The sequence below is a fragment of the Gossypium arboreum genome, chromosome 10, assembly GCF_025698485.1.
Source record: "Gossypium arboreum isolate Shixiya-1 chromosome 10, ASM2569848v2, whole genome shotgun sequence".
Lineage (NCBI taxonomy): Eukaryota > Viridiplantae > Streptophyta > Magnoliopsida > Malvales > Malvaceae > Gossypium > Gossypium arboreum.
This window is the reverse complement of record NC_069079.1, coordinates 116,987,836-117,059,924: the sequence shown is the minus strand read 5'-3', so window position 1 is coordinate 117,059,924 and position 72,089 is coordinate 116,987,836. Positions and strand designations below refer to the sequence as shown.

The 72,089-nt window shown below is 35.2% G+C and overlaps 1 protein-coding gene and 2 non-coding genes across 4 annotated transcripts; 2 read left to right on the top strand and 1 right to left on the bottom strand.

The window, feature by feature from the left end:
* The first annotated feature begins 15,730 nt into the window (after positions 1 to 15,730).
* Positions 15,731 to 35,146, top strand: LOC108456748 (DNA-directed RNA polymerase I subunit 2). Of its 2 annotated transcripts, XM_017755389.2 has the most exons (27): positions 15,731 to 16,058; positions 16,463 to 16,545; positions 16,633 to 16,752; positions 17,973 to 18,049; positions 18,474 to 18,537; positions 18,735 to 18,805; positions 18,958 to 19,035; positions 19,130 to 19,175; positions 21,081 to 21,261; positions 21,344 to 21,396; positions 21,538 to 21,611; positions 21,739 to 21,856; positions 22,536 to 22,623; positions 23,512 to 23,627; positions 27,552 to 27,679; positions 27,804 to 27,883; positions 28,598 to 28,839; positions 28,913 to 29,077; positions 29,205 to 29,369; positions 29,454 to 29,528; positions 30,824 to 30,927; positions 31,006 to 31,081; positions 31,528 to 31,650; positions 31,738 to 31,878; positions 32,861 to 33,073; positions 33,748 to 34,008; positions 34,435 to 35,146. In XM_017755389.2, exons 1-27 carry the CDS (start codon positions 15,872 to 15,874, stop codon positions 34,846 to 34,848), a joined length of 3,543 nt encoding a protein of 1,180 aa, XP_017610878.1. In that variant the 5' UTR covers positions 15,731 to 15,871; the 3' UTR covers positions 34,849 to 35,146. The 2 variants fall into 2 exon arrangements, with proteins under 2 accessions (XP_017610878.1, XP_052876705.1); XM_053020745.1 differs by lacking the exons at positions 15,731 to 16,058; positions 16,463 to 16,545 and having other exon boundaries at positions 16,737 to 16,752; positions 17,973 to 18,045.
* Positions 35,147 to 57,132: 21,986 nt separating this feature from the next.
* Positions 57,133 to 57,239, top strand: LOC128283090 (small nucleolar RNA R71). Its single transcript, XR_008273431.1, has one exon. It is a non-coding gene; the product is annotated as a small nucleolar RNA R71 (small nucleolar RNA).
* A 2,979-nt stretch (positions 57,240 to 60,218) lies between these two features.
* Positions 60,219 to 60,324, bottom strand: LOC128283021 (small nucleolar RNA R71). The gene has a single exon (XR_008273366.1). It is a non-coding gene; the product is annotated as a small nucleolar RNA R71 (small nucleolar RNA).
* Between the last annotated feature and the right edge of the window lie 11,765 nt (positions 60,325 to 72,089).

Below are 72,089 nucleotides of genomic sequence, written 5' to 3'. Positions count from 1 at the left end.
ATAATATTAAAAGTATGTACAAAAATAAAATAGTATAATATAAAGTGGAAAATAATGATAATAATATATGAATAAAGATATATATATATATATATATATATATACACACATACATATACCAAGAACATATTCATAATAATAGTATTGAGTATTAAAAGTATATATATAATATAGACAAAATATATGCATAATGTAGTATTGAAAGTATTTACATGGGATAATATAAAAATATATGAATAATGTGATATTAAAATATATACATAATATATATAAAAATATAATATTAAAAAATACATATATATATAATATATAAAATATATACATAATATAGTGTTAAAAATATATATAATACATACACATTAGAAATAATAATAATAATGTTACAAAACAATTATTAATAATACTTCATAAATATATACATATATATGTTAAAAATAAATACATATTAATATTAAGATGATGATAATATTAAAATAACCATTGATAACTTTACATATAAATATATATACATATAAGTGTAATAATAGTAATTATAATACTAATACTAATAATAAATATAATAATAGTAGTAAAATAAATACAATAATAATCATAAAAATAATATAAATAATGTGTACATGAAAAATAATAATGATATTAAAAAACAAAAAAGACAATATGATATAATAATAACGTAAGGAAAATAAAGTAATAATATTTATAATAAAAGAAAATAAAAGAGTGTATTTAAAAGTATATACATAATATTATTGGAACTAATATTAAAAAATTAAAATAGCAAAGATAATATAAAAATCAACTTAAATTAAAAAAAGGACTAAATTCTAATTAAAACGAAGTTTTGGGACAAATTTGAAATAAAAAAAGAAGAAAAGAGCTTATTTAAACGCGCTTGAAACAACGGAGGGCCTAAAGTGCAATAACCCCCTTCCTAAAACGCACAGCATCAGCTAGGATTAAATTGAAAATCGCGAGAAATTTCGGGGTCAAATTAAAAATAAAAAATGACTTAATTGCAAAGTAATAAAAAAGCGGAGGGGCCAAAAGCGCAAATAACCCCTCCGCTTCAAAAACACGTGGATCCAAGGCCGGATGGGTCGTGTCAGCCCGCTCCACCCCAAAACGACGCCGTTTTGCGCCTTGGGGGGAAGGGCCAAAATGGTACTGTTTTGGTACCGTTATATAAGTAAAAAAAACTAATTTTTTTTATTTTCTGCATACTTCTAAAAAAAACCTCCATTCTCTCTCTCATTCTCTTCCTCTCTAGCCAGAGCCAGAATCCGGCGATCGGGCAGCTGGAGCGTCACCGTCGGCCACCACGCGGTGGCCGAACCGAAAGGTATTTTTTTTTAATATGTATATATATGTATTTAGTAGCAAAAAAAGGGTAAATAGGTTCTAAAAAAATAAAATTAACAAAAAAAACGAAAATAATAAACCTTTTATTCGAAACCTTTGAACTCTCTTTTGTGTTTTTTTTGCTGCGATTTTATGCTCGTGTTTAGACTTATTTCTTGTAGATAAATGACTGCCGAATGTTTTGTATTTTCAAAGAAAAGAAATTGCCAAAAAAAAAAAGCCCCCTTCAAAGGGTCTCAGCTTTGGCTTTTTAAAGCCATTTACATTATTTTTCTATGCTGTCTTTTCTCTTCTTTGGTCTTTGCAGGTGGATGGGCGGTGCTGACACGGGTGGTGGAGCAGGTGGAGTAGGCATGGTGCGATGGGACAGGGAGCAAAGGCGGTTCCTAGGGTTTCTGTTTTCTGTTTTGGATTTTTTTGGGGGGCTTAGGTGGGCTAGGTCTAGTTGGGGTTTATTTGGGATGATGTAATTGGGTTTGGTTGTTGGGTTTGTTTTACGGGCTCGGGCAAAAATGGGCTGGTACAGCTGCCCTTCTTTGCTCGTTTTCGTGTAAACTTCTTTGGTGCTCCTCTTCTTTCAAGTAGCTTCGTTCCAATCCACCGCATCCTCAGGGGTAAAGGAACTGTTGCTTTGATCTATTCTACTGCGTCTACTTGTAGCTTTAACTTGTTCCATTGCGACTTCAATGAAATGGGGTTTGTTTTGATTTGCTTTACTGCAACCTCAGAGAGATAAGATCTGTTTATTCATAGCTTCAATCTGTTCCACTGCAACTTCAGGGAAATAAGATTTGCTATCTTCAGTCTGCTCCACTGCAACTTTAGGGAGATAAGACTTGTGACTTCAATCTACTCCGCTGAAACTTCAAGGAGATCTACTGTTGCTTTTAGTCGTTCCAACGTCATTTCAGGGATAAGAGATCCGCTGAAACTTCAAGGAGATGCGAATGGTGGCTTCGAGCCTCTCCAGTGCCATTTTAGGGAGAAGGGATTTATAGCTTCGATCTATTTCCCTACTGCTTAGGGTGATAAGATCTATAAATTCAGCCTGTTACCCTACTGTTTAGGGGTTTAAGGTCCATCGCCTTCGATCTATTTCCCTACTGCTTAGGGTGATAAGATCTGTAAATTCAGTCTGTAACCCTATTGCTTAGGGGTTTAAGGCCCATTGCCTTTGATCTGTTCCCCTACTGCTTAGGGTGATAAGATCTGTAAATTCAGCCTGTTACCCTACTGCTTAGGGGTTTAAGGCCCATCACCTTTGATCTATTTCCCTACTGCTTAGGGGGTTAAGATCTGTAAATTCAGCCTGTTACCCTACTGCTTAGAGGTTTAAGGCCCATCACCTTCGATCTGTTTCCCTACTGCTTAGGGGGTTAAGATCTGTAAATTTAGTCTGTTACCCTACTGCTTAGGGAGATAAGGCTTGTGAATTCATCGATTCCACTGCACTGTCCTCTAAGGAACATGATCTGTAAAATCAGTTTCATGTATCTATGTTTATCCCAAATAATTAGGATACTATGATTGAGATGAATCAAATGCTCCTAACTAAATGTGATGCTTATGTCAAATAATTAGGATGCTATGATCGAAATGAATCAAATGCTCCTAACTAGATGTGTTATTATATAAATGTAGAAATGTCATGAGCTTTTTTAAAAAGGCTTAAGGTATCATCGCTCGTTGTTCATCAAGACATTATCACTGACGTATTACGCTGCCATCTTGTTCGGCTGGTATTCTTGATAGAAAAGTCAGAAAAATAACCACATTTTACTCAGCAAGCTTGCCCCACTGTAATTCAGAGGAATAACATTTGGTTTCTTCCATCCATCCCGCTGCAACTCAAAGGTATAGGATTTGTATCATCTTCAAGCAATTAATTTGTTACACCATTCCCTGGGTGTAATGACCAGATGTATATGTCTGATATCTGCATGAATGCAGAGTATCATTTTTCTTTTCCCGAGAATGATCCCCTTTTACACTTTGATTGACATTGCTCGTTATTTATCAAGGTTGCGTCACCGGCGCAATATTTTATTTTTTCATGCAACTGATATATTTTAACAAAGAATCTGGAGAGATAGCCACTATTTTAAACTCGTCTCTCTCAAATATTTCCAACCCTTAAACTTGGTGAGTTCTAAATAATGGTCTTGTTTCAGGTTCCTATACTATTTAGAAGCTTCCAGAGTAATATGCAGAACTTCTTTTGTGAAAGTATTATTGGTCCATTAATCGTTATTTCAATGCAAAATGCTAAAAAATGATCAAAACAATGGACAAGAAAGAAATTGATTGGGAGCATAGCTCGAAAAGAATAAATTAATTAAAGATTGCAAATGCAATAAGAAGGAAATTAACTTAAAATGAATAAGTTAATCAAATATAGCAAATTCAAAATGGGTAGAATGGAAAACTAGGTGCCCCAGGTATCGCAACTTAAGCTTCTCTGTACCAACTTCTTAAGGACCCTTCTGAGCTCAATATGTGTTTAGGGGATCCGGAGTACTTTGTCGATGCCCCAAGATGTAGCATACTTCTTCATTGTTAATTCAGGCATAGTAAGACTACTGTATGCCCCACTTTGATCCAAATTTGAGCCGCCCTTTTTGGGTTTTCAGCTCAAATCCCCTTTGGTCTCAAGGCGCCCTTTGCCGATTCTCGCCTTGGCCTCTCCTTTTCTTCGTTTTTTTCTTTCCCCTTTTTATTAGAATGTTTCAAAGCGCCCTTTGCTGGTTTTCGCCTTGGCCTCTCACTTTTTAGGTGAAACACTTCTCGACGAAATCCGAATTCACAAGATTGGGCAAATTTTACCATCCATTTCGGCTAGAATCGACGCTCCTCTAGAACAGACCTTCTTCACTACATAAGGTCCTCCCCAGTTTGGTCCACTTTCCTCTGAAGTCCTTTTGCATAAAAAGTATATTTTTCAAAGCCAGGTCCCCCTCGTGGAATTCTCTAGGATGAACCTTTCTGTCGTAGCTCGCATTATTCATTTTTGGTACGTTTGATCATGACAGGTAACTTTCAGCCTCTTTTCTTTAATTAAGTTCACTGGATCCATTTTGTTTCGAAACTTGGAGAGAAGGGGTCTTGATTTCAATGGGCAAACCACTTTCATTCCATAATGAGAAATGTGCTGCCCTGACAAAGGTTTTGGCTGACGTTCGATGAGCGTAGAGGGTAAACAGTATCCTCTTCATGCCAATCTTTACAAGTCTCGGTCATCTTCCACGGTTTTTTTTGCTACCTTTGCTACACTGTGATATGGCGGCTGATCTTTGAACAAACTATGAATCTTTTAACATTGTGCAGTTAGATATAATCTTTTTGGCATCTTTTTCTTCTTTTTTTTTTTGAATTTGATGACCGTGGACTTAGTAATATTGGCCATATGAACTGACTTTTACTCTTTTTACGAAGTAATCGATGACCCCAAAGATGAATCAGTATCAGTTAGAAGCTTTTGACCAGATCAGCCCCATAATATCCATGCCCCACATATAGAAAATCTTGTGAAGAAATAGATGAGGCACATAAGTCTTGTCTTCCTCCATCTGGCATTTATGGCATAATTGATACAATTCCCTTCTACGGTGGGCCAGCAGAACTCGAATCTCATTATTAGCCTGGCCATCATAAAACCATTAGCATATGCTTTTCAAACACCTTACAGCATCCTCACGTTTTAATAGCCCAGGCATATCTCTATGCGATCATGCGTAAACATCTTTGAATTGGGAATAACTCAATGATGTCTCACTTTGTTTTTGTGGTGAGCTAGGCTTTGATCTTCACCTTTTTCCTTCTCTTAGGTTGGTGATGTCCATTGCCCCTTTGTAAGGTAGGATCTATTTCTTATCTTGTTCTACCATCATTGACAAATCAAGGGATAAGCTACAATTTCTATCATCTTCAATGTCCTGAGATCCCTCTAGACACATATCTTGCTAAAAAAGATACTCGGAGTCAGTGACAGTGTCGCTCCCGTCTTTGATATCTGGAGACCTGTTGTATGTACGAAGGCAGATTCCAAAGAATAAATGATTCTAAGGGTGATTATTTGTATGGTATGATCATGAGTGAAGAATAAATGAATATTTGAAAGAAAATCCAAAGAATAAAAGAATCTATGAACAATTATTTGTATAGTATGAAATGAAATAAAAGAATATTTACTCAAAAAAGATGCATTTTATTGAAATAAAGACGTAGGACACAAGCTTATTTCACAAAGGATTTTTATTGCTTCTAGGCTTAAAGCAACAAGCGTGTTTTGAGTATTACTCTAGATTAGCTCTAAAAATAAAGCGATCTCTTCCACAGTCCCATTGTTCAAAACACTCCCAAGTATGCAAAAGTTTGGATACTTTTATTCCTCAGTTCCCTCTTCGGATATATCATTCAGATTCCCCGATATTCCTTTCAGGATTTTGACTTGTTTAAGGCATTGTAACTCTTTTGCCCCCACTTTCAAATCGCATTTACTGCATTGTTGGAGCGATTTGGTTCTGAGGAATTGTCAAACTTCACAACTCTCATTTCAATAAACTTTTCGACCAACTTTTTAAATGTAGTGCAGTTTTTGATTGAGTGCCCCGTTATTCCTGCGTGGTACTCGCATTGAGTATTCTCATTATACCATTTCGAGAACGGAGGTTGCACAGGTTCCGAGTAAGATGGAGACACAACATGCATCAAAGAGATTCTCATACAACTCCTTATATGACATTGGGATGGGTGTAAACCGGAGCATTTTTGTATTCGGCCTCGAGTTAGATTCCTGCCTTGAAGAGCCTTAATAGCTAGTGGTTACAATCCTCGGCTGGCCTACGTTGACCAATTTAGAATACCCTTTGCTAATATTATTCACTTCAGTTTCATTTCTCTTTGGGGTTGACCTCTTCGCGCTTTCTCCTACATCTATCTTCCCGCTCCTCATTGCATTTTCAATCATCTTGCCGGACATTACTATGTCTGAGAAGCTCAGGGTAGCGCTTCCCAACGTATAGGTAATGAACGAGGCTTTCAGAGTGTTAACGAAAAGCATCGTAGTTTCTTTCTCTAGAAGAGGTGGTTGGACTTGTGTCGCTACCTCTCTCCATCTTTGGGCATATTACCTGAAGCTCTCACTTTGCTTATTTTCCATATTCTGTAGTGTAATTCTGTCGGGCGCCATGTCAGTCATGTGGCCATACTGCTTCATGAAAGCCCGTGCTAAGTCCTTTCATGAATTAATTTTAGCACGACTTAATTTATTGTACCATTTAGTTGCTGACCCGATCAGACTATCTTGGAAGCAATGAATTAATAATTGGTCGTTATTAATATATTCTGTCATCCTTCGACAGAACATTGCGATGTGAGTTTCAGGACAACTAGTCTCATTGTACTTTTCAAACTCTGAAGTCTTAAATTTTGGTGGGAGTACTAAATCTGGGACTAAGCTGAGATCTTTGGCGTCAACCCCACGATGGTAATCAGCATTCTCCATCGTTCTAAGTTTTTTCTCCAACCACTTGTATCGATCTTCGAGTTGTTTTGGCAGTTCAACCCTTGCTTTTTCTATTTCTACCATTCTGTCTAGATTTAGAACTACATGCTTGGTTGGACTGTTCCTCGGATTGAAAACCAAGCCTGTCGGGTAGTTCACGGGTGCCGAGGTATCGGCCTAATGTTGGGATCTGATAGCAGTAGGTGCACCTTGTGGACATATCTGATCGTTTGTCGGGGTGAAACCTGGAGGGTACAGAGGCTCCTCATTGTCATCCCCAGCATTGATCATGGAGTTTTTTCCTTTTTCTAGCCCCTTAGTCAGTAATTGGGACAACTGATTCATCATATTCCTTTGGGACTCTAGCATTTGGTCCCTCATATCTTGCTAGATCCTTGTCAATTGGTCTTGCATTTGCATTTGTAACTGGTCTTGCATCTCTCTTTGAAGTTGTTCAAGTCTTTCCAATCTTTGATCCATTTTTTCGTGTACCATAAAGATGCCTAGTCGTTTTAATTTTGTCGGTTCCCACATTAACTGAAATAATTTTACCTAATTAAGGTCTTTTTTTTTGTGAAAATCTAATGCATGTGATGAAATACAATGCAAATGCAAGGGATGAATGCAAAAAGAAAGAGAGGCGTTGATTACGAATTCAATTCCATTAGAACAACTTTTCTAGAAAAAAATTCCTTTACATAAAACACATTATATATACGGCCTTTCTCTCATATTCCAAGCGAAGACACCTATCTTCCTTTTGATTTTCAGATGTTATGGTCGAGTCTTGCGAATTTTCTAAAAGATGTCTCCATTAACTCCTTTTTGCTTGATCTAGGCTGTGACTCGTTGCTCACTTATCCCCACGATACTCGGTAGCTTCTCTAAGATATGACGGCTCTCGAATAATCTTTGTTGGCTTGAATCCTCAGGCGATGAAGCAAAGTCGTGTGTATTCCTTCATAAACTATCAGCCTTCTCTTGTTGTTTACTCAGACCATATTCAGACAACCGTATTATAATCTACTTTATCAAAAAATCTATTTTCTCATGACAAGCTCTTCTATTTAATAATCGAATATGAATCAACACCTCCTTTCTATGATGATGTAGTGCAATGCAATCACAGACAAAACAAAACAAAATATGTCAGTGCAGAAGAAATAAACAATAAAAAATAGAACACCTATCAGGGTGACCACTAGGGTTTGGTATAGCTCTACCTAAGGTGGGCTCCTAGGTCTTTCTACATGTGACTTGGTTCTAAAGTAAGGGTACCTGAACTAGCAGATTCCTCGATCCTCACCCATCATAGGCTCATATAGAACGAGTTCATGTAACGCCCCCACGCCCGAAACTGTCACCGGAGTCAAGCTTGATGTGTTACTAAACTTATCTTACCTTTTAAACAACTCTAAATCACTTATTTTAATTCACTAATTTCACCATTTCACAAATTCTTCTAAATTCTTACTTGACTCATAAATATTAAGTTACTATCTTGTTCAATCTTATTTGTCCGATTTAGTGATCTCAAATCACCATTTCCGACACCACTGAAAATTAGGCCGTTACATTCTACCTCGAATTTGTGGTTTCGCAACCACTGTTCCGTTTAGGCCCTATTTCGGGATGTTACAATTCAGTTCAGGGGAATACATTTTCCTATGGCTGCACGGAGATGAAAATCTCACGAAGACATACGTATAGATGAATCCCGAAAGTGATCCACTATCCTACACGGAGGTGAAAACCTCACGAAGGAATAGTTTCTCACTCCCACTTAAAAGGGTGTAACCGCGCGGTCATGCAATGCAATGTGCAGGGATATACAAAAAGCTCGAAGCAAATAAAGACAATATGAATAAAATGATGAAAATCGTAAAACCAACGGATGAAAACGGATGAAATGCAATTAAAGGATCGTATAGCAAAACCAAGTTTTCAATTTTCGACAAAAAGACAAAAGTTAATCAACTTGTGGCTTGACTCTCTTATTTGGGTCTCCAGTGGAGTCGTCAAGCTGTCGAAACCATTTTTTGAAAAAAAGCGGTCGACTTGATTTTGGAAACGAAAATGAAAAAATGGGAGTCACCACCAATCTTTTTTTGATGAGGTGCGATCGAGTCACCTCGTAAAAGTGGTTGTTTTTAATAAACGGTTTGATTTATTTAAACAACGATTTTGGTCCACGCAAATCAAGAAAACAGGTTCGGGAGTCGGTTACACACGAGGAAGGATTAGCACCCTCGATACGCCCAAAATTGGTACCTAGTTGATTAATTAGTGTCTTAGTGTCGAAGATTTGAAAACTTGAAAGAATTTAAACTACGATCCCTTTTTGTACTAATGCTAATTTAAAAATGATTGAATAAATTAAAACAGGTGTTAAGGACTCTCTCATCTCGAAGTAATAAAATGTCACGCCCAGTAAGTTAGGACACGACATCTCGAACTTTGAGAATGAGCTTGCTTTTATTTAAAATTAATGTATTCTAATTTTTTTTAAAAGGATATTCGGTTATTTAGGGTAAACGAGAAAAGTCAAAACCCAGTAAGTTAGGGCACGTTTTCTCGAATTTCTTCATATCGAATATTGCCTTTATTTGCAAAAAGCTCTTTTCTCGAGGTAACAAGATGTCGTATTCAGTAAGTTAGGACACAACACCTCGCATCTTCGAGAGTAAGCATTTACTTCAAAACTCGTATTGTGATTTAAAAGAATATTCCGTTACTTAGGTTAAATGAGAAAAATCGAAACCCAGTAAGTTAGGGCACGATTGTCTCGAATTATCAAATGCGGAATATTACTTTTATGAAAGAATTATTTTAATGTATTGAGTAAAAAATATAACGTGATTTATAGTAAAACATAAAAGCAAATTATGGTATTAATTCGTATAATAACATAATAAAAGGTCGACGGTGTCAAAAACAATAATATGGGCAATTATAAAAGATGAAATAATAGCAAGGCTAGTAATATGTAAATAAAAACAAATGCATGAGGAAAATGAAATGATCGAATACATAAGTAAATAAATAAATAAATAAAAATAAATAAAACATGGCAAAAGAAAAATGACAATGATAACGAAAACGATAATAATAATAATAATAATATAAATAATAATAGTATAAAACGATAATAATACATATGGTATTAAACATGATAATAATAGTAATAATATAAATATGAAATAGTAGGGAACATATATATGTAGAACATATAATACTAGATTAAAATATATACAATATTTATTGAAAAGCAGTAATAATATAAAAAATAACTAATAATAACGATATATAAATATATACATATATGTATTAAAATATATACGTAATAATAGAAATAAAAATATATATGTAGTATTAAAATATATACATAATATATACATACTAGAAATAATAATAATATTGAAACACAAATATTACATAAATATACACATATATATATTGAAAATTTATATATAATAATAATATTAAAAGTATGTACAAAAATAAAAATAGTATAATTTAAAGTGGAAAATAATGATAATAATATATGAATAAAGAAATATATATATATATATATATATATATACCAAGAACATATTCATAATAATAGTATTGAGTATTAAAAGTATATATATAATATAGACAAAAATATATGCATAATGTAGTATTGAAAGTATTTACATGAGATAATATAAAAATATATGAATAATGTGATATTAAAATATATACATAATATATATAAAAATATAATATTAAAAATACATATATATATAATATAAAATATATACATAATATGGTGTTAAAAATATATATAATACATACACATTAGAAATAATAATAATAATGTTACAAAACAATTATTAATAATACTTCATAAATATATACATATATATGTTAAAAATAAATACATATTAATATTGAGATGATGATAATATTAAAATAACCATTGATAACTTTACATATAAATATATATACATATAAGTGTAATAATTAATACTAATACTAATAGTAGTAAAAATAAATACAATAATAATCATAAAATAATATAAATAATGTGTACATGAAAAATAATAATGATGTAATAATGATATTAAAAAATAAAAAAGACAATATGATATAATAATATCGTAAGGAAAATAAAGTAATAATATTTATAATAAAAGAAAATAAAAGAGTGTATTTAAAAGTATATACATAATATTATTGGAACTAATATTAAAAATTAAAATAGCAAAGATAATATAAAATCAACTTAAATTAAAAAGGACTAAATTCTAATTAAAACGAAGTTTTGGGACAAATTTGAAATAAAAAAAAGAAGAAAATGGCATATTTAAGCCTGCGTGAAACAACGGAGGGCCTAAAGTGCAATAACCCCCTTCCTAAAACGCACAGCATCAGCTAGGATTAAATTGAAAATCGCGACAAATTTCAGGTCCAAATTAAAAATAAAAAATGACTTAATTGCAAAGTAATAAAAAAGCAGAAGGGCCAAAAGCACAAATAACCCCTCCGCTTCAAAAACACGAGGATCCAAGGCCGGACGGGTCGGGTCGGCCCCTTCCACCCCAAAACGATGCCGTTTTGCTCCTTGGAGGGAAGGTCTAAAACGGTACCGTTTTGGTACCGTTATATAAGTAAAAAAAACTAATTTTTTTTATTTTCTGCATACTTCTAAAAAAAAAAACCTCCATTCTCTCTCTCACTCTCTTCCTCTCGCCGAGCGAATCCGTGATCGAGTCATTGCCACCACCACCATGTGTGGCTGAACTCGAAGGTAATTTTTTTAAAAAATATGTATATTTATGTATTTAGTAGAAAAAAAAGGGTAAATAGGTTCTAAAAAAATAAAATAACAAAAAAGAAAACGAAAATAATAAACCTTTTACTTGAAACCTTTGAACTCTCCTTTGTTTTTTTTTTTTTGCTGCGATTTTATGCTCGTGTTTAGATTTATTTCTTGTAGATAAATGACTGTCGAATGTTTTGTATTTTCAAAGAAAAGAAATTGTCGAAAAAATAACAAAAGCCCCCTTCAAAGGGTCTCTGCTTTGGCTTTTTAAAGCCATTTACATTATTTTTCTATGTTGTCTTTTCTCTTCTTTGGTTCTTGCAGGGGGATGGACGGTGCTGACACGGGCAGTGGAGCAGGTGGAGTAGGCATGGTGCGATGGGACAGGGAGCAGAGGCGGCTCCTAGGGTTTCTGTTTTCTGTTTTAGGTTTTTTTTTGGATTAGGTGGGCTAGGTCTAGTTGGGGTTTATTTGGGTTGATGTAATTGGGTTTGGTTGTTGGGTTTGTTTTACGGGCCCGGGCAAAAATAGGCTGGTACATATACTAAGTAGTGAACTTAAAGTTTTTGGGTAAAAAACTTCAAGGGTTAGAGGATTACTAGTTGAGCCATAAAAATTAGGGAGATCCCAGTTTAGTCTTAAAAACTAAGGAGAATATTTCCATCTTAGCCTAAGTAAAAGATAGTGATTCTAAATGTTATACCTTGTCTTTGAAAGATATCAGTTCAAGTTAGTGAATTGGGAAAATTCTTGGCAAGCAAGGTAAGGTAATAAAGGTAGGCAATTGGGGTTGAACTACTTTAAATTATTGTGTTTAATTTTTCCATCATTTCTCTCACCTTAACATTTTTTTAAAATTATCATTTCATACTTTCTTGGTAAAATCCTCACTGAGGCTTAACAAAGCTCATCTAGAGAGACTTGCCCAAGCGCGAAAGCTAGCCTGAAATATGGGAGGGTTTAGACAAAAGCACAAGGCTTGAAAAATGGGTTTGGGTAAAAATGGGTTTGGGACAGGTTTAGGCTTCAACATCCATTGCCTAAGATTAAGCCAACTTGACCGATTTTATACTTATGTAATATATTTTTATTTTTATTTTATATATAATGTAATTTGTATCACATGAAATTAAATATATAATAATATAATACCATGTAAACATTAATAATATGTTAAGTTGTTTATATTTAAAATTTTAATAAAAAAGTCTAAAATATTAAATCAATATTAATATGTATTTTTAAAAAAAATTATATGGAATGAGCCTAAAATGAATTGAATTAGTCATATAAAAAAATGAGAGGGCTTGGACAAAATTTTAGGTTGAACTGGGTTGAGGCAAACATAAAATGCATTAATATCATACATTAGTCTAGTCTGAATTCAACTTGGCCCATGAGTGCCTTTACATTCAGAAGTTTCCAATAATTACAAGTATGAAGGACCATATTGCATACCTTCACCCAAACCTAATTCTAACATCTTTAAAAGAAAAATGGGTGAAGAAGGGCTTTTGTATAGGTTGAATGGTTAAATAACCTTGGTGATCTTTACATTTGGTAATCTGCGTAAATAACTATTCTTATCTTTGGGGGTAAATGCCAAACCACTATGTTGACAAAGTTGTGTCAACACTTCGTTTCTTTACCTTCGATAAAGGCCTTAAGGAAATGTTGTTGCATGATTGATTTGATACCTCTCTTACAAAAAACCAAGTACTTATTTTTATTTTTAAGGCCCAAAATTCTACTATGGTTTCTATGAGCCATCATAGTGGTGTTGAAACATTGGGTATTGACTTGCTTTTGTTGATCTGGTTAAGTTATTAATTTAAGGGCGTCAAAGATCTCCCTCCTATTTGAGTGTTTTTAGATACTCTTAGTAAGCTAATCTTGGAAGGATTGAAGGAACTTATTTGGGTCGCAAGCCAACTTTCTTTTAATGCCTTTGAATCTAGCAAGACTACTTTTCTTTTTGTTAAACACATTACGAGAATTTGTTCTGTACCAACTATGGAGGTGTGTAGTGAAATCCTCAATATATAAGTAAATAGTGGGTTAGGAGTTGTACAAAGTGATCAAGAACCAACAAGAACCTCGGATGATAGAGCTAAATCTTTTGGAAATGAAAGGGTTCATTACAAGCTTGATATATGGGGTTGGATAAATTAAATAAGATTAGGCAATAATCAAACCTAGTCTTAAGAAGGTAAGTAAACAGTGGTGAATCCAGGGAGGCTGGCAGGGGTTCCGACTCCCTCTAAAATAAAATTTTTTTCATTTAGGTCCTTTTATAGTTTATAAAATTTTAAATTAGTAATGATAAAATTACACTTTGGCCCCCCAAAAATGATAAAAATTTAATTTAATCCTTTAGAAATTATAAAGATATAAGCTATTAAAATGGTAAAATTACATTTTTACTATTATAAAAATGTAGAATTTAGTTCTACCGTCCCCCCCCAAAAAAAATATCACTTTGCCATTGTGAGTAAAGCTTTTGAGTAAGGCGTCATTTGATACGAGTTTGCAAAAACATAATCAAATCTTTCTTGAATTAAATAGCTACAGTTTCAAAGGTTAGTCCAAGTGAACCTCATGCCGTTAAAACTAATATCTATCACGTTACACTTTTGAAGGCATTCATTAAAGAAACATAAATGGTAGCTAGAATCAGGAGCCCTACATTTCTTACTACCCTTGGATAAAACCTCATTGAACTCACCAATCATAACCCAAGGCAAGTGGTGAGTTCTAGCAACATTACTTAGGTATTCCCATAATAATTTACCTTCTTTAAACCTAGAGCTAGCATAAATAGTGGAAGAAAAAAAACATGATTTATAGAAGAATGTAACAAGTGTATGTGCCGCAGAGTGTATTGATATAAATCATGTTTGATCTTTACAACATCCAAATACCGCCTTAATAATCAACGGTGGTAGTATCCTTCCAAGCATAAAAAATGAATCTTGTCGATAACTAAACGAGCATATTTTTGATAAACCCCCATTTTAATAATAATCATAAGATCAGAGTTATGAAGCCTAACCAAATCCTTAGTAGTCTGAATGAAAGCTGGATCTCCAACACCTTTATATTTCTAGTTGAGTATTGATATGAGTTTAGTGGATGGACTGATCGAAAATCTCTCAAACCTTTCTACTCTCCATGTCGGAGGTGGTTCAGTTGCACGTATCATAGTAGTTCTCCCTCGCATGATGAGATGACTCGTGCACATCTTGAACCGCTTCAGAGACGAGTTCACTTCCACTACCATTGTCGTTAGTGTCAAGTTCTTCAACTGAACCGCCAATGATTTGTTGTATGATGATATCGCTCGCGCACATTTTATTTTATGTATGTTAAAATTGAGTAAGTTTTATAAAATAAAATGAAAAATTCCCTGGGTGTTAGTTGACTTATAAGATTTAAACTCCACCATGTAGGAATTTTATGCAAGTAGAATTGTTTATGTGTTGGGTTGCATCAAGTAAAAATTTAGGTCCATTTTCTAGGTTTGGGTTTGGCTTGACTCAAAAAATGGGTCTAAATTTTTTTCCAAGTCTAGACCAAATAAAAATTCTAAAACCCGAGCTAGGCCCGACTCGTTTGTAGAAATAGATTTAAAATAAAAAAACTTAAATTACACTAAGATAGGTATAACTTAGCAAGCAAATATCTCTAAAATAATAGCAAGTTTAATAATAAAATAAGATTTATATCATATCCAAACAATAACAATAAAATAATAGGAACATAACAGCAAAATAATAACAAAACAATGAAAAAACAGTGGTTAAATAATATTTTTATTGCAAATTCAAGCGGGGTCCCAGCCTAAAAAACTTACCTAAAGCTCGAACTATTTAAAAAACATGCTTTTTTTTAATGCAAACCCATTTTTCGAATCTATTCTTTTACTCAAATCCTCCCACTACAAAATGTCGAAAAATGTCGGGGACATTTGATACAAAATCTTTTAAGTTTTATGATCCGAACCTATTCATGAAAATATTTTAGCCCAATTGTTCTTTGTGTTATGGGCTTGGGAGAAAATAATGAGTGGCCCATATGAACTTCTAGTTTAAATCTCAACCGAAGTATAACTTACCCTCTCATGTTCTAAACCCTAAACCCTATTCCTGTTTCCCTCGTCATCCACAGTACATTTTCCTCCCAATTATTAACAGAAAAGAAAACAAGGAGAAGGAACAGTGATGGAAACGCAGAGGAGAAAGAGACCGGGGCAGCCGCCGAGCGTTAAAGAGCTCGAAGAACTAAAGGAGCTATTCAAACACCATATCGAGTCATTCGATTACATGATCGATGAAGGCTTGGAAATCATGCTTAAACGCGTCAAGCCTGTGCAAATATTCGATCCCAATTCCACCAAAACCCTTAGAAATATCCTTTTTTTTGTTGGAATTTATTTTAATGGATTTTTTTTTTGTTTCTAAGTTTTAGTTTCTTCCTGTTTTTTGATTCTGTTACTTGATTTTTGCGTCCAAAAGCTCAAAGATATAAAATAATTTTGAATAATGTTTTCGTAGTAATAGAAGGTGAATATGAATGTATGGAACAAAGCTACATTCTTTTTGGGAAATTAGTTAATTTTCGTGGTCAAGGAATAAGTCGCTGTTTGATTGTTGTTTTTTTCTATTGTTTACTTGAGTGAAACGGGTGATAGAGGAGTTATATAGTGCAATTATGTTGGGCTTAGTGTTTCAAGCTTGATAGGCAAACGTAACTGTAATTTTTTCTTTTTAAATGCAAGTGTGTTGATGTTTGTTCTTGACTTCGTATTTTACTCTGGCTGGATCATCCTGAGATATTTCCACCACAAAAGGATCGATCTTCGAAGACGTCAGCTGGAGCATTGCTTCCATTTGAAGTAAAAATTTACACCATAATTTCCTGGTCTTCGATTATAATAGGTTTCTTATTTTATTTATTAATTGATTGCATTTCTTTTAAACAGTGTAGACAAGCAAAAATTTCTTATACGGGGAGCTTGCATATGGATGTTTGCTTTCAGTGGAATGGCGGAGTTGTTATAAGAGAAAAAGTTAATTTTGGAGAATTTCCTATAATGTTAAGGGTTAGTTTCTTTCTTTCTTTTTGTCATCTTCACTTAATTTTATGTTTTACCAAGAATATTTGTCTAAATGAATTGCATTGTATGTTTTACTAGTTTATGAGCAAATTAATTTTGGATTATGGGAGCATCGTATTGCTCTAGCTGCTTATAATTGTTCGTTTTCTTTAATTTTCAGAATGAGGTCATTTACTTTGCTTTATATTGATCACTATTTGGATCCATAGACTTATTTTAGTAAGATTTAAGTGATTAATTGTAAAAAGTGGCGTTATTACGTTGTTTACATCTTTATTTAGTATTTACTTTATTTAATTTTCCAAGACTACTAAAGCATATCCAGTTTCTTATAAGACAATGAAGATCTGTTAATAAGGTTTTTCTTTTTTGGAAATTTGACCCAAGTCCTAAGGCCAGAGGCTATGAGTTTATAGCTATTTCTACTAAAGCTCGAAGTGTACTTTTCCTCTATCTGCTTTACCATGTAAGACATAGCTACCTAAAAGCCTGACTACGGTACTGATGCTGTCTTCATCTTGCCATGGAACTTTTAGTTTAAGTTGCTGTTAATGTTGTCAGCTTCTTCTAGTTTGTCAAATTCATCAAATTACACTTTTATGTTCTTGCTTTAACCTATTACCTATGCCATGTTAACTACTACTTATTTGTTTATGTTCTGATAATATTTTATCTTACAAATTGTTTTAAAAAATGCTTTCAAAACCAAAACTTTTCAATATGCTTGCATCAAACCTTATGTTGCAATTATGTCTTCCTTTGCTTTTGTTGCAAGATGTATTTATTCTCTGGTGGTGGATAGATGCTAATTAATTGATGCACGTGACTTGTAAGTATTAGTGCAATGATTTGATGTGCAACGTTAGAAAAAGAAAAAATACAGAAAGAAAAAAAGGGACTTGGTTGTTGATTCATTCCTGCCTACACCTTCTTCTGTCTTAATTAAGGGTAACGGCAAAGCAGGAGCATGACTGTCATGACCCCTGCATGTGAAATACAGATACTTTTGCATTGGCAGTTTGCAAAGAAGGTGTTATCTTTCATTTCCCCCACTGTTAATGTAGAATTAGCTCACATTTTACAGCATCACTGTGAATTAATGATTTTTTAATCCAACCTTGCTCTTTTCTTGGATTATCTATTATAGTAATTTTATTCTGCTTTACTTTGGTACTCATGTGCCGAGTGTATTTTATTTTATGCAGTCAAAACGTTGTTACTTGCAAGGTGCTAATCCCGAGAAACTGGTTGCTTGCAAAGAAGAGGCACGAGAAATGGGTGGGTGAGTAATTGATTGATCTCTCACCATTTATGTTTGACATCCTTAGAAGTTCTAACAATATCAGCATGTGCATATTTTATTTGTTTGGAATTGTACATGATATATTTCAGATTGCTCGCCCTTATGCTTTCTTTTTGCCCTTTTGTAATTGCACTAGTGTTTTACATATTTTACGTTATTAGACTCATTCAAGCCTATGTTTCCTGTATTTAGGAGCATAAAATCTTATAGTATAAGTAAACCACTAATTGTTTGTATGGTGTGGAACTATATGAATCTTACATAGAAACGATACCATTTCTGTATGAGATTCTAACACTAAATTATGCATAGTGCATTCTATATCCAGTTTCCCCTTTTTTGTCTAGTTTTCATTTTCCTTATAACAATTTAAAAGCCATTTAAAATTTTTATGGCAATGCAGCTATTTCATTCTCAATGGGCTTGAGAGAGTTGTTCGGGCTTTGATATTGCCGAAACGGAATTATGTGAGTGAGCCAGAACTCTTTAATTTTGGTTGACGGGTTAACCTTTTCTGTTTTAGATTAACGAAATTAATATCATTCATACGTCTAGAATAGAATACTAAACCTATTGTAAGATGACTTTTTCTTAATTACCCTCCCATTCCTTTCATTTCTTTGATTATAAAATGTTGCATACTGAGGCAGTATTTTATTTTCAGCCTATGAGCTTGGAACGGAATTCATTTCGCGAACGTCGGGAGGGTTATACTGAGAAAGCAGTTGTAATAAGGTTCTTGTTTTATATAGATATAACTTTATAATTACCTTCTTTTCATTCAAGTTTTTATTCCAGCATCTCATTGGATCACTAAAGAGCTTATTAGATCTTTCTTACTCTGCTGCTCAAAATTGTTTTGGATGCTCATATAATTGTTATTCTAGGTGTGTGAGAGATGACCTGTCTTCTGTAACAGTTAAGTTATATTATCTTCGTAATGGGAGTGCAAGACTTGGATTCTGGTAAGAAATTCTGAGCTGAAGTAGAAACATGATGCTTGTGGTGTTTGATTATAAAATAGGCTTATACATTTTGTTTTTTAATTTATGTTTGCAGGATACAGGGGAAGGAATACATGCTTCCTGTTGGCATTGTACTTAAGGTGTAGCCACCGGTTCTTTTACGTACATTCCCTTGCTCGCAATATACTTCTCTTCAAGCTTTTCTTATGTGATACTTTGGGAAACCAGTTTTACCTTATTGTGAATGTGTGATAATATACTGGGAACCGTATGGAATCATCTTCGAACCTGGTAGAATCATGTTTGTCCTATATGGTTTGATTGATGTTTCTAAATGGTTGTTAGTAGCCACAGAAATGGCTTCTAGAATCCATCTTCTGTGTTTTCTGTTTGGATGTTAAAAAGTTTGGAACCCTTTGGGGTACCCCCTAGCTTGTAACTAATAACTCAATGGCCTATTGGTCTGCAGAAACCAAAGCAGACTGATGAACAACACTGTTGGTTACTCCTAAAGCATCTGGCGACCAGCCTAGCACCTGATTTCCTTCTCCAAGTCCGCAACCTCCCCCTTCAGTCCACATGCTTTTCTTCCTTTCATTGAAACACATAACAGCCAACTAAACACCTTCTTCACTCTGATTTCCAACTTGCTGACCTGCAAGTTTCTGTATGTAGCTACTGGCAAAGCTAACTGGCTTGTCCTCCACATTCTTTTTCTCTCCAACAAGATCTCTCTCTCCTCCACAAGCTCTCTTGTTAAGCTTTAATATCCAAGCTGATCTGTTGAAAGTTGCCCTCCTTATCTGAAGTTTACCTACTAAAATCCACATACCACCGTTGACAAGACACCTCCAACTGAATCATAGAACAAAAGATTATCCTTTCTCTGCTCAAAAATTGCTATTTGGTTCTTTTACTGTTTTTATTGTTACGAGTTTTCATGAATTTGAAGTGAGTTCGATGTATTGTGAAGAATTTTGCTTAATTTGGGTTAAGATCATTATGCATGTTAATGATGGAAAAGTAACTGCTTAATAAGAAGATGACTAGCTTGACCAACAGGACTTGGAGTTTGATGTTGTTCTGGTCAGAGAGAGGTTAAACAGGGAATCTAAAGGAAAGGGAACTGAGAGGAAAGAAGAAAGTGTTTGGTGTTTTTTATTTCAAAGAAACTCCACAAGCTGATTTTCTTGTAGCCATTCAAATGACAGAAAATGACTATTTTTTTGGAGAACACCTTAAGAAAAAAAATTATATTTTAGAGTTGTTTTCTACTAAAATGGAGTCTTAGTTTGGAATACTAAGGATTTCCCAATACCCTTTTTGTACTTGTTAGAGTTGTGCTCTTCCCCAATTATGTTGAGGTATTCTAGTTTTGTCAATAGAAGCAATGCAATTTTTTAATGTCTACATTTTTTCCCCTTCAGTAGCTTGATTGTCATCTTTCACTCAATTCAGTTAATTTCTTCCATCTAAGTTTTGTTTGGTTGAGAACTTATGAACTTCGAATGGTTTGTTCTCTTGATAGTATTTTTGTTACAGCCAATATTTTTATTGTACTTCACAATCTTGTTGCAATTGTCCCAATCTTTTCAAGTCCTCCGTGTTATAGCTTATGCTTATGCAAGCCTCAAAGTATGATTTCCATGTATTGCATACTTCCTGGGCTCTATTTGATTAATGCTTTTGCTATTTACTTTATTTTTCAATACAACGTGAGAAGCCCCCCAAAGGAAAAAAACGGAAAACAAGGGGCAACTGTCAGAAAGCAAAAACACCAAGAAAACAGGGCCTCAGTATTCCACCTTCATATATCTCCATCTTTTTTAATCTACGCCATCGATTTGTTTCCTTGTGACATAAATTAGGTTTCATGTGATCTGCTTCTTTGCCACACTTTCAGCAAAACAAGATTTGTCCTTGCTGCTTCTTCTTGTAGTTTCTTAAGCTCTTGAATTTTATCTGCTTGATCTATGCCTACTGTTCGTAGATGTATTTCTTAAATCCTTTTGTTTTCTGGTTCTAATTCTGATTGTTCTTAGTAGGCTCTGATTGACACTAATGATCACGAAATTTATACAAAATTGACATGCTGCTATAATGAGAAAGATGGTGACATAAAGGGGGCTGTTGGCTCGCAACTTGTTGGTGAAAGAGCCAAGATTATTCTTGATGAAGTTCGGCACTTGGCTCTTTTTACTAAGGACCAGTGTCTACTGCATATTGGTGCTTACTACAATACTTGTCTAATTATCATTTTATTTCATATGTTGAGCATCTATAGTAATATCCTTTGTTGTAAATCTAGGGGAACACTTCCAACCTGTGATGGAGGGGATGGAAACTGAGAGTTATTCTTCTGTAAGTTGTATTTGTTGTCTGTAAAATGTCCCCTTTTATGGTGTAAAAATAACAGAAGCAAGTTGATTCCCTTGAGATCTTTTTAGAGTGAATTCTGAGACATTTAATGCCCTATTATTTTCTCTATTATTATATACGTAGGTTGCTGATGCAGTGTTGAGGAATCACATATTTGTTCACTTGAATGACAACAATGACAAGTTTAATCTGCTTATGTAAGTTATAGAGGTTCTCTTTGCCCTAGCTTCAACTTAATATTTTAGAGTAAACTTGTCACGTACTGTTGTTTCATGAACACATTCTTTGTACCTTTTTGTCTTCTGTTTAACTTCTTCTCTTCAGCTTTATGGTGCAGAAACTTTTCTCGCTTGTAGATCAAACTTCTGCGCCTGATAACTCAGATTCTTTGCAAAATCAGGAAATTTTACTGCCTGGCCATCTAATTACAATTTACCTTAAGGTAGACAGACTTTTAACAATTTGAAGGTTTTTTTCCTTTCTTTTACTCATTTAAAATATTTAATGAATCCATGAAACCAGGGTAATTTTTTACTAAAAGTATAATAATATGCGTCAACCGGTTGAGCTTTCATAATTAGTTTGCAGTTAATTTCATGTGATTTGCATGTGAATTGCCTTATTTATTGTTTTAATTATTTTACTAAAACAATACTATTCAGAAGTTATTTTTATATGATAGGAATTCCTTCAATGAGTAATCTATGTAATTTTCGATTATGGTTAGTTATTTGATTGACAAGATTTATAACTTTTTCTAAGTTTGTATTCTGGCATAACTGGATTAGGACAATTAATTAAATACATTTATTGTAAATAAAATTTAAACTGACATAATTGATTATTGAATTACATCAAAAGCTAATGGGTAATATAATCTTCACCTAAGTTTTCTATCCCTTAAGCTACATTTATATAGTATACATTATTCTTTTAGTAAACCTTTCAGTAGTTCTTTGATCGTTAGAAATAAATTTTTTTAATCAGGATTTGTTATCATTGATCTCTTATTTTATCCACTAATGCATGGAACAGCTAGCAGTACATTTACCATGTTAAATTAGCTTTGTTGATGTAATTTCACATAAAGATTGATTTTAACCTGTCATTTATTTTTTCAGGAGAAACTGGAAGATTGGTTGCGCAAAGGAAAAAAGCTTGTTGAAGATAAGATTAATAACAATGGCCAAAATTTTGATTTCTGCAGCTGTATGTTATGCCTTGCCCACTCTATCTTTTCTGTAACCTGCTTTCTCTTTCTGCACCATGTTCTGTTTTATAGCGTTTCTAATATTTTGCATCTTCTGCTTCCTGTTGGTGGCTGAAAGCTTTACCATTACTAGTTTCATTTATTTCTTTTGAACCACCATATACTTTAATTCTACTGTAGTTAGTTGTTTTATGATCAATACTATTGTTTCCATTGAATGTTTAATTTGGAAGAAGTTGGATAAACCTGATTTAAGCTAAACTGGAATTGACTTGTCCGATCCTGATAACCCTATGATGCCTGATCCTGAACATCCCACCATTTACCTGATCTGACCTACCACACTTAAGATCTCCAGTGGGACCTTGGATGACATCTTATATCTCGCATTCATGCATTGAGCTTTTTTGTTCATGCTTCCAAGTGTACTCTTGAGTTTCAAGTGTTGAATGGGTACTTTTTTATGTCCTGCTTCTATAAGGACAATTGGTGTTCCAAATCTCTAATATAATTTTTTGTAGCTAAAAAATAACAAACATCTCCATCCTGTTTCTGTTGTTTTCTTTGAAATGCTTAGAAATGATCTAAAGACATTAAATGCAAAAGTGCTGGGCTTTTCATGCTTAGTGATGTTACGTTTCCTATTTTTCCCGTAGTACTGCCATGAAGTATCGTATTTATTGTTCTTTTAATTAATTCTTGCTGTCACGTAAGAAATTTTGCTAGATTTCAATGCATGAAAATGATAAGCAAATTTCTTTTTGCCTGCATCTTGTCCTAATTTGCTGCTTAAGATGACTAACTCTAGATTTTTAATTTGCGAAAATCCTCCTGCTTGTTTCCACTTGTGGACTGATATTGCTCTTATTGTTTGTGCAATGATGCAGTAAAAGATGTCAAGAAGGTGATGGACAAAAATTCTTCGAAGCAAATTGGTACAGCAATTGAGAATTTGTTGAAAACTGGAAGATTGATAACACAAACAGGTTTAGATTTACAGCAGGTCAGCTCTTTTATTCATATATTTATTTCCAATATTCAATTATGTGTGTGGATGTCAAAATGTCAACTTAAACTATGAAATTGAATTGTTAGGTTGAGTTTTCTTTTCTTTGACCCTTTTATTAAGCTCGTCCAACTCGTGCTTGAGTTCCCATTCTGCTGAAGCACGGTTACCCTGATGACTGGAATTGGTTCCAGAATTCGGGAAAGACTTATTGTTCATTTTACCATAATTGGTTCCAAAATTCAGGATAGACTTATTGTTCATTTCATGTGAAATGTAATGACCTTGCTTTGGCGGGATGATGGCTGGGTAGTGACTTTCTTTACCATTGGCCATGTTTTTAAAGTTGATCAGCCATAGAAGTGAAGCTCTGTTTTTTCCTCGGTGTGTGTAGAAAGATGATTAATGATGTTTGTTGCTGCTGGAAAATTCACCTTGTTCCCCCGCTATAGCTGAAATACTATTGTAGCACAAGATGGCTGCTAGTGAATGAAAATGTAATACTGGTTAGCGAGCTGAGCTCTATTTAATGAATTGACTTTATATCTGTGAATATAGCTGATCTGGAGTAAATGGAGGGAGTTAACATGTCAAATAAAATTTCTTTAGGTTATAAAATAATATCCAGTTAATTTATCAGTGAAAGGTAGAGATAGTGGAAATTGGCAATGTGAGGGACTTATTTGAGGTGATTTGGATGTCTGAGATGAAATCATATGACATTAACTGTAAGAAGATGCGACTTGATGGAGAATAAAGTTGTAAGCAAACATGGAACCAAAGAGGCCTTGGTTTTATTGGTCTTTTCTAAGAAAACTTGGGTGGACTCAGAAAGAGGCCTTGGTTTTATTGGTCTTTTCTAAGAAAACATGGATGGACTCAAAAAGAGGCCTTAGTTTTATTGATCTTTTCAAGGTCTGATTCTAGGGTGCACAATGCCATATATGACCATGTAGTTTAACTAACATGGATGGAAAGTATGCTGTTTAATCCTTGGAAAATAATCACCAAATCACTTGAAATTATGAACAAGTTTTAGGAAGAAGAATGATTCTCTCTTATTACTTCTAATCTGAATACAGCCTTTTAAAGAATAGCAGGAAAAATAAAAAAGGAAATAATCTCTAGAAATTAGCCTATCCCTAAAAATTAGTAATTTGATTATGGCTAATAGTACAAGGAAATTCCTAGCACTAATGTAGAAAATCTGCTTAATTTAAGGAATTCCAACACTCCCCCTCAAGCTGGAGTGTAGATGTGAATCAAACCCAGCTTGCCCATAATTTCTTCGAACATTTTTCTTGAAATGCAACCCTTACCAGGAGTCCCTTTTAAGTATCTCAATATCCTGTAGGCAGCTTCCAAATGTTTCTCCGTTGATATCTCCCCTGTCTACTTCTTCTCCATCCTTATCAGTTCCTAATTTAAGGTTGGGTTCCATAGGAGTCTTGTCTATGTTCTTTGGAGTTTCTACAGAGTCAACATTAGAAACAAAGGCATTGTAGGATTTAGACAAGTTTCCATAGGATACAAACCGAGAAATGGGATGTTGAGTGCAGCTCCTAGTGCCCTTTCTTACTGCAATTGGAAGACGGATGGAAGATGAAGGAGGTGAAACTTCTTCCTCAGGACAGTCCTCGGGTAAAGATGGCATAGGCACTGCTGTTTCGGTCTCAGGCAGCTGATGTCTCCGAGAGTATACACGAAGTCCCTGAGTTTTTCCTTGTTGTTTTTCAGAATGAGTGGGCTGTTTTTCTTCATTAGTATGATTAATCACCCTTGTTTCTTGTTGCTGAACAGTGGAGATAGGAAAAACAGGTTCCAAAACAGGAATAACAGTGGCTGTAGGATTTTCAGCAGGTTTTGTAGTGGTGGTAGGGCTGATAGAATCTTGAGGTATAATGAGAAGATTGCTCAAGGTCTCATCTTCACTAAGTATCTCCCCCTGAAGATGAGAGGCTGAAAAATATGGCTCGTTTTCGAAGAAAGTAACATCAAGGGACAAATTTTCAGTAAGTCTCACTGTCCCCATTCCAGCCACCGTGAGTAAGATCCATCAGCTATGCGAATCCGAGAGTGATCATGACAAGGTAAATAGGTGTGAAACAAACTTAGATTACCTGTCATGTGGTCGGATGCACCCAGTCTAGTATCCAGAAGTTGTGATAGGTTCGTGTGTAGTATTTAAAGCAGTACCTTGAATAGCTAGTGACCCACTGGCTGTAGGAGTCCCGAGTAGTTTATGAAGAGCCTCAAGTTAAGTTTTGGTTAGCCGAACATCTTGAGCATCTTCTTCAGTAGTAGATATCATTGCTGCCTTGTTTTCTTTCTGTTTTTTTTTCAGGATAGCCATGGAGTTTGAAGCATTTCTCCTTGGTATGCCCAACCCGATTACAATGGCTACACCATGGCCTTTTGAACCGAATCAATTCCATCTTTGAACCTTTGAGATTGAGGGCCTCTTGAAATAAGAGCGAGTTCTCGGAAGGATGATGACCAGCTACGGTCAATGGTTTTAATTCTCTTGCGTCTCCCAACATAATAAGACGCCGCTTTCTCTTCCCTCCTTACTTCAACAAATGCTTCTCCTATGGTTGGCGGTGTGGTTCGCCTAGTATTCGCCCTCGGACCTCATCAAGATCACGATTTAGTCCTGCTAGGAACTCATAGAGACGTTCTTTGTTAAGATGATCCATGAACTTGGTGTGTTCCAAGCCCTTGCCCCAATCAACTTCATAATACATGTCTAACTCCCGCCATAAGATCTTTAGGTTGTTGTAATATTGAGTGACTTCAAGTGTTCCTTGTCGAATATCTTTCAACTTTAATTTGATCTCGAATACTTGGGAAGTATTTCCAAGATCCGAGTAATTCTTCTTGATTGCATCCCACATTTCTTTGGCGCTTTGAAAAAAGATACGTTCGCTTATATGACCTTCCATCGAATTTATAAGCCAAGCCACAACCATTGAGTTGTTAAGCTCCCAAGTTGCATAACCGAGTCTGTTGATGCTGGTCGAGGAATTTGTCCATTAATGTACCCAATTTTTCCTCGCCACGAAGAACCATAAGGATGATTGTGACCATTGCAGAAATTTTTCCATCTAATCGATGATTTGTGATTATAAGAGAAGAGTTAAGGTCACCTTGTGGGATTCCTTGATTGTGATTTTGAGTTATTTGTGAGATCTCGGTCTCGGAGAAATTTTCGTGTCACCCATGGGAGTAGGGTTTCTAACAGAGAAAACAGAACAAGAGAAGAGAAGAAAGAGCGGGATCAAATGGATTCCCGATGCTCGATACCATGAACAAGTTTTAGGAAGAAGAATGATTCTCTCTTATTACTTCTAATATGAATACAACCTTTTAAAGAATAGCAGAAAAAATAAAAAAGGAAATAATCTCTAGAAATTAGCCTATCCCTAAAAATTAGTAATTTGATTATGGCTAATAGTACAAGGAAATTCCTAGCACTAATGTAGAAAATCTGCTTAATTTAAGGAATTCCAACAATATCATTACTGATTTATCTTTTTAGACAATTGAAGCTAAAAGGAAAAGGAAAGAAAGATTTCCATTGGTTTTGCCACAAGATGCTTGTGCTTGCGTAGAGATTGAAATGCCTGTGCTTGCGTAGAGATTGAAATGCCTGTTTATGAATCTGATTTAAATGTTGAAACCGATTAGCAGTCTATTTTGAAGCATATTTTTAGAGTATTCATGCACATTTGTGGTTATCTATATCTCTAACTAATAATTGAAGTAACTGCCCTTTTGAGGTTTCTGGTTAAATTTGCTGCTTCACATGTGTGAAAGTTTCGTTTAGTATCTATGCCTTGTATTTATCTTATGTTTAAAGCTTTATAGGGTGCACTTGTAAAGGTTGGAAAATCATTAATGAGTTTTCTTTTGTTTCACTAGAGGGCTGGTTTCACAGTTCAGGCAGAGAGGCTTAACTACCTACGATTTATTTCGTTTTTTCGGTCTGTTCATCGTGGGGCTTCATTTGCTGGACTTCGAACAACCAGTGTTCGGAAGTTGCTACCTGAGTATGCATCTGTTTGCCAACATAGTCAGCTATTTGTTTTTGTTCACTTCAGGCTTTTGTATTCATGAGGCTCTTGTATTTATTTATTTATTATTTTTGTAACACCTCATTCTTTTGATTTATAGATCTTGGGGATTTCTTTGCCCAGTGCACACTCCTGATGGAGAGCCTTGCGGGTTACTGAATCACATGACATGTACTTGCCGTAAGTCAAACTTTATTTACTTTTCTTTTTGGTCCTTTGATTATTTTGTTGCTAAATTTGAAGTAATTTTATTTTTCTTGAAACAACTGTTTAGGAGCCTCAAGTTTGAAGGGATGGATGTCACTAGATGTTTAGCTTGTTCTCGACAATGTTAGCCTCCATTTTTGTGATTGTTACTTATATCTTTCGGAAGCATTATTACTGTTTATGGACGAAGGCAAATTGATTTGTTATAACTGTCTGAAACTGCTATAACCTGTTTTAATGTTGGACTTGGTGGTTCTTGAGCTGGCTATTTCTAAATGGTTGTATGATGATTGCACATTTGCTCAGATAGCCTATATTTAAATTGTATCGAAACGCATAACCTGCTGATTATCCCTTTTAAAAAATAAAAAAAAAGTAGAAAAGATTGATTCATAAAATATGGTTAGGAAATGTGAAGAAAAGCAAGTAAAACACGGCGTTTGAAACTGCAATTGAATTGAATGAAATCTAGCCTCCAACTAAAACAAGTAACGATCAATATTGGTTGTTGTTGGCTTCTAATTTCATAATGAATATTTTTTCCTTTCTTTTCTTGCCTTAAAGGAAGGAACAAACTACATGTACATGTACATGCTCATGCATCTTTTATCTCTTACCCACAAATTACTAAAAGTGCTTATTCTTATGTATTTGATATGTAATTTCTTTGTTTAATTTTTATGCCAGGAATTACATCGTACTACAACTCACAAGGAAATATTAGAGATTTTTTTAAAATAAGAATGTCTATACTTGATGTCCTAGTTGGGGTTGGAATGACAACTTCATGGCCAAAACTTGATCATGCTGGGCCTCCTCGAGCTCTTCCCGTTCTTCTAGATGGTTGTGTTATTGGCTCTTTATCCTCTGGTGAAGCTGACAAAGTTGTTGCTCATTTGCGGAGATTGAAAGTGTCAGCTGCTTCAGTGGTCTGCTCTAGTTGCTAATTGCATGATTCCATTTTTATTAAATTATTTTTAAAATTTGTATAGTGTTTTTCAGATTCCTGATGACTTGGAAGTGGGATATGTTCCTCTAAGCTTGGGTGGCACATATCCTGGATTGTACCTGTTCACTTCTCCTTCTAGATTTATTCGGCCAGTCAGAAATATTTCTATCCCTTCTTCGGATGGGAAGGATATTGAACATATTGGGCCCTTTGAACAGGTGAATACAGCTTTCTCCTCTGTCTTTTAGATCCTTTTCATTTTTATTTTCAAATTTCAGACCTCAATCATGTGGACTAGTTCTAATATTAAGTTAGCAGCCGGGAGTTAATTCTTCTGTTTTATAGGTTTTCATGGAAATAAAATGTCCAGATGGTGGGAATGGAGGAAGAAGTACTACTTTTCCTGCAACTCATGAAGAACTTATGCCAACTGCAATGCTTAGTGTGGTTGCTAATCTTACACCTTGGTCAGACCATAATCAAAGTCCACGTAACATGTACCAGTGCCAGGTGTTCTAACATGTCCTGAAAATATCATTGTATTGTATGTTTAAATTTCAATGTTTTGCTTTGTATTTACGTTTGGCTTTGTAGATGGCAAAACAAACAATGGCTTTTTCTTTGCAAGCACTTCATTCACGCGCGGATCAAAAGCTGTACCATCTTCAGGTCCTCCTTCTTCCTTTCTTTTTTCCTTTTTGGGAAGTCGTACATGATTGTGTGCTAATCTCTAGTTTTTCCTACAGAATTTTCCTTTGGTGTTCTGACTTATTTTTAACCTTCTGTTAGTTATCTGTATATATGTGGTACCGTTCCTGCTCTTGATGCTGAGAGTTATTGATATTAGTTATGTTAGGGTAATTTTCTCATGTGAGTTACTTTGCATTATGGGCACTTGCATTTGATATGGCTGGTACGAATTGGTAATATATCAGTTGTCATTTAACCAATTCATTCACTACTATTTGATAAAACAATGTCTTCAATTATAACATAAAATCTAAAAAATGTCGCTTTGGAAATTGTTTCTCTTACGTGTTAATTGATTGATTAGAATTTTCTTTTAGAAAGTGATACTACTTCTGGTTCACTTCTGCTAATATTCTTCTCATTGCCAATATTCTTCCAAAATTTTTAGAATCTACTTAATGTATTCAATCAATTTTATTGATGGAATTTCTTTATAATTACTTTAACCTTATATTCTTTACATTTTAATTATTTCTTTTCCTCTTTAACTTTTACTAATTTATAATATTTTAGAGAAATCAATTAATTTAATATATATCTAGTATTTAATTTTCTGTAGAGTAGTGAGCAGTTTTTATAGTAAAAGTTCAATACTTAATTTTCAGAACTTAAAAACTTAGTATTTTATTTTTCAATGTTGATTTTTTTTCAAAATTTCAAGCAGTACATTAAAAAGGACTCTCGAGAGGCTTGTACTTGAATGCTTTGAGGCCTAGACCTCATCTCACAAGAGTTGAAATGCTTTGTCTAATTGGACGGTAGAACACCTCAGCTTATGTTTTTGACTTAGCGTTGATGTCAATCTTATATTGTACATTTTCACATGGTTGCATGGCTGTATATTCCATTTAAATCCATTTTTTTAGTGAGATATATGGATTTTAATGTCCAGATTGTCTAGCTAAGCTTTGTGGTATTTATGCTCCCTCCAATTGAACAAAGGGAAATACTTCAGAATAACAAATTGATCTACAACAGGGATATCTCTTTTTACACTCTGGAATGTTTTTCTTAAAGAGTCCACAAAATTTCTAAGGCACTTAAAATATGACCAGTTTAATTACAATCCTTTCTTTGTTTTTTGATGATATTTGTTTTAATCTTCTTTGTCTTCAATTACTGGGGCCTGGGAACTCTGCCTACTTTTTTCTGGTAATGGTGACTGTCATCTTGTTATTTGCTTTTCGATTACAAACTTTCTGGGCTATTTTCAGACTCCTCAAACACCAATTGTGCGCACAAAAACATATACAAAATATGGCTTGGATGATTATCCTTCAGGAACTAATGCAATAGTAGCAGTGCTTGCATATACAGGGTATGCGTTTTAGTTAAGTATCTGGAGTAACATTATCCTCTTGAAGGTTCCTGAATTTAACCAGTATTTATTATGTAGATATGATATGGAAGATGCGATGATTTTGAATAAGTCTGCTGTGGAACGTGGGATGTGTCGTGGACAGATATACCAGGTTTGCCCTTTTCTTCCTGCATGGTTTATTTACTTTTGCTTCTTGTCTTATAGTTTTGGAGTATTCCTATTTATGGAACCAGTTCTCAAGGAGACTGATTATTTTTCTCCTTATTGCCAGTCAAGGTCAAAAATATTTTTGTTCTGCACTCAATGTTATACTATTAATTTAATTATTTAAGAACCAGTGTTTGGATCTTTAAATAAGAATAAAAGTTGCGGAACGGTGGCTTCAAAACTATTTCTGTTGTACACAGCTTCCCTGGTCCTGGTATACGCAACACCTTATAGATATTAAAGAAGAATGTGCATTGTATTTTTACAATTTTTCTCTTTCTTGTTTGTCTCTCTTTTACTCTTATATTCTTTCATGCTAATTCTTACACTTGGTTTTCTTTGTTATGTGGCTTTTTACTATCGGTTATTCTAATGTTGATCATTTGGTAGACGGAAACTATTGACTTGTGTGACGGTAAGAGCAATCAAGGACAGAGAATTTTTAAAAGAGAACATTCAGATAAGGCAATATCTTCTTTTGTTGATTCCGATGGACTTCCGTATGTTGGCCAGGTTAGATTCTATCATGTATTTTGCATTTTTTATTATTCAAACTCCTGTTATTGTTTTGGTGTCCAACTGATTGGTGGAAATTTTCAGGTCATACATGGAAACGAACCATACTGTAGTACCATTAATCAGGTGACAAATTCAAAGAGAGTCTACAACCACAAGGGTTCAGAAATGACTATTGTTGACTATGTTGCGGTTGATACAAAAAATAAACAGCAACTTCAGAAGGTAAGTTGCACAGCATCTTTCAGTCATTCATTATCAGAGAAAAGCCTAGGGTAGGTCTGCCCTTGCTAAAACTAATGTGATGCTTCTCAAACTTAAATAAATTAAATTAAAAAATTAGAACTAAATCATAACCTTTTAGATTAAAGAAATAAACAAAGGTTATTATTTCATATCCATACACCATAACTCCACAAGCTTGGTTAAATAATTTTTGTTATCCTCAGGACCAAATAATAAATTTTTGATGTTAAACAGTATAATTTTTGCCATAAATTTCTGAATTAATGAAGGATAAAGTGAGTATAAAAAAATATCATTAGTTATTTGTTACTAGATATAAGCTCCTTTTGAAGAATTTTGGATTTATAGCTTCATCTAAAGGCTCAAAGTGCTTTCTTTGTAAGCTAAAAATTAAAAAATTTTGGGAGTCAAATGTCTTTTGCTTTTGCAATAGAAAAGCTCTTTCATAATCTATGCTGAGGAACCCTACATATGCTGAATGGAGTGTATAAAAGAACTTTCTCCATTTTGTTATTTCTAGTGCTGTCACTCAGCTTTCCTGGTTTTCAGTGTTGAAATTGGCATAGCTTGTGTGTTAGCTTGTGTGTTATCAAGAGATCTGTTACATTTTTTTCTAGGATATATTGATCACAAGTCCATAGATCATTAAAAATCAATTTCTGTATTTATCATATTATCTAATGTGTTTCAAATAGTTAATAACTTCTGGTGACTTGATGATTTAGAATAAGTAAAGAGCAATACTTGTATAATAACACCTCCATATACTTAATGCTTTTGTTCTGAGTTTTTCTTTTGCTAACGTTAGGAGTTTTAATTATTTTTATTTTATAATATTTTGATGTACAAGAGGGTCATTTGCAAGTATTTTTTTTCCCTTCTGAAAACCTTCTGTCATTGATGACGTAAACATCATACCTTAGCAGCAACAGTATCCTTCAAACATATCTGTTTTGGGCAGGTTAATATTCGTTTTCGACATCCAAGAAACCCTATCATTGGTGATAAATTTAGCAGCAGACATGGGCAGAAAGGTGTCTGCTCTCAGTTGTGGCCAGATATTGATATGCCATTCTCAGGGGTTACAGGAATGCGCCCTGATCTCATAATCAATCCTCATGCATTTCCTTCAAGAATGACGATAGCCATGCTTTTGGAATCTGTTGCTGCTAAGGTACTAATCCTAGTTTTTGTAGGAGTATTATTTTTATCAACATGTCTTAGTATATAAGTTAGCAATAAACTAATTTCATTTGATAATTTTTTGCCACTTACATGATTTGTTTAAGCAGAGGAATTTTTTTTTACTTATTTCAAAGAGTTCTTATTTTTCATTGGAGTTTTACTTATTCTTTTAATTTCAACTTGAAATTCATACTAATTTTTCCTTATGACGAACTATTTTTATACATAAAAATTAAGCTCTTCCTTACGTTAATACACTAATTAACCAATTGAGGCATAAGTTTTAACAGTTAATCAAGGAAATGAACTGAGATAAGTGCATGCTTGTGGCATTGAAACTTAAAATTAAAAGTACAGATTGATAAACAACTAAAAATTTGTGAATAATGCTGTAATCCTCAATGGAGCTTAAATTGCAGAAAGGAAGGAATGGTTAAACTAGAATTCGTCCTTGTTTTACAATTTTTGTTCATTAATTTAGGCTTTTTGTCTAAGCATAGTGGTCAATTTTATATTCAATGGTTAGACTGGAAGTCTTCCATGTTTTACAATTATTATGAGTTCCTACATGTGAATTTTTATGTATTCCAAATATACTGCAAGGATTTTAAGAAGCTTAATAGTTCAAGAATCAAGAGTGATTTCTTTTATTTCGTATCACAGGGAGGAAGCTTACATGGGAAATTTGTGGATGCAACACCGTTTTCTGATGCAGTCAAGGGAGCTAATGGAAAGACAGAGACAGAGACAGAGTCCGAGTCTCTTGTTGATGAACTTGGTTCCATGTTAAGAGCTCGTGGGTTTAATTACCATGGAGTTGAGGTGTTATACAGTGGTGTTTATGGAGCAGAACTAACATGTGAGATATTTATTGGCCCTGTGTATTATCAGCGTCTTAGACACATGGTTTCTGACAAGTATCAGGTTAGAATTTTTTTCTTTTTAAATATATCCTACAAAATCTCTACATTTCCAATGTAGTAAAGTAGCATTCTTTTAATCAAGAAAAGGGTCATAAGTAATCTATAGCATGTTAACGAATCTTGATTTAATTTATTTAATTGTTCTTTAATTTATATTACACCTCCAATCTTCTGTTTGTCTCTGAAAGTACAAGCGTATGCATATACTAATGCCTTTTAGTTTGTCGCTACATTTTTTGATGTTTAATTCATTTTCTTCCTTATGAAATCAGCTTCATGCAATTATCAAAATTGATGCTTGCAGTTAAATTGTATGGAATTTGCTTCTATATTTTGATGCATGCGCAATTACTCTTTGATTTCTTGGTCCTGTATTCATTCCTGGAATCTGTTATTTCCCCATTGAACTCCATTGTGTTGTATGCAGGTCCGTGCCACTGGACAAGTTGATCAGATCACTCGACAGCCAATTAAAGGAAGAAAGCGTGGTGGAGGTATACGTTTCGGAGAGATGGAACGAGACTCTATGCTTGCTCATGGGGCTGCATATTTATTACATGATAGGCTTCATACGTGTTCTGATTATCACATTGCTGATGTCTGCTCTCTGTGTGGAAGCATCCTTACCACCGCAATTATCCAGCCACAAAAGCGGGTTGTTAGAGAGATCGGCGGGTTGCCTCCTGCTAGGGCTCCGAAGAAGGTTATGTGTCATGCTTGCCAAACAAGCAAAGGGATGGAGACGGTCGCAATGCCTTACGTTTTTAGATATCTGGCTGCTGAGTTGGCGGCTATGAACATAAAAATGACAATACAACTAAGTAGTGAAGCTGGAGCTTGAAGACTACTGCAGTTCTCAAATGTTTTGGCAAAATCTTATTAATGCTGTTTGATCCTACAAAGGAGAGAAGGGACAGAGATAAGTTTGATTTCAGCCAAACACTGCTCCGGGATGGTTCCCGGAGAAGTCGATTTTGTTTATATATCATGTATTTTATTTATATTTATTCTGCAGTTACTCGAGTATTATGAGATTTTTTTTGTTGTAATTGGTTAAATTGTAGAATTTGGCTTGATAAGCGAACAGAACTCAAATTGTTATTTTGAATCAATCCAATCAGCTACAACATTATATTTTAGCAGTTGATAGTAGGTTATTTATTTTGTTTTGCTTAATCTTATGTGGTAGTATGGAATTTATAATTTTCCAGATTTAAGCTTGTTTGAGACATTGTTGAAGGACCAATTTGTGTTTTAAGCATAGATTCTTGCATTTAATGTGCACTTTAATTATTTAAATATTTGATTTAGTACTACTATTAGTGAAAGTAAATTTGATGGTGATTTGAAACTGAATTGAATTGAATAATTTCCACAACATGCCTTCTGTAGTTTGCTTTCTTAAAATTTGAGATAATTGAAGTTAAATTAATTATTGTATGTGTATTGCCATAAAAAAAATGTTTATGACAAATTGTTCCTTTCTATAACGTCTTTGAAAGTTGAAATCCTCAAATACTATTTTTGGAGGTGCAGTGGGAATGGAGGTACCTGTGGAAAAAGGAGTTTTGGATTCGGGTAAGCATTCGGTAGTCTCTTTCAAGGATAGCTTGAGTTTTGTGGGTGTGAAGTTTTTTGAAATAAAGAATGATAACAGTAATAAACAGAAAAGGGTATTTTTGTCGGTAAAGGTTGATGATTTGGTGGTAAAAATGATCCAAGTGCGTGCTTAATACAACATTTCGGTGTTGGGGCGATAAATTCAAGACCCCTGATAATATCATATTTTATTCTTAAACTTTATGAATTTTGTGGTTGAGCTTATTAATTTTTAAATTGATACTGTTGGTGATTTAGACTCTTGTAAAAGTAATGAGAAAGGTTTGTAGGGATCTGCTCCTTTTGATCAATAAGGTTTTATAATCATTGTTTTCCAATTAGTTTTATTATGGATTTATCTATATTTTTGTGGAATTGTCAAGGATGTGTCAGTGTCAAATTTACGTGTATCTTTTGCGAGTATAACTTAGAACATAAAGCCAGATATTGTCAGTCAGTGGCACTAAAGCTGATAATATTATTGCAAGTTTAGGTTTTCAATTTTTCATCGTGGAGAAGCTGTTGGATTCTTAGGAGGAATTTTGATAGGTTGGAAAGATTCAGTTTGGGTTGAAGTGGTTCATAACCACCCCTAATTTATTTTGGTTAGGGTCTTTGACAATTCTCAGTACTACCATATCTTTATCGTTTTTGTGTATAGTAGCCTTGACAAACAGAAACGAAAAATGCTTTAGGAAGGTTTATAAGCTACTTTTCCATTAGGAGGGACTCCTTGGTTAGCTATTGGAGACTTCAATGCCATTTTATTTAACAATGAAAAGAAAGGTGGACAGGTTAGAGGTGTGAGGTGTTCTCTATTTGGGGAATTTATAGATACTGCGGTTTTGCATGATTTGGGTTTTTGTGGCCCTTCCTTTACTTGGCACAAAGGGGGGATTTTTGAGAGATTGGACAAGGCTATTGGAAATGAAGCTTGGCTCAACTAGTTTCCTAACACGTTAGTTACTCATCTCCCAAGGTTTAAACCTAACCACAAACCACTTCTTCTTTCAATGATACCAGAACTTAGAATACAAAGGAACGTCCTTTTAGATTCCTAGCTGGAGCTTCTGAGTTTTCCAAATTTTGTTAAGGATCAATGGGGGTTTACTGGTAATTTGGCAAATTCCTTTTCTAATATTTCTGTAGGACTTAAGTAGTGGAATCAAATAGTGTATGGTCATTTAGGCATTCGCAAAAGACATTTGGTGAACAAACTCTCAAGTTTACAAAGGAAGTTGGAGGTTTCTAATTCTAGTTCACTCTTACATTCAAAGACGAAAACTCGTGAAGAGTTGGAAAATGTCCTTCATCATGAGGAAGTTCTTTGGAAATAGAAACCCAAATGTGAGGGGTTAAATTTGAGGACTGTAATACTAAGTTTTTTCATTGTCGTACCTTACAAAAAAGGAAATATAACCGTATTGTAGTAAAGAAAATTGAAGAAGCTTCTTGGATCTATGATGATGAAACCTTTCAACTTAAGATATTAAATTCTTTCAAAAGCTGAATGACGACCAACTTAGACCCATGAATATGTTACCTCCTAAATCTTTCCCTAATTTGGATAATTGTGATTCTCAATTTTTAGGAAAGGAGGTTTCAAACGATGAGATCCAAGCAACCTTTTTTGATACGACACTAGTTGAAGGCTCTAGGAAGTGATAGTTTCTAGGCACTTTTTTCCAGAAGCAGTGGGACTTAATTGGTTTAAGGATCTGTGAATGGGTGAAAGAGGTATTTGCTGGTAAGAGTATTGGGCCTGAATTGAATAACATGCGGCTAGTTCTCATTCCTGAAGTCCCTAGTCCCGAAAAGTATTCAAAATTTCGTTTGACTAGTTTGTGTTCTATGATGTATAGATTGGTAATGGAAGTCATTGCTAACCGTTTTAAAATAGTGTTTCCTAAGATCATTGGCCAGGAACATGAAGGCTTTATTGCAGGACATAACATTATGGATAATATCCTGATTCCCAAGAAATTATACATTCGATGATGAGTAAACATAAGAACAGAAATTGGATGACAGTCAAAATCGATTTGGAAAAAGCATATGACAGAGTTCGATGGGTGTTCATTAGGGCTTCTTTTCAGGCTGCAGGCATTCCTCGTATGCTTATTAATGTTATAATGTCTGCTATTACGAATTCTACCATGCATGTGCTATGAAATGGAGCTCTAACGTAAAAGTTCAATCTCGCGAGGGGTATTCGTCAAGGATGTCCGCTTTTGCCTTACCTTTTCAATGTTTTTTTACATGGAATGGTTGGGTCATAGTTTCACCATGCCATAGAGGGTGGCCTCTGGCAGCCTATTAGATTATTGAGATCTGGCCCATCCCTTTCACATATTTTCTTTATAGATGATTTTGTCATTTTTAGTCATGCAAATCCTTAATAGATTCCGGTACTTAAAGATATTTTAGAGAGGTTCTGTGGTTATTTTGGACATTGGATCAATGCTCGAAAGATTGATGCTTATTCCTCTGAAAGAGTAGTCAATGCCATTGGGTTACAATTGAGTGAAACCCTTGGATTTCCAAGGGTTCATAATCTAGGGACATATCTGGGTGTACCTTTCTTCTATGAAAGGATTTTGAGAAGTACTTTGCACTTTGTTGTTGATAAGATTCATAGTAAATTGAATAGATGGGATGTTAAAAAAGTGGAGCTACTTTGGCGTAATCAGTTCTTTCATCTGTTCTTGACTATTTCATGCAGTCCATGATGATTCCTAAAGGTTTGTGTGATGAGATTGAACGCTTTGTTAGGCAGTTCATTTGGGGATCATATAAAGGCCACTAGAAGATGTCGTTGGTTAATTAGGAGTCTGTTTGTCAACCTCGATCTTGTGGAGGACTTGGCATTAGAAATTTGAGAGACCAGGATACCTCAATCATGATGAAGATAGGGCACAGTTTAGTCTTCAAAAAGGATGCTTTATAGGTTCGAGTTTTTAGGTCCAAATAAGGTATGAAAGAGGCTTTACCTGATAAGATTTCAAGGGGAAATTGTTCCACTCTTTGGAGAGTTGTTTCGAAGGTCTGACCCTTAATTCGAGAAAATTTGTGTTGGTCAGTTTGTAATGGTAATAGTATTAGATGTTGGAGAGATCCATATATTCCAGATATGGGCCCTTTGATTGATCATATTCCGGGCCATAGTAATATAAACTTAGATTACATGCTTAGTGAAATGGTAAATGTGGAGGGTTATTGAAATCTGGATCTTTTTAGTCTATGGCTGCTGGAATGAATTGTTAAACGTATTGTGAGTATTCCCCCACCTCACTCGTCTACAGGCCCTAACAATATTTTTTAGACTAGGACTTCAAATGGTATTTTCTCTCTAAAGAGATTGGAGACAAAATGAGACATAGTAGAATCTTCCATGGAAATTTTATGGACTCTAAAGAGTCAGAATCTTCTAATGGCTTGTTTTAAATCAGAAACAATTGACTAAGTGAAGCTTGTTAAAAGAGGAATAGGGTATGATAGCTCTTGTGGTATATGTGGTTATCATTCTAAAGATATTCTGCATGTTGTAAGAGACTGTCCAACAGCTAAAGAAATTTGGATGCAAGCTCTTCCAAGTGAAATAAGTGGGCGCTTCTTTCCAGGAGACCTTATCCAATGGTTAGCTAATTTGCAGAATCCTGCTAGATCAATTGACAGTGAGGTAACTTGGTCATGTTTATTTGGCTTACTAACCTGACGAATTTGGAAAAATTGAAATATTTTTCTTTTTCAGTGGGTTTCATGGAATACGTGTGAGATAGTTAAGATTTCATATATATCGACAAAATAAATTTTTTCTTTTCACAGGGAAGACGTATCTAGGCAAAAAGAACAAAATTCAGTATCCCAAGCACCAGCTAGTTGGATCAGTCTTTGCACCGATAAGGCGGTTCAGATTACTTCTAAAAAAGCTATAGCGGGGGGAGCCATAAGGAACGGAAACGGAGAATGGATTATGGGGTACGACAGAAACTTGGGCAAGTGTTCAATCTTTGATGCTGCATTATGGTGTATACTTGATGGTTTAACCCTTATCCAAAACATGAGCTACGGTGGTGTGAAAATTCAATCTGATAGTGTGGAGGTGGTCAAAGCCATTCAAGATTCTTCTCTGACAAGTTTGAATTTTGCCCACATTAGACGTATTCATAACCTATTGGTGAATGTATGATTTTGGGTCATTCAACATCTTCCTAGAGAATGCAACAAAACAATTGACTGCTTGGCCAAAATTGCTTTTGAAACAAGCCAAGGATTGAAGACATTTGAGGAGATTCCACGAAGGGTGCTAGCACTTTCTTCTATTGCCCATTCGAGTGGCAGTCTTACACAGAGAAATATTATGTAGTTAATTTTATTTGTTTGTTTTACCTACCAAAGAAAAAAGAGTTGAAATCCTAATCCCTAAGTGACACTTTTTTTTTTCTTATAAAAGAAACTTTGGTCCTTTATAGTATAAATGCTAGATGATAAATTTCTATTTTATTATGATATAAAGTAAATATATTATGAAAGAAAATGAAAGATTGAAATATAAAGTTTTAAAAATTGTTTAGGTTAGTCGCACAAATTGGGATCAAATTTGTTGTTGAACTTTCCAAAATAGTCAAATAAAGGCTATAATAGCACGGGCTTTGAATGGAACATATGATAGTTGAGTAAGATATTACTTAAAAAAAAACATAACTAATACACTATTATTTAAACCTTGGCCGTATTAGTTTAACAAGTCAATCAGGCACCAATTTGGTTGGGAAGTTACTTAACTACTGTTACATGTATAAATAAATTCTATTATAATGAGAGAACTTGTCTTTTATATTTTTAATAAAATCTTTAAAAATTATTTTAATAAAATCACTAAAAATTTAAATAAGTGAAAATTTGAACTTATGCCACCAATATTAATAAAACTTCTTTTACCATTTCAATAAATGTTTTAAAAAAATATTTTTATACATTTTAATGTTATTAACCGATTTTTCACTTGCATTGTTTCTATATATATATATATATACAATCTTAAATATAAAATTTTAAGTGAGTCGTTGTCACGAGTTAACATGGCACAATTTTAGTTGCAAAAGGCTTGTTTACCCTTTCAGTCTAAATAAATGAATAATAAATTTTTTCTAAGGACAAACTAAATCTTTTCATGCTTTTATATTGTATTTAAATAAAAGTCTTAGAGTAAATTAGTGCCACAAGTTAATTGGGCATCAACTCAATTGTGAAAAAGGCTTATTTACCATTAGAAGCCATTTCGGAAAAGAAAATGAGTTGAAGTGATTGAGAAAATGAGTTCTTTGTCATAAGAAGTGTAACACCCCAATTTTTTTAGGTTTGGAATGATAAATTATTTGAATTTGGTTTAGTGGACGAGTGTTGTGATTGTGTGTATGAGATTTTGGGTTTGAGTCCTTTCTTTTGAATTTTTGTTAGTTTTTACTCAACCCCTATCCTTGATTAATTGACTTAAATATTATTTTCGTGCAAATTATAATAAAATGAGCTTGTTGGTTTAGTGGTTAGGTTTTATTTTACTTAAGTCTTGTGTTTGAATACTATTATACAAAATTGAGGTATACTTTTTGTTTCTTGCTATTTGTTAGAAGTAGAGTTCAATTTGAATTCTATAAAAATCTGGTGGGTTAGGATTTGGATAATTTATTTTTATTTTATCTTTGAAATTACCTAACTTCCTAATTTTGCTCCCAATTCCCAACCGTCCAACCCCCACTTTTCTTTCACGTTTTCTTCCTCTTCTTTCTTCTTTTCTTCCTTTTTTCTTGAGTTTCTTCACTTTTCTTTTCGTGTTAAATTTTTTGTTCTTGCCATTAAGTCATTGTGGGACTACTTTTTGACTCTTCGATTTCAATCTAATCCAAGATAAGTGTGAGTAACGTCTTGTTATTTTTTCTTATTAAGTTTTAACTCTTTCTTGAGCAAGATTTGAGTTTTTAGTGTTTAATTCTTGTTCTACGATGTGTTAAGTGTTTTCATGGTTTTTGATTAGGCAAAGGGTGTGAGAATCGAAATCATCTAGTGGAGTAGTTGTTGTTTCGACGTTGTTTCTATGAAATAAGTGCTTGAACATCATTTTAGGGACTGTTTTCTTTTAGAAAAAAGAGTGTTTTTAAGTGAAAATTTTGGGTTACTGTGTGTTTGTAATCGATGTGATTTGATGCCGTATGTTAGTTTCGGAGTGCGCTGTTATGTGGTTGATCAAAATTATCATCAGATGTGGGAAACTGACCTGAAAACTCAACTATAATTCAGAAAAACCCAAAAACAGAGATTGCTTTCGAAACTGCATTGCGTCACACTGCTGTGTGGCTGGCCATGTGCACCACACAGGCATGTGGTCGGTCGTGTGCCAGATCGTGTGGAGCACATGGACATGTGTGATTACACGGTCTGAATAGTTAGGTCATCTTAGCCACACAGGCCGGGTTAATGGGCCATGTAGGCCACACAAGTGTGTGGGCCTTTGTGGTCAATTTGAAGGCTCTATTTGGAGCCGATTAAGGGACTCTAAAATTAGACCCATGGGTATTTTTGTAGGCTTATAAATGCGTAAATTCGGCATGTTACGTACGAGTATGCTTAGAAAGCATTATAAGTAGGATTAATTCTGAATAAACAATATGATAGGATATGATCAATATGTTTATTTACACATGCCATACATTACATGAGATATGAACATATTATAGTTTGACTATGCATGTGAATCGAACTGCGTTTTGATATGTGATAAAAGAAGTTTCTCAATCAATTTTGAAAGATCTTGGAACTCTAATTTACCTAATTCAGTTAATCAATTATCGCTCATTCAATTGTTCAGCCTATATAATTATTAACCTATGATTCAGTGGCATTAACTAGACCCTCCCAGTATATAACTAAGTTAATCCCCCTCCCCCACCAGCTATAAAATTCTCCCACGTCTATGATGGACGATATCTTTATCACAAGGCATCTTTAATCGATTTAATTAGTAACATGAGTACAACGTTGTTAATATATGTGTATATATATATATATATATATATTATATTTGCAGACATGCATGGACTAATTAAGGTTTCTGTCATATATATATATATGTCAAAATCATTGACCTGCTTAACGGGAGTAATGGTGTGATAAACTATATTGGTAGCCACTCCACTGCTAATTAATTTCTTTTTTTGTTTCTTGTGAGAAAATTTGTTATGTAAGTGCACGTACTGATCAACTTGGTGGATAGAGAAACATATTAAATAAGCTTAAAGTTGAATAAATAATTAACAGAGAATGAAAAAATTGAAGACAAAATATTTAATTAACTAAAAAGTATGATTCATCATCATTCCAAGAAAATAGATTTTAGCTCTTTTTGCGTTGAGAAAACATCACAAGAAGAAACTCAAAACAAACTTGCTTTGAAAAAAAAGTAAAAAGAAAATAATCTAGAGATAAAAATAATTGTCGAACTACAGCCAAGCGCTCCAAATCTCTTATTCTTCTCGTCTTTACAAGGTTGAAGTTCCCCTTGGTGTCAGAGAATTGTTCCTTAGCCTCCAAGTTCTTTTTTCATTCATTTTCCTCTCCTTTTTCGCTTAATCACGTCACCCTCTATTTTTAGGGTATTAATTACTTGGCTCCACCAGACGTAGAATTCGCAGTGGAGTGTGCTGCTTGCTATCTGAAATTCTTAATTGAAGATTGTGTTCCACCATTTTGAATCAAGTTTGGTGGAGCAGTTGATTTCTCTTCACTATTTTTTACCCTATGCTCCAAGCCCTCCATTCTTCATCCGAAACCTACAATATAGAGAGGAAGATAACACATGAATCCAAACTAACTCTGAAAAAGATAAAACTCAAATAAAATATAATTAATCAGAAAAACTATAAAATGTACTAAAATTTAATCTAACTTCTCAATTTACCTCCTAAAATACTATAAAAATTATACTAAAATAACTCTAAAGATGAGAGTTATCATGGTCACCCAACTACGAAAAGTTACAAAATGATCACCCAACTATTCGGTATTTCCTTTTTTGGTCACCCAATTATTCAAATTTTTCTTTTTTGGTCATCAACTGTTAAATTACTAATGAAAAGATAACTTGACATCTTTTACAGTTGGCATAATAGCAAATTTAAGCTTGAACATTTCTACATTGTGTCAATATAGTCTTTATCCCAAAAATCTTAACCTTCAACTTTTAAACATTGTGTAATTAGATCTCTCTCTCTCTTTTGCAATTTTACTTTTATTTGTGACATTGAAGGTTAATTTTGAAAGAAAGAAAAGATGAAAATTACCATCTTGGATTTTCGAGTGTTTTTGTTATATTTCCGAACAAATTTAGTTGATGGATTCAGATATTTTTTTTTTTAGCTTTTTAGGTGAAAGGGTCACAAAGAATTGAAAAATTGAAAAAGAAGAAGAAGACCAAATTACACAATGTGAAAACATTGAGGGTTAAATCAGAATAAACACAATAAAAATAACTAATATTAGAAATACGAATAATAATAAATAAATAAAATAAAATAAAATAAAGAAACAGAGTAAAAAGAGGAGGACCGACAAACAGTAAACATGGTTGTTAGTGGTCAAAGACATGACGTCGGGGACTATAGGGCGCAGTTGGTGGACAATGATGAAGGGTGGTTTGGTGTTTTAGGGGTGGTCGATGGGGAAAGGAAAAGGGGATCGGGTAGGGGAATGAAGTAAAGGGGAAAGGATGAATGTACAATGAAGGGGGAAGAGCTCGTTGAGGGGGTCAGGGTCATGTTTGTGGGTACTCGACGAGGGTGGGAAGAAGGATCGATGAGGGGGCGACGACAATGGGGGCTTGGAAGGGGAAGGAAAAGGAGAAGCTAGGGCGCGGCGATAGGGAGAAAATTGCAAAGAGGGAAGAAAAGGGCGTAAAGTTCGTGGGATATAGGTGCGCGGGAGAGACGACAATGACTATGGGGTAGGGGCGACGGGGTGGCCGAAATGGAGAAAGAAGGTGGAAGAGGCGGCTAGGGTTAGGGGTTTGAGGAAGAAGATAAAGTAAAAGGAAAATGGGATTAGGGTTTAAATGGGTGACATGGTCGTGTGAGGTGTTTTCAGCCTGTGTGCGTTTTAAAAAAAAAACCTCAGTCTTCACAAGGCCACGAACACGCTCGTGTGTCCAGGCCGTGTGTGATCTCCTTCGGTTCGACCATACCCGTTTGAGAGACCACACGCCTGTTTGGCTCGACCGTGTCTCACACACGGCCGTGTCTCTTACCCATGCAACTCTCTGACGTCAAATAAAATCGAAAAAATTAGCTCCACTGTTTACACGGCCTAGGTTGTGGCAGTGTAACCATCAAATTTTTTGAATAATTAAGTCCTAGTATCCACACGGCCAAGGACACGCCCGTGTGGGTTAAAAACATTTTTTTTTGAAAATTAATTAGTTTTAAAAATAACATGAAATAAAATTAAGAGAATTAGCAGTGTTAACACTCGGGTTGCCTCCTGAGAAGTGCTTATTTAGAGTCTAAGCTTGACTTACCTTGAATTTACGCGGTTACGGTGGTTCATGGAGCCGAGGCTCCTCTTTCTCTCTATCAATTCTATTATCAAAATAAGGTTTAAGGTGAGTACTATTTACCTTAAATTTGCCAAATTCATAATGAGTTATCTCGACTGTACCGTAGGGAAAGACATTCAGTACCGTACATAAGGTTGATCCATTTGCATCAAGCTTTGAAGTGGCAATTCGTGGATCTGTTTTGTCTAGTAGTACCTTATCCCCAACTTTAAATTTATTTGTTCTCATCATGTGCTTTTTATGGCATCACTTTGGATCTTCATCGTGTTTTTTCGATTTCTCCTTAGCATGTGTTCACCATTCATCTAGTTCATCGATTTGTAACATTCTTTTATCGTAAATCATTCTGTCTCTGTTGTATTGACTGAAACATGACTCCTTTATGATCTCTTATGGGATTCCTGGAAAGAAGGTTGAGCCACATGGTTACTCACGTTAACAGAACATTTAAAATCATCTCGATTACTAGAGACTCTTACAGAATCACGTGCTTGGAGAGTAATCGTTTTGTCACCTACACGAAGTAATAATTCACCCGTACCAACATAAATTATAGTTCTAGCAGTTGCTAAAAAGGTCCGACCTAGAATCAGAGGTACGCCACTATCCTCATCCATGTCTAAAACAACAAAATCTACTGGGAATATGAATTTATCAATTTTTACAAGTACATCTTCAATAATACCCCTAGGAAATCTAATGGTCCTATCTGCTAATTGAATACTCATCCTAGTTTGTTTGGGTTTTCCAAGACCTAATTGCTTAAACATTTTATAGGGCATGATATTAATACTAGCCCCTAAATCAGCCAAAACATTATCAGTATTTAAGCTACCAATTAATTAAGGAATAGTAAAACTCCCTGGATCTTTCAGTTTGTTAGGTAGTTTATTTTGCAATATGGCCGAGCAAACTATATTTAGATCCATAGTCAACGAATCATTTAACTTCTTTTTGTTTGCCAAAAGTTCTTTTAAAAACTTGACATAGTTGGGCATCTGGGAAAATGCTTCAACAAACGGGAAGCTAATATGTAATTTTTTTAGAAGTTTAAGAAATTTACCAAATTATTCATTCGTATGGTTTCTATTCGTCGCGTTAGGATATGGAACTCGTGGTTTATATTCCATAACAACCGGCTTTTGCTCTTTCTGGCTTACCTCAACCTTATCGTTATTTACCATAATTTCTTGCATTGGTTCTAGTTCAGATTCAACTAACCCTTCTTCATCTCGAACAGTAATTGCAAGAAGCTGCTCCCTTAGGTTAGTTCCTCTAACCTGCATTATAGTAATTACTATAAGGGTTATTTTAAGGCATAGAATTATTACCTATATATTTGATTTGTTCGTTCTATGTGCTAGGAGTGGAGGGTAAACATTCTGGACTATTCATTCTTCCTCCATTCATTTTGCATTGCATTACCGAATGTACCTGCGTAGAAACATATAAACCATCAATTTTTTATTTAATTGTCCTACCTAATTTGATAAAGTGGTGACTGCATCTAAGTTGAAAATACCAACTACCTTCATCGGCTTCATCCTCATGACTTGCCACAGATAATTATTCAGTGCCATCTCTTCTATAAACTTATAAGCTGCTTCAGGTGTTTTATTGTTAAGTGTACCTGTAATATCCCGAATTAGGGCCTAATCGGAATAGTGGTTTCGTGACCACAAATCTGAGATAGAAATAATTATTTTATAATTATTTTGATGATTATGATATGATTGCATGATTGTGTGAAAATTTCGTGATGAAATTCTATGCCTAAAGTGCTTAAATTGAAAGTAGGGACTAAATCGAATAAGTTGCAAAACTTGCATTCTAGAAGTTTTTAGTATGAAATTGTTTTGGAATATTAATGAGGAGGTCTTAAATAGCAATTTGACCAATTTTAAGTTCATGGACAAAATTAGGACATGGAAGGAATTTTGGAAAGTTTAGTAGTAAGGGTATTTTGGTCATTTAGTTATTAAAATGAATTAAAAACAAAATTAAAAGCCAATTTTGTCCATCTTCTTCATTAGGCCGAAATTTCAAGGGTTCTCCATAGCTAGGGTTTGTTTCAAGCTTCCAAGCTCCATAGTAAGTGATTCCAAGCCCGCTTTTAATGATTTTTACGTTTTTGAGATCCCTAAACTCGATAAAGCTTAGTTAGCAATAATTTAACCTAGGGTTTATATTTGGAAAAATACCCATAGGTGAAATTTGTGTATTTTGATGTTTTATGATAGAATATGAAGTTTTAAATTATGTTAGACAACTTGTACTACTCGATTTTAAGCAAAAACGAGTAAAGGGCTTAATCGGTAAAAATACCTAATAGTCACAAGTATATGTTAGAGAGAGAATTTGATGTTGCCATAGAAGGAAAAGTGATCAGCATGTTATAAAACATAAGAATAAGGAATAAAGTTTAATTCCAGCCTAGGGGCAAAAGTGTAATTATGCAAAAGTTTAGGGACAAAAGTGTAATTTTTCCAAAGTTCGTATTAAATGCTGTTTTGATGAATGTATGTATTAAATAAGATTAATTTGGCATTATAGATCAAGAGAAACGAGATTCAAGTCGCGATCGAGGAAAAGAAAAGGTTGTGGACTAAATTGCAAAATCTTTATATTTTGGTACCAAGGTAAGTTCATGTGTAAATAATGTAGCATAATTGTTATTTTTAAGTTATTGATATTAATTATGTGTTATGCTGAATTTCATTATGAAATGTATGCTTTGTGGTTAATTTCAAATAATATGTAAATTATGTGAACTACTTGTTAAATATAATTGTTACCGAGTATTGATTTCGCATTCTACTAAAGACGGCAAGGATAAGTGTTCGAGGAAAAGCCCGTTTGAACCTTAGGAATAGATTAGGATACAAGTGACATGTCACTAGGATGGTTGAGCATCCGAACTCGTTGAGTTGAGTCCGAGTTCACTTATGGATGCGAATGTCCGAACTCGTTGAGTTGAGTCCGAGTTCGTGAGATGTAACTAGGCATCCGAACTCGTTGAGTTGAGTCCGAGTTCACTTATGGATGCGAACGCCTGAGCTCGTTGAGTTGAGTCCGAGTTCGCTTATGGGCGGTTACATGATTGCTTGATTGAATATGTGGCACTTATGTGCAATTTATCCGTATCCGAATTATATCCCGATGTGTTCAACGGGTAAAGTTCTACTCAATGGAGGAATATTCGAGATGTAAAGAGACGATTGGTGAGTGATGTTAAATGGATATTTTGGACAGGTATGTATTTAACCCTCGGGTTGAGTATTGATACAACCACTATAAGGTAATAAGATGATGAAAATGATCGAAATGTGATATGTGTTTTAGTGATGTATGCTAATGTTGATTGGTATAACTGCTTGTTATGTTACTTATTATTTGCATATGAACTTACTAAGCATTTATGCTTACTCCTCCTTCTTACTCATTGTAGTTTTGGACAAGCCAGCTCAGAGTCGGGATAGGTCGAAGGCTCACCACACTATCCGTAAGATTTTTGGTAAATGGCTTGTAAATTTAAGTATGGCATGTATAGCAATATACCCATTTTGTGTAAATGATCTTATGGTATGGTTGTGAAATGGTTGAGGAAATGCTTGATAATGATAAATTATGAAAATGGTTAGTTTAGATTATGTTTGATGTTAAGGAAAACTATTAAGATACTTAGTGCATAAAAACTCATAAAAGGATGAAATTTACCATAAACAGAATACCGCAGCAACACTAACGCGAGTTTGAAAATTTACTAAAATCATAGAAATTGAATTTGGTGGTGAAATACATATCAAATTTAAGCTTATTATGTCTAGTTTCACATGAAACAAATGAAACAAGTAAAGGAAGTATATGTTAGAAGATATTTTAATTTTAGTGAAACAGAGTCATAGCAGTTTCTGAATCCCTGTTCCTACTTTAGAAATTCACCATAAATTGTAAAGATATAATTAGGTGGTGTATTTTATATCATAAGAATCCTTATTGAGTCTAGTTTTAGTATAAACAAACCTTATAGTCATATGAATTTTGTACAGAGAGAAATGTGGTTCGTAGTAAACAGAGGTCAGACCAGTCAAGTCTTGAAACAGGGTAACTTTAACTAATAAACTGTACTAATTGGCCCAACCAAAATTCTAGAAAAAATTAGTAGATATTTTTATGAGTCTAGATTCAGGAAAATTTACGGATCTTAATTTCGAGTTTCGTAACTCGAGATATGATTTTTCTTGTGACTGTGACGCAAGTAGCTTAAAAGCTGTGAATGTAGAAATAAATAATTCAAAGTTCTAAAATGTTAAACTAAGCTTAGTAACACCTCATACTCGACTCGGCGACGGTCTCGTGTGTGGGGCGTTACATTTAGTGGTATCGAGCAGGTTTAGTCAGGTTCTCGGACTACGTGTTGTATGTACGGATTTTGCTATACATGCCATATGTATGAATTGTGATAGTGTGACGACTTGACCTTTTAAATGAAATTTTTTATATAGTAAATGGATCCCGATCCAGTGTGGCGAGATGAAGTACTGAGTAATGCGCCACTCGGCTGATGGAGCAGCGCGATGAAAACCCACCCCTCATGTTGGTCGTGGAGGAGGGAAAGGGATCGAAGCCTTTCTCCAAATGATGAGTGCATGGTACATCGAGTTCGTTCAGACGAACCCAAATGTACGACCTCCCCACCTCCCCAATTCCTCAACCTATGCCTCCAATGCCTCAAGGAGTGGATATGATAAAATTTCACAGAACCCCGTTGATAGAATTCGTAAACAAGGGGCTGAAGAATTTAGAGCAAATATTGATGATGATGCAGAAAGCAGAGTTCGCTTGAAAATTCTATCCGTATTTGATGAATTATCTTGTACACCAAGAATGTTTGAAATGTGCTACATCTTTGTTGAGAGATTCAGCCTATAATTGGTGGAAGACTTTGATTTCGTGGTACCGAAAGAGAGGGTAACTCGGGAATTCTTTCAAGAAGAGTTTGGAAGAAATATATTAGTGAAAGATTTATTGATTAGAAATGTAAAGAGTTTCTTGAGTGAAGCAAGGTAATATGACAGTCTCGAATATGAAAGAGAGTTTGTTCGATTAAGTAAGTATGCGGGAATATGTTCCTCTGAAGCCAAGATGTGCCGACGATTTGAAGACGGGCTTAACGAAGACATTAAGGTATTTGTTGGGATCCTTGAACTAAAAGAAATGGTGGTACTTGTCGATCGAGCTTGCAAGGTGAAGAATTATCAAGGAAAAGAAAAGGTAGAATCAAACACGAAATTGGAAGAAAAGACCAATGAGTAATGCACCTCACAAAGAAACCGGAAAGTCAAGAAATATGAATCCTCGCTCCCAAGTTTCAATTGGGCAATCATATGGAAATTTTAAGAAGCGAAATGTGGGTATTAAATCTCGGACTACTTCATGGCTAGTGTGGAAATACGAGATTTGTTAAACCCGAAAGTGCCGTGTGGTAGAAATCATTTTGGTCCGTGCAGAGCAAATGAATGTTTTCGATGTGGTTCTCCTGATCATTTTATTAGAGACCGCCTGAGAGAGAGTCGAGAAAGAAAAATTTCGAATGTAAAAGCTAGTGGTGCAGACTCGAGGGAAGGTATCCGAGAAAAGTTGGAAGTGAAACAAGGAGAAAGAATGTAGCCAGGGATGCACCGGTTAGACCTGAAGGAAGGGCTCCGGCTAGAACTTAGGCTATTAAAGCGCGTGAAGATGCTTCCTCACTTGATGTGATTACCGGTACATTTTCTCTCTATAATGTTAATGTTATTGCTTTGATTGATCCGGTTCTACTCATTCATATGTGTGCATGAAATTGGTGTCTAGTATGAATATACCGTTGAGAATACGAAATTTATGATTAGAGTGTCGAATCCGTTAGGCAAATGTGTGATTGTTGATAAAGTATGTAAGAAATGTCCTTTAATGATTCGGGATCATTACTTTCCTACCGACTTGATGTTGTTGCCGCTTTGATGAATTTGATGTTATTTTGGGTATGGATTGGTTGACATTGCATGATGCTATAGTAAATTGCAAAGAAAAGGTTATAGAATTAAAGTGTGGAAATGGTGAAACTCTGCGGGTTGAATCAGATAAATCAGAGGCATTGCCTAGTGTGATTTCTTCAATGTCGGCTCAAAGATATCTAAGAAAGGGTTATGAAGCTTATTTGGCGTATGTAATTAATACAAAAGAAGTTGAAAAGAAAGTTGAATCGGTCTTGCCAGTGTGTGAATTTGCGGACGATTTCCGGAAGAATTGCCGGTTTGCCTCCAATCGGGAAGTAGAATTTGGTATTGATTTGATACCGAACACTCCGATCTCGATTGCTCCATATAGAATGGCACCAACAGAGTTGAAAGAATTAAAGTCGCAGCTTGCAAGAGTTGACCGATAAAGGCTTTGTGAGACCGAAGTTTTTCACCTTGGGGTGCTCTCGTGTTATTTGTGAAAAGAAGGATGGTTCTATGAGATTATGTGTTGATTATCGGCAGTTAAACAAGGTGACAATCAAAAACAAGTATCCGCTGCCAAGAATTGATGATTTGTTTGATCACTAAAAGAAGCGACATGGTTTTCAAAGATTGACTTGAGATCCGGTATTACCAACTGCGGGTAAAGGAGTCGGATGTGCTGAAACCGCTTTTAGAACAAGGTATGGTCATTATGAATTTTAGTTATGCCATTCGGATTGACAAATGCTCTCTTTGTGTTTATGGATTTAATGAATCGCATATTTCGCCATATTTGGACAAATTTGTTGTGGTGTTTATAGATGATATTTTAATTTATTCAAAAGATGAGATGTAACATGCTTGAGCATTTGAGGATAGTTTTGCAAACTTTGAGAGATAAGCAGCTGTATGCTAAGTTTAGTAAAAGTGAATTTTGGCTCCGGGAAGTTGGATTTTTGGGTCATATTGTTTCAGGTGATGGTATACGGGTTGATCCTAGTAAAATTTCAGCCATTGTTGATTGGAAACCACCAAAAACGAATCAAGTTAGAAGTTTCTTGGGGCTAGCTGGGTATTATCGGCGGTTTGTAAATGGATTTTCTATAATTGCTGCTCCTATAACTAGATTACTCCGAAAGGATGTTAAATTTGAATGGACGGAAGAATGTCAACAGAGTTTTGAAGAATTGAAAAGTTATTAACAGAGGCACCAAAGTTAGTACACCTTAATCGTAAAGAATTTGTGGTGTATAGTGATGCTTCTCTAAATGGTTTGGGGTGTGTGCTCATGCAAGAAGGAAAAGTGGTGGCATATGCTTCGAGGCAGTTAAAACCTCATGAGAGGAATTATCCTACTCACGATTTAGAATTGGCTACGGTGGTGTTTGCTTTGAAAATTTGGCGACATTATTTGTATGGTGAAAAATGTCGGGTATATACCGACCACAAAAGTCTTAAGTACTTGATGTCACAAAAAGACTTGAATTTGAGACAACGAAGATGGTTGGAGTTGTTGAAAGATTACGAGCTTGTTATTGATTATCATCCGGGAAAAGCGAATGTGGTTGCTGATGCTTTGAGCAGAAAGTTGTTGTTTGCTTTGAGAGTTATGAACACTCAGTTGAAAGTGTCAAATGATGGTTCGATTCTAGCAGAGTTAAGAGCAAAACCAATGTTTTACAAGAGATTTCAAACTCGTAAAATGATCAAGATTTGCTAGCCAAAAGAAAATAAAGGTGAAGTCGACACGGATCGATTTCGAATTGGTTCGATGGGTGCTTAATGTTTAAAGATCGGATTTGTGTATCAAGAATGAGGAATTGATTCAAAAGATCCTACAGAAGCACAAAGTGGTTATTTCTCGATTCATCCGGTAGTACGAAAATGTATAATGACTTGAAGAAAATGTATTGGTGGAATGGAATGAAAAGAGATATATCGAGTTTGTGTCCAAATGCTTAATTTGTCAACAGTGAAAGTGAACACCAAGTACCTTCGTGATTACTCCACCTATTATGGTTCCCGAATGGAAATGGGATCGGATTACTATGGATTTTGTTTCAGATTGCCATTGACTCGGAAAGAAAGATGCCATCCGGGTAATAGTTGATGATTAACTAAGTCGGCTCATTTTATCCCTAGACGCATTTAATTATTCTCTTAAAAGTTGGCTGAATCAGTATATTAAAGAAATTGTTAGATTACACGGAATACCATTATCGATTATTTCAGATAGAGATCCAAGGTTTACCTCATGGTTTTGGCAAAAGTTGCAAGACGCGTTAGGTACGGTTAAATTTCAGATCGCTTTTCATCCACAAACCGATGGACAATCGAGAGAGTAATTCGATTCTTGAAGACATGCTCGATGTTGTGTATTGGAATTTCAAGGAAGTTGGGAAAGATATTTGCCATTGGTAGAAGTTGCTTACAACAATAGTTATCGACGAGCTTGAAAATGGCACCTTATGAAGCATTGTATGGTCGTAAGTGTCGAACGCTTTGTATTGGACTGAACTCAAGGAAAATCGATTTATGGAGTGGATCTAATAAAAGAAATCAAGAAAAGTGAAGATAATTCGAGATTGTTTGAAAGTCGCTTGAGATAGATGTAAATCTTATGCGCACCTAAAGCGAAAGGACATTGAATTTCAAGTTGGTGATAAAGTATTTTTAAAGGTGTCTCCGTGGAAGAAAGTCCTTAGATTTGGACGGAAGGGCAAATTAAGTCCGCGTTTTATTGGGCCGTATGAAGTAATTGAAAAAGTTGGACCCAGAGCATATCGGTTAGCATTACCACCGAATTAGAGAAGATTCATGATGTGTTCCACGATCTATGTTACGTCAAGATCGCTCAGATCCTTCACATGTAGTTTCACCGACGTAAATTGAACTACAACCGATATGACCTACGAAGAAGAACCGATTAAGATTTTAGCTCGAGAGGTCAAACAACTAAGGAATAAAATGTTGCACTTGTGAAGGTGTTGTGGCAGAGGCATGGAGTAGAAGAAGCTACATGGGAATCCAAGAAACTATGAGAAATCAATACCCACATCTATTTATGGTAAGATTTTCGAGGACGAAAATCCTTAAAGGGGGAGAGTTGTAATATCCCTAATTAGGGCCTAATCGAATAGTGGTTTCGTGACCACAAATCGAGATAGAAATAATTATTTTATAATTATTTTGATGATTATGATATGATTGCATGATTGTGTGAAAATTTCGTGATGGAATTCTATGCCTAAAGTGCTTAAATTGAAAGTAGGGACTAAATCGAATAAGTTGCAAAACTTGCATTCTAGAAGTTTTAGTATGAAATTGTTTTGGAATATTAATGAGGAGGTCTTAAATAGCAATTTGACCAATTTTAAGTTCATGGACAAAATTAGGACATGGAAGGAATTTTGGAAAGTTTAGTAGTAAGGGTATTTTGGTCATTTAGTTATTAAAATGAATTAAAACAAAATTAAAAGCCAATTTTGTCCATCTTCTTCATTAGGCCGAAATTTCAAGGGTTCTCCATAGCTAGGGTTTGTTTCAAGCTTCCAAGCTCCATAGTAAGTGATTCCAAGCCCGCTTTTAATGATTTTTACGCTTTTGAGATCCCAGAACTCGATAAAGCTTAGTTAGCAATAATTTAACCTAGGGTTTATATTTGGAAAAATACCCATAGGTGAAATTTGTGTATTTTGATGTTTTATGATAGAATATGAAGTTTTAAATTATGTTAGACAACTTGTACTACTCGATTTTAAGCAAAAACGAGTAAAAGGGCTTAATCGGTAAAAATACCTAATAGTCACAAGTATATGTTAGAGAGAGAATTTGATGTTGCCATAGAAGGGAAAAGTGATCAGCATGTTATAAAACATAAGAATAAGGAATAAAGTTTAATTCCCGAGCCTAGGGGCAAAAGTGTAATTATGCAAAAGTTTAGGGACAAAAGTGTAATTTTTCCAAAGTTCGTATTAAATGCTGTTTTGATGAATGTATGTATTAAATAAGATTAATTTGGCATTATAGATCAAGAGAAACGAGATTCAAGTCGCGATCGAGGAAAAGAAAAGGTTGTGGACTAAATTGCAAAATCTTTATATTTTGGTACCAAGGTAAGTTCATGTGTAAATAATGTAGCATAATTGTTATTTTTAAGTTATTGATATTAATTATGTGTTATGCTGAATTTCATTTTGAAATGTATGCTTTGTGGTTAATTTCAAATAATATGTAAATTATGTGAACTACTTGTTAAATATAATTGTTACTGAGTATTGATTTCGGCATTCTACTAAGACGGCAAGGATAAGTGTTCGAGGAAAAGCCCGCTTGAACCTTAGGAATAGATTAGGATACAAGTGACATGTCACTAGGATGGTTGAGCATCCGAACTCGTTGAGTTGAGTCCGAGTTCACTTATGGATGCGAATGTCCGAACTCGTTGAGTTGAGTCCGAGTTCGTGAGATGTAACTAGGCATCCGAACTCGTTGAGTTGAGTCCGAGTTCACTTATGGATGCGAACGCCCGAGCTCGTTGAGTTGAGTCCGAGTTCGCTTATGGGCGGGTTACATGATTGCTTGATTGAATATGTGGCACTTATGTGCAATTTATCCGTATCCAATTATATCCCGATGTGTTCAACGGGTAAAGTTCTACTCAATGGAGGAATATTCGAGATGTAAAGAGACGATTGGTGAGTGATGTTAAATGGATATTTTGGACAGGTATGTATTTAACCCTCGGGTTGAGTATTGATACAACCACTATAAGGTAATAAGATGATGAAAATGATCGTAAATGTGATATGTGTTTTAGTGATGTATGCTAATGTTGATTGGTATAACTGCTTGTTATGTTACTTATTATTTGCATATGAACTTACTAAGCATTTATGCTTACTCCTCCTTCTTACTCATTGTAGTTTTGGACAAGCCACTCGTGAGTCGGGATAGGTCGAAGGCTCACCACACTATCCGTAAGATTTTTGGTAAATGGCTTGTAAATTTAAGTATGGCATGTATAGCAATATACCCATTTTGTGTAAATGATCTTATGGTATGGTTGTGAAATGGTTGAGGAAATGCTTGATAATGATAAATTATGAAAATGGTTAGTTTAGATTATGTTTGATGTTAAGGAAAACTATTAAGATACTTAGTGCATAAAAACTCATAAAAGGATGAAATTTACCATAAACAGAATACCGCAGCAACACTAACGCGAGTTTGAAAATTTACTAAAATCATAGAAATTGAATTTGGTGGTGAAATACATATCAAATTTAAGCTTATTATGTCTAGTTTCACATGAAACAAATGAAACAAGTAAAGGAAGTATATGTTAGAAGATATTTTAATTTTAGTGAAACAGAGTCATAGCAGTTTCTGAATCCCCTGTTCCTATTTTAGAAATTCACCATAAATTTTAAAGATATAATTAGGTGGTGTATTTTATATCCTAAGAATCCTTATTGAGTCTAGTTTTAGTATAAACAAACCTTATAGTCATATGAATTTTGTACAGAGAGAAATGTGGTTCGTAGTAAACAGAGGTCAGACCAGTCGAGTCTTGAAACAGGGTAACTTTAACTAATAAACTGTACTAATTGGCCCAACCAAAATTCTAGAAAAAATTAGTAGATAGTTTTATGAGTCTAGATTCAGGAAAATTTACGGATCTTAATTTCGAGTTTCGTAACTCGAGATATGATTTTTCTTGTGACTGTGACGCAAGTAGCTTAAAAGCTGTGAATGTAGAAATAAATAATTCAAAGTTCTAAAAATGTTAAACTAAGCTTAGTAACACCTCATACTCGACTCCGGCGACGGTCTCGGGTGTGGGGGCGTTACAGTACCATTGGCTGCTGCATCGATCAACTGCCTAGTTGAGGGATTCAAATCGTTGTAGAAGGTTTGAACCTGTAGCCATAGAGGTAACCCATGGTGAGGGCACCATCTCAATAAGTCCTTATACCCCTCCCATGTATCATATAACATTTCTAAATTGATTTGCACAAAGGAAGAGATATCATTTCTCAACTTGGCTGTCTTAGCCGGTGAGAAGTACTTCAAAAGGAACTTCTCGGTCAGTTGAACCCTTGTGGTAATGGAACCTTGTGGTAAAGAGTTCAACCACTGTTTTACTTTGTTCTTCAACGAGAAAGGGAATAATTGTTGGCAAATGGCGTCGTCAGTAACGCCATTAATCTTGAAATTATCACAGATTTCTAGAAAATTGGCCAAATGAGTATTTGGATCTTTGTCTTGCAAACTATCAAACTGAACAAACTATTGTATCATCTAAATAGTGTTCGGCTTCAGTTCAAAATTATTCGCGGCAATAGTGGCTCTCACAATACTCGATTCAGCCCCAGTTAGAGTGGGCTTTGCATAATCGTACATAGTACGAAGAAAAGGATCTGGATTTGTAGAATATGCAGCAACTGCAGGAGGTAGCTGATTATTCTGATTATCACCCATCTCTTTAGTAATAATAATTTACTCTTGTTAGTCTACTATATTCTGTCGACTTTGCTTTCTTCTCTACGGTTTCTATGAGCTGTACTTTTAATTTCACTGTCAAATAATAATTGTCCCAATGAGTTTCCTCTAGTCATAAACTAAAGGAACCTTCCAGAAGAAAATAAAAGAAAATTAGAAGAAAAATTAAACAAAAAACAAAAATTATAATAAACAACTCTTTTTGTCTAATTTTGGCTCGTTTTTAGCTCCTACTGCTCCCAAATGCTATCCTAAGTATAGAAACATGAACTAAAAGGATTAGGAGCATCAAATTCACTAGTTTGCATAATTCATCATCCAAAAATGCATTAAAAATGAGATTAAAATATCATTCTTTTATAGCTTATCAGCTCCACTAGATGTAGAATTCGTAGTGGAGTAGGCTGCTTGCTATCTAAAATTCTTAATTGAAGATTGTGCTCCACCATACTGAATCAAGTTTGGTGGAGCAGTTGATTTCTCTTTACTATTTTTTACCCAGTGCTCCCGATAAGCCATAAAAGTAACACATTTTTAATCTCATTCTTGATGCATTTTTGGATGATTTATTATGTAAATTAGTGAATTTGAAGCTCTTAATCCTTTAGATTCATGTTTCTATACTTAGGTGAGCATAGGGGAGCGAAAAATAAGACAAAATCGAGTAAAAAGAGCTATTTTTAGCATCCACACGGCCTGAGCATTTCCACACGAGCTGGCCACACGACACGCCCATGTGCCAGCCTGTGTTGATTTCGCATTCTGTTTCCCAAACACGCGAAAAAACCCAATTTTTAGGCTTTCTGAGCATTCTAAAGTCTATAAATAACAGTTAGAAGAAGACCTAAGAGAGCACACAAAGAAGAACGAAGAAAATACTTGAATAACACTATCAGATTCAACTCAGAAGTAGATTTCCTTTAAGATTGAAGATCTCCATTAATTTCCTTAGAAGTTTTATTGGGTTTTTTTAAGTCTTGTTGATATCCTAACTTTGATATAGTTTTATTCCAGATTATGAACTAAATTCCCTAGATACCTAGGGAAGATGAAACCTAAGATGAATCTTATTATTTGATTTCTGAATTACATGATAAATACTTGATTCTTGTCCTCTATTATGTATGCTTATTTCATGTTTTAATATTTTTAGGATATTAATTCATGTTTAATGTGCTTATTTCGGTGGAGCAAAAGTCCCTGTTTAAGAGTGGATCTAGCATAATTGAGTAGAGTTGCATGCAATCCTAGAAATAAGACGACATAAATCTACTGAATTAGAGTCAAATCTAATAGGGGAATCCATAGATCGAGTTAACGTGACAAAAGGGGTTTTAATTAGAAAGAGATTTCAATTAATCAACCTAGAGTCAGTTGTTCTTACTCTCGAAAGAGATATTAACATAATTTAGGGATTTCTATGAATAAAGACATAAGTGAATAAATCGTTTAATTCAGATTTAGAATAATAAGGAAGTCTAAGAGGATTCTATCCTGGGTATTGTCTATCTTATTGGTTACATTTGATTGTTTTCCCAATTCATTCTCTGTTGCTTTCATAGTAAATTAGTTTAGTTAATTTTAGATTAAAAACAATTTCATCAATTTGTCGGCTAAATAATAGAAAAACAGTAATTACTAGTACTTTTAGTCCTCGAGGATATGATATTCCCTGCTCACCATAGCTACACTATTATTCGATAGATGCACTTGCCTTTGTCAAAATTTTAGTTAGTTTAGCGACCACCAAGTTTTTGGCGCCGTTGCCAGGGACTAAAATATTAGGAACACTCGATTTTTATTAATTTAGTTATTTTTATTTTTATTGCATCTTATTTTTTTTAGTTTAATTTTTGTTTTCTAATTTTTATTTTATTTGCTTCTGGCAGGTTCCTTTGGTTTATGATTAGAAAAAATCTATTGGGACCATTAGCATTTGATAGTGAAATTGAAAGTACAGCTTGCAGAAATCGTAGAGAAGCAAGGCAGAATCGACAGAATATAGTGGAAGAGCAAAAGGGCATTATTATTATTACTGAGGAGAGGGCTGATAATCAGAATAATCAGCTACCTCCTATAGTTGCTGCTAATCCTGCAAATCCGAATCCTGCTCATCGTACTATGTAGGATTATGCCAAGCCCAATTCTGCTCATCGTACTATGTACAATTATGCCAAGCCCACTCTAACTAGGGCTGAATCGAGTATTGTGAGATCCACCATTGCTGCAAATAATTTCAAAATGAAGCCAAGCACTATTCAGATGATTCAATAGTTTGTTCAGTTCGATGGTTTGCAAGATGAAGATCCAAATACTCATTTGTCTAATTTTTTGGAAGTCTGTGATACTTTCAAGATAAATGGCATTTCTGACGATGCCATTCGCCTATGGTTGTTCCCTTTTTCGTTGAGGAAAAAGCTAAACAGTGGTCGAATTCTTTACCACAAGGTTTTATCACTACATGGGATCAAATGACCGAGAAATTCTTACTGAAGTACTTTTCACCGGCTAAGATAGCTGAGTCGAGGAATGATATCTCTTCCTTCATGCAGATGGATTTAGAGACCCTAGATGATGCATGGGAAAGGTAGAAGGATTTATTGATAAGGTGCCCTCACCATGGGTTACCTCTATTGCTACAGGTTCAAACCTTCTAAAATGATTTGAACCCCTCAACTAGGCAATTGATTGATGTAGCAGCCGATGGTACTTTGAACAATAAAACACCTGAAGAGGTGATAAATTGTAAATTATACATATTTTTTGTAGCACCCCAAACCCGGCCCAGAAGTTACGGCCGGATTCGGCATGCCACATCAAAAACGTTAAAAAAATTTTTTCCATTCTAAGTCCAGAAAATCGTACTTGATGTTCAAAAGATTAATTCATTAAGGATTAAAGTGAATGGAAGTTGTGCACCAGGTAGGAAACCGGAAAAGAGGTGGTGAGTCCATCGGACTGCTTAAGTACCAAGCTCCCTTCGGATCTAATCCTAGACATGCATACCGCCATTGCCACACCTTAACGTCATGGATATTTCTAGGAAACCGATTTGATTAAGTCATTTTTAGGAAAAGTGATTAATTTTGGAAAATACTTTCATTGGGAAGCTTTGCTTGTTGTCGAGTTATTTTGAAATCAATTGTTGTTTTTGAAAACGCGCCTAAAGCTATCCAATTTCAACAGCTTAAAATAAGTAATACCTATCTTAGTAATACATATTAAAACCATCAAAATAATTAAGCGGCCTTATTACATTTAAAACCCAAAACTTCAAACGTAAATAATAGGATGTCCAGCTCACCGTAAGAAAATCAAACTTTCGAATCGGTGGCCACTCCGAATTCCCTCACGACTCCAAGCCCACTATGGTTGGGGATTTCTGCGTGGATGAAAATAAAAGGGTGAGTTTGGGAAACTCAGTGTAAGGAAAACCCATTCAAAGTCCAAGTCACTCAAGCTCTGTTGGGCCTAAGCCCATTCAGTAGCAGATGGTATTGGGCGAGCCCTTTTCAGACATAATAAACGGGCCTTAGCCCTTATTCAGATAATGATATGGCCCATAGGCCCATTTCAAAATACATGCAACATCAATAACATATGCAAGCCCATTTGGGTAATAAGTGATATTGGGCCAAAGCCCTTTTCAGATTATAATAAACGGGCCTTAGCCCTTATTCAGATAACAAGATAGCCCATAGGCCCATTTCAAAATACATGCAACATCAAGAAACATATGCAAGCCCATTTGGGAGACTACTCAACCCACCAACCACTACACTCCACCCGCATCAGCCATATACTCCATGTGGGAATAGCTCAACCCACCCAATTTAACACTCCACATTCTGACCTTTGCTTGCTCGCTTATCAAAAATTGAGGCAAAGCCTCCAAGACGTGGACAAGCAACTTTCAGACTTCCTCCGTCAATATCCCATCCATGCATCGATAATAACAACATGGCATGCAAGAAATAACAACAATCAAACATGCATTTAGGTCAATTTAACCCTAGGGGTATTTCGTAATTTATCTACTATGGGTAAAATCAGTAAATTTTCCACTTTTAAAGGTATTTCAGAATTTATCTATTTTAGGTTTTTCATGCATATTCCTACTTTTCACGTACTAATGTAATCACGCATCGAGGGTTCTTACCGATTGGGCACATTGGCCCATCATTCCAATTTTGGCCCATTAAGCCCAAAAATATCGAGGGCATAGAAATCATGCACTTTGCAGTCCAAACATTGCAGCTTACCAAAAACATTAATCGATTTACCTCACGAGCATTCGCACACTCGCAAATCTACAAAATACCGCTTTTAAGATTTCACTTTTCGCTTTTGCCGATCTAGACTAAGAAAGAGGGTGTTAGTTACACACTGCTTATGACGATATGCCGACGAGATCCACACACGAACCGCCTACAATTGGATTACTAACACGTTAATCTAAATATTCAAATATGAACTACGTATTAATCCCTTACAATATTCGGCCAACCACACCTACAGTTCATAGTAAGCTTATAAGAAATCAATAAGCAACTCATTAACAAATTTTTGTCAATGTTTACCACATAATCAAAATTTCACTGCAAGCTGTCTTCCTGAGCAACAGTCACTAAGTCATTTATAACTGGAGCTACGAAACTCCAAATCAAGTTCCGTTAATTTTCCCTGAAAATAGACTCATATATCTTCTATTCATAAAATTTTTAGAATTTTTGGTTTAGCCGATCAATACCAGAATTTTCTCAAAGTTTCCCATGTTTCACTGTTTGACTAATCTGACCACTCTTCATTACGAATCAAATTTCTCATTGTAAAGAATTCAAAATATGTTCTTGTTTATTTCATTAGAAACTAGACTCAATAAGCTTTAATTACATAATTTATTCAGCTTCTAATTCATCTCCCACAATTTATGGTGATTTTCCAAAGTCACGTTACTGCTACTGTCCCAAGCAGATTTATTACCAAATCACTCTTTCACACCTAACTTGCATGCATGGTATTTAAACATGTATATCACCAATCAATCATCACATATCTATGATTTTACTTAAGTATAATCTCCATTTCATCATTTTAAAGCACAACATGTTAGCCGATTTTTCCCTTTAGCATCTAAGGCACATGCATGTTCATTTGTTTGGCTCAACTTCACCTATCTTCCATTTTTCATCAAAAGAACATGAAACAACAACCATTTCCTTCATTTTAATTCATGACTAAATGCTCACAACACAACTAAAAATCAAAATATACTTCAAGAGTTAAGGTAGAATCAAGAAGAACTCATGAACCTCAAAATAGAAGCAAGGTACCAAGAACTTACCTTCAATTTTCCTCCTCCTAATGACCGAATACTCAAGAGCTTTCTCCTTTCCTTTCTCTTCTCTAACTTTCAGCTATGATGAACAAAGATGGACAAAACTTTGTTCTTTTCACCCTTTTCTTTTAATAAAACTTCATATTTCATCCATTTAATTCTTTAATACAAAAGACATGATATTCTTATCATGAAACATTTACCTAACCCATTATCATGAAACATTTACCTAACCCATTATCATGGAACATTTACCTAACCTATTATCATGAAACATTTACCTAACCCATTATCATGGAACATTTACCTAACCTATTATCAATTTGTATCAATTTGTACCATAAATTATGGATATCAAGTGTACATTTTGTCTACAACAACATGATGGCTGGCCACTTCATGTAAAATGAGAGGTTTGTCATACAGATCCTCCTATTTTGCACTCCTATTTATTTGGCCACTTCAATTTAGCCTATAGCATTTTCAAACATTTTCACGTAGGTCCTATTTCATAATTTCACCCCTTTTTTCTTATGGAACAAAAATTAACTAAAATTGTCGGGTTCTATCTTAAGCTTAGGCTTTCTAGAGGCCTACTAACATAATTAAAACTATGCCAACATTCACAGGATTCCCAAAAATTGGGGCGTTACATTTTTACCCCATGCTTGGCATACTTATGAATGATTTTTTCCTTGATTTTAGTGAATTTGGTGCTCCTAATCCTTTAATTTCATGTTTTTATACTCAAGAGAGCTTAGGATAACAAAAAGAGTGAGAAACGGGACAAAATGGACAAATCAGGCTTAAAACAGTGTTACACACGGCCTAGGCACTTCCACACGGGTAAATCACACGCCCGTGTGAGGTACACGGGTAGTCTACACGCCCTTGTGTTATGGTCGTGTCGACATTAATCCAAGTCAGAATTTCACACGATTTGAGCACTTGCAAGCGGGCGTGGCACACAGCCGTGTCCTTGTTGAGCCCATGCCTAGTTCTACTTGGAAAATGCCACTTTTGAGGGTTTGGAAGCATTTTAAAGCCTATATAATCACCTTAGAAGAGGATTGGAGGACACACAGAGTTGGAGGTAGAAAATACTCGCGAATAGCCATCGGAATCACCTCGGAGCCAGGATCTACATCAAGACTGAAGATTTCCATCCAGTTTCCTAGAAGTTCTTGGGGTTCTTTATCTTTTTTTGTTTTCCAAACTTTGAGATGTTTTCCATTATTATTATGAACTAAACCCCATAAATGCCTAAGGGAGATGAAACCTTAGATGAATATTATTACTCTTTGATTTATATGATAAATATTTGTTTTTATTCTTAATTATGAGTTTTAACCCTTGCTTTAATATTCTAGGATATTAATTCAGGTTCTTGATGTGCTTATTCAGTGGAGCAAAAGTCCCTGTTTAAGAGTAGATCATTCATAATTAAGTGGAGTTGCATGCAATCCTAGAGATAGGACGACATAAATCTGCTGGATTAGAGTCAAATCTAATAAGGGAATCCATAGATCGAGTTAATGTGACCATAAGGGTTTTAATTAGAAAGAGATTTCAATTAATCAACCTAGAGTCAGTTGTTTTTAGTCTCGAAAGGGATAATAACATAAATCAGGGATTTCTTACGGAATAAGTCAAGTGAATAAATCGTCTAAGTCAAAGGTAATAAGTGAAGTCTAGGTAGATTCCTTCTTAGGTATTGTCTTCTCCATTGTTTTTTTTCTAAAGTATTTTCCAACTTTCATCTCTGTCGTAATCTTAGTTAAATTAGAAAATTAGTTTAGTTTAAAAACATCCTTTAATTCTTAGGCTAGATAATAAAAAGATAGTAATTACTAGTACTTTTAGTCCTCGTGGATATGATATTTCCTGTCTCACCATAACTATACTACTGTTCGATAGGTGCGCTTGCCTTAAGTCGAATTTTTAGTTAGTTTCACGACCATGAAGTTTTTGGCACCGTTACTGGGGACTAAGATATTAGGAACGCTTAATTTTTATTACTTTAGCCATTTTTTATTTTTTTATTGCAATTTAATTTTATTTTTGCTTAAATTACTAAATTTTCTTTTATTTTCTGCTGGCAGGTTTTTATAGTTTATGACTAGAAGAAACCCGTCAGGACCTCTATTTTTTGATAGTGAGATCGAAAGCACAGCTCGCAGAAACCGAAGAGAGATAAGGCGAAGCCTACGATACATAGAGGAAGGGCAAGAGGACGATATTCAACCCACAATCGAGGAGATGGCTGATAATCATAACAATCCGCTACCTCCTGTGGCTGTTGCGAACCCAGTAAATCAGGATCCTGCTCCTCGTACTATGTATGATTTTGCTAAACCTAATTTAATAGGAGCTGAATCGAGTATAGTTAGACATGATATTGCTGCAAATAATTTTGAATTGAAACCTAACACGATTCAAATGATACAATAGTTTGTTCAGTTTGATGGTTTACAGGACGAGGATCCAAACACTCATTTGGCGAATTTTATACCGAGCCCAACCCAAAAGATCATGTGAAAGCAGTTGCATTAAGGAGTGGGAAGGTGCTAGTTGAATCTGAAAAGAAGTTGCAACCAGAATCTAATAAAAAAGAACGTGAGGAGGAAAAACCCGAAAATAATGAAAAACCGGTGTTGAGGGAATATAAACTGCCAATCCCATACCCAGCGAAGTTGAAGAAAGACTGCATGGATGCACAATTCGGTAAATTTCTTGAACTTTTTAAACAATTACATATTAATTTACCTTTTGTTGAAGCTATCTCGCAGATGCCTACAATTGCAAAATTTTTAAAGGAGCTTCTAACAAATAAAATGAAGTTTGAGGATTTATCTACAGTGGAACTCAATGAGGAATGGTCGGCAATACTCCTAAATAAATTGCCAACCAAACTGAAAGATCCAGGAAGTTTTACTATTCCCTGTTTAATTGGTAGTTTGAATGTTGAGAAGGCACTAGCTGATTTAGGGACTAACATTAATTTGATGCCATATAAAATGTTTAAACAACTCGGTCTTGGGGAACCAAAACCCACGAGGATGAGTATTCAACTAGTTGATAGATCTGTTAAATATCTTAGGGGTATTATAGAGGACATACTCATAAAAGTAGACAAATTTATATTCCTTGTTGATTTTGTTGTGCTTGACATGGAGAGGATGTTGAGGTGCCTTTGATTTTAGGTCGTCCATTATTAGCCACTGCTAGGGCTGGTATTGACATGGGTGATGGTAAACTTGTGCTTCAAGTAAGAGATTGTTTTGAAAATTTATAATGCTATGAGACTCTCTAGGGAACATGATGACTCATGTTATTTTATTGATTCTATCGATCATGCTACTTAAGACTCTTTGCAGGAAATCATACATAAGGACACGTTGGAACTATGTCTTGTCCAAGGAGAGGAGGTAAATGATGACAAGTCTGAGATAGGTAAGATAAAAGCGAAACTGAATTCCAATAAACCTTTATTGAGACAGAAGAAATACGAGGGTATTTTGGTAAACAATAAAGTAAAATTAAAACCCTCTGTTGAAGAACTGTGTAAATTGGAATTAAAGTAATTACCAGATCACTTGGAATACGCATTTCTTAGAGATAATTCCACATTACCAGTAATTATTGCTTCAGATTTACAGCCAACCGAAAAGGACGAGTTACTCAAAGTATTAAAGGAGCATAAAAGAGCCATAGCTTGGAAGATTTCTGACATAAGAGGGATTAACCCTTCTTTTTGCACACATAAAATCCTAATGGAAGAGGAATTCAAACCCTGTGTATAAGCACAAAGACGGTTGAATCGTAACATGAAAGAAGTTGTGAAAGCTGAGGTAATTAAACTTCTAGATGCTGGAATTATTTATCCTATCTCTGACAGTTCCTGGGTGAGTCCTGTGCAGGTTGTTCCTAAGAAGGGAGGCATGACTTTCGTGGCCAATGAGAAGAACGAATTAATTCCAACACGAACAGTCACAGGATGGAGAGTCTGCATTGACTATAGGAAATTGAACGATGCTACAAGAAAAGATCACTTTCCCTTACCATTCATCGATCAGATGTTGGAAAGGTTATCTGGACATATGTATTATTGCTTCCTAGATGGACTCTCTGGTTATTTCCAAATCCCAATAGCTCCTAAGGATCAAGAGAAAATGATATTCACATGTCCATACGGTACGTTTTCTTATCGACGAATTCCTTTTAGATTATGTGATGCTCTTACTACTTTTCAGCGATGCATGTTGGCTATTTTTGATAAACTCGTGGAAGACATTATGGAGGTATTCATGGATGACTTCTCGGTATTCGGTAACTCTTTCCATATCTGCCTCAAAAATTTAAAACGAGTTCTAACTAGATGTGAGGAAACTAATCTTGCACTGAATTGGGAAAAATGTCACTTCATGGTTCATGAAGGGATTGTGTTAGGCCACAGAATTTCTAGCAAGGGAATCGAGGTTGATAAAGCAAAGGTTGAAACTATTGAGAAATTACCCCCTCCTATTACAGTTAAGGCTATTCATAGTTTTCTAGGACATGTTGGATTTTATAGACGATTTATTAAAGACTTTTCTAAAATAGCTAAGCCTTTAACGAATTTGCTAGAAAAAGACGTACCCTTCAATTTCAGTCAGGATTGTTTAGAATCGTTCAATACTCTTAAGGATAAATTAATTAACACTTTAATTGTTGTTGTACTTGATTGGAATTTACCTTTTGAACTCATGTGTGATGCGAGTGATTTTGCAGTAGGAGCAGTTCTTGGACAACGGAAAGACAAGCACTTTCAACCGATTTGCTATGCTAGCAAAACATTGTCAGCTGCACAAGAAAATTATACGATGATTGAGAAAGAATTATTGGCTGTGGTTTTTGCATTTGATAAATTTAGATCTTATCTAATATTATCTAAAGTTGTCATTTACATTGACCATTCTTCTCTTTGATACCTCCTTACTAAAACAGATGCAAAACTTCGACTAATAAGATGGATTTTATTGTTGCAGGAATTCGATTTAGAGATTCAAGATAAGAATGGAGAAGAAAATCTTGTAGCAGATCATCTATCTAGATTAGAGAACCCACATCTCAGTGAATTGAACGAACAGGAAATAAATGACTCATTCCCTGAAGAACAACTTTTTGCTATCTTTGACTCTGAGGAACCTTGGTTTGCAGACATTGCAAATTATTTAGCCGCTAACATTATACCAAAAGGGTTGACACATCAACAAAAGAAGCGATTCTTTACTGATGTGAAAAACTATATTTGGGAAGAACATTTTCTTTTTTGTATATGTGCAGATTAAGTAATTCAAAGATGCATTACAAGGACAGAAGCGGTTAAAATTTTGGAACATTGCCACTCCGGACCGACTGGGGGACATTATAGTGGAACTAAGACCGCATATAAAACACTCGAATCAGGTTTTTTATTGGCCTACACTATTCAAAGACGCCAACAGGTATGTTGCTACTTGTGATAAATGCCAACGAATAGGTAATATCTCTAAATGTGACAAAATGACTCAAATGTACATACTCTCATGTTAAATATTCGATATATGGGGTATTAATTTCATGGGTCCATTCCCCAGCTCATTTGGGAATAAATACATATTAGTAGCCATTGATTACATGTCTAAATGGGTGGAAGCCCAAGCTTTACCTACTAATGATGCTAGAGTAGTGGTAAAGTTCCTGAAGAAACTTTTCTCTTGATTTGGAACACCTAGAGTAATAATCAGTGATAGGGGCACTCATTTCTGTAATACTCAATTTGATAAAACCCTTAAGAAATATGAAGTTCACCACAGAACCGCTACCCCTTACCATCCTCAAACTAGTGGACAAGTCGAAGTTGCTAATCGAGAACTTAAAAGCATTCTAGAAAAAACTGTAGAGTCAAATAGGAAAGATTGGGCAAAGAAAATAGATGATGCTTTATGGGCCTATAGAACTGCCTTTAAGACACTCATAGGAACTTCCCCTTACAGACTTGTTTATGGGAAGATTTGTCATTTACCGTTTGAATTAGAATATAAAGCATTCTGGGCTATAAAATTTCTAAACTTTGATCCCAAACTTGTAGGTGAAAGGCAAATGATGCAGCTAAATGAGTTAGATGAATGGCGAGCTAATGCCTACAAGAATTCATGAACATACAAGGAAGCATCAAAGCGCCGCCATGATGCTCGTTTAAAGCAAAACAAACAATTTTAAGTTGGAGATCTTGTCCTGTTATACAACTCAAGACTCAAATTGTTCCCTGGGAAGCTTAAATCATGATGGTCAGGTCCTTTCATCGTCCAAACCATCTTTCCATATGGCACAGTAGAGGTAAGTCACCTAACTCAAGGTACTTTCAAGGTAAATGGACATCGACTTAAACTTTATAACGGTGAGGATTTCAAAGACAAAAGAGAGAAGCTACGGCTCCGCGAACCTGAATAAACATACCTACCAGGTAAAGTCTAGCTTAGACTCTAAATAAGTGCTTATCGGGAGGCAACCTGAGTACTAACCCCACTAAATAACTTAGCTTGTTTTTGCCCCATTTGTTTTATTTCTAACTGTAGGTAATTACGGCACATACGACTTAGCACACGGGCGTGCTCTTGGCTGTGGGATCCCCACGGGTAAGAGACACGGGAGTGGTCCTAGCCGTGCTAAAACAAACAAAAAAACATCTTTTTCCAAAACAGGATGACACACGGGCTGTGACAAATAGCCACGGTCGTGCGACACGGCTGTGTGCACCTTATGGTTAAGGGACACGGGAGTGTCCTAGACTGTGGTAAAACTACACCTTAATTTCCAAAAAGATCAGCGGAAACACGACCTACGATAAATCACCACGGCCGTATGAGGTGGCCGTCACACGGGCGTGCTTTAGGCCGTGAGAGAACTTGCCTAAAAAGTTAAAACGATAAACGAAGTCAAAATAGACCACAGGCGTAAACCACGATCGTACTGAAAGGCCGTGCGCAATCCTGATTAATTGACATGAGCGTGAGGGACTAAACATAGGCGTGTGAGAAACGAAGGTAGCACCACATGGCCATGCAATGTGGCCGTGTAGGTCACACGGCCAAGACATAAGGGCGTGTCCTTAAGCCGTGTGCGATACTGACTTGAAACATTAACCCATAAACATAAGCCATGAACATGGGCGTGGAGGACCTAACATGAGCATGGGAGAAGTGAACGAACGTGCACACGGCCGTGCGACATGGCCATGCGCACCATATGGCTTGGGGACACTGGCGTGTCAAAGCAGCCGTGTGCGATCCTGACTACTATTTCACAAAAAAACACGAGCTAAAAACGCACTATACGGGCGTGTGCCACGACCATATGGCCCAAAACGGGGCTTACATGACCGTGGCCCCCAATTTAAAACCCTTCCCCCAACCCAAATTTCCCCCTTTCCTATTTAAAACCTCCCTTTCACTATTCATCATCTTCCCCAACCAGCCACCCTCCATTCTTCTTTCTTTTTTCTCTTCTCCCTTATTCTCCCAACTACTCCCCCATTTTCTTCACCCCCATCCTTCTTTTCCACTTTTCTTTTTATTCTCTTTTCCTTTCTGTTCTATTCTGCTCCTCTCTTCCCCATCTACCTCTGACCACTACGTATACGCCGCCATGCACCACCACTCTCGGTTTTCTTTCTTGCATCCTTAGCTCCATTTTACTATTTGAATATTAATTTTCTTAGTTCATTAGCAATTCTTTATTTCATGTTCTATATGACTGTATTCTTATTATTACTACTACTCTTGCTTTAATATTTTTGAGGTTCCTTCTTTGTCATTGTTTCTAATCGAACGTAGAAATATACTATATAGATATTAGGACCGTGTGTTTTAAATAAGATTCGTAGTAACTTATATTGAGTGATTCATTAGTTAGTTTCTATTTCTTTGGCTCTTTGTTTCATATGCAGTATTACCATTTGGTTTTGACATGCTTGAATATTCGTTCATAATTATCTTACGAGCAAGTTAGTATTTTGGACTATTAAGATGACTGCTTGATTTGGGTATTATTTTGATGATTAAAAACCATATTTGTAGATATCATGACAAACCCAAAAGGCAAGAAAACTGCGGTTCCTGACTCGAAAAAATGAAAAGGAGCAATATCTTCCTCTGGCCCTACTGTTGAGATATGACACCTATTCCTCTAATTTCCACTGGGACCCCAGGAGGAACTATTCCAGATACTACGGGCCTGACCCCTAGGTGTGGGCCGTTGCATTGATTGGACCGCACTAGAGCAGATCCATCTAGCTGATTCGGTTTGAGCCCTCTTAGCCACCGCTCTATAGGACCGATTGTTTGACATTGTCGAGCTGACTTACCTGGAGCTCACTTTGGAACTTTGCTTGACATTTTAGAAGCAAACAGTTATGGCGGAGCATGACGACCTAGGAACAGTCCAATTCTACCTTGGCAGTCTAGTACGATAGCTGAGTGTCCCAGAATTTGGCTTCGCCTTGGGACTATATACAAACGAGTTCATAGAGGTTGAAAACTTTCCTCACCTCCACCGCCACATCCACTATGCTCCTTTATCATATTGGAATGCCATGATGCCTACTACAGGCATCTATGACCCCAGCCGTTCTAGGGCATCGGCGCTAGCTCCAGCTCTGCGATATCTCCACGCTTTTTTGGCATACAATTTAATAGGGAGATGTGAGAGCACTGGTGTAGTGAACACTCACGACGCATACTTCCTGTTGAGCATGAGGCAGGGGCACATTTTTAACCTCGCCTACTTCATTGCCCTTGCCTTTCGCCATCAAATCGAGTGACACCGGAAGGGAGTCATCAGCCTAGGCCCATATGTGACTCGTCTAGCGCGCTACTTCAGGCTCCTAAATACAGTGGCGTAGTCTTCATCGCTCACTCTCATTGGCCATATGTCCCTACAGGGCATCCAAAGTATGCTCTGTATGCGAATGATTGAGTGTCGTCGTGGGTTCGACCCTCCTCAGTACCGACTTGCACGAGCTACCGATGAGG

Bases quoted from the DNA above. Each gene is read 5' to 3' on its own strand.
- LOC108456748 (XM_017755389.2), top strand. From the start codon at position 15,872: ATGGAAACGCAGAGGAGAAAGAGACCGGGGCAGCCGCCGAGCGTTAAA. The intron at 18,050-18,473 runs GTGAGTAATTGA...ATGGCAATGCAG, and splicing joins GAGGCACGAGAAATGGGTGG to CTATTTCATTCTCAATGGGC. The intron at 21,262-21,343 runs GTGCTTACTACA...TTGTAAATCTAG, and splicing joins CCAGTGTCTACTGCATATTG to GGGAACACTTCCAACCTGTG.